At 51.0% G+C, this 72,089-nt stretch overlaps 1 long non-coding RNA gene across 1 annotated transcript; it reads left to right on the top strand.

Annotated features, from left to right (window-relative positions):
• The first annotated feature begins 51,734 nt into the window (after nucleotides 1–51,734).
• LOC142777318 (uncharacterized) lies at nucleotides 51,735–54,888 on the top strand. The gene is made up of 3 exons (XR_012888032.1): nucleotides 51,735–51,957; nucleotides 52,922–53,000; nucleotides 54,592–54,888. It is a non-coding gene; the product is annotated as an uncharacterized LOC142777318 (long non-coding RNA).
• Nucleotides 54,889–72,089: the final 17,201 nt, after the last annotated feature.

Below are 72,089 nucleotides of genomic sequence, written 5' to 3'. Positions count from 1 at the left end.
ACCGCGCCAAGTACGTAAGAAACCGTGCGGTGGAGACTCGAAACAAGGCTCGACCCTAAACCGCGTCAAGTACGAAAGGAACCGCGTGGTGGGGACTCGAAACAAGCCTCGACCATATTTCGCGCCAAGTACGTAAGGAACCGCGCGGTAGAGGCTCTAAACGAGGCTTGACTCTAAACGGCACAAAGTACGTAAGAATACGCGCGGTGGGGACTCGAAACAAGGCTCGACCCTAAACCGCGCCAAGTACGTAAGGAACCGCGCTGTAGAGGCTCTAAACAAGGCTCGACTCTAAACCGCACCAAGTACCTAAGGAACCGCGCGGTGGAGACTCGAAACAAGGCTCGACCCTAAACCGCATCAAGTACGAAAGGAACCGCGTGGTCGGGACTCGAAACAAGGCTCGAGCCTTACCCGCGCCAAGTACGTAAGAAACCGCGAGGTCGGGACTCGAAACAAGGCTCGACCCTCAACCGCGCTAAGTTCGTAAGGAACCGCGCGGTGGCGACTCGAAACAAGGCTCGACCCTAAACCGCGTCAAGTACGAAAGGAACCGCGCGGTGGGGACTGGAAACAAGGCTCGACTCTAAACCACGCCAAAAAACCAAAGGAACCGTGCGGTGGGGACTCGAAACAAGGCTCGGCCCTAAATCACGCCAAAAACGAAAGGAACGGTGCGGTGGGGACACGAAACAAGGCTCGACCCTAAGCCGCGCCAAGTACGTGAGGAACCGCGCAGTGGGGACTCGAAACAAGGCTAGACCCTAAACCACGCCAAAAACAAAAAAAAACGCGCGGTGGGGACTCGAAACAAGGCTCGACTCTAAACCGCGTCAAGTACGAAAGGAACCGCGTGGTCGAGACTCGAAACAAGGCTCGACCCTAAACCGCGCCAAGCACGTAAGGAACCGCGCAGTAGAGGCTCTAAACAAGGCTCGACCCTAAACCGCGTCAAATACGTAAGGAACCGCGCGGTGGGGACTCGAAACAAGGCTCGACCCTAAACCCCGACAAGTACGTAAGGAACCGCGCGGTAGAGGCTCTACACAAGGCTCGACTCTAAACTGCGCCAAGTACGTAAGGAACCGCACGGTGGGGACTCGAAACAAGGCTCGACCCTAAGCCGAGCCAAGTACGTAAGGAACCGTGCAGTGGGGACTCGAAACAAAGCTCGACTTTAAACCACGCCAAAAACAAAAAAACCGCGCGGTGGGGACTCGAAACAAGGCTCGACCCTAAACCGCGCCAAGAACGTAAGGAACCGCATGGTAGAGGCTCTAAACAAGGCTCGACCGTAAACCGCGCCAAGTACGTAAGGAACCGCGCGGTGGGGACTCGAAACAAGGCTCGACCCTAAACCCCACCAAGTACGTAAGGAACCGCACGGTAGAGGCTCTTCACAAGGCTCGACCCTAAACTGTGCCAAGTACGTAAGGAACCGCGCGGTGGAGACTCGAAACAAGGCTCGACCCTAAACCGCGTCAAGTATGAATGGAACCACGTGGTCGGGACTCGAAACAAGGCTCGACACTAAGCCGCGCCAAGTACGTAAGGAACGGCGCAGTGGGGACTCGAAACAAGGCTCGATCCTAAACCACGCCAAGTATGTAAGGAACCGGGCGGTGGGGACTCGAAACAAGGCTCGACCCTAACCCGCGCCAAGTACGTAAGAAACCATGCGGTGGGGACTCGAAACAAGGCTCGACCCTAAATCACGCCAAAAACAAAAGGAACCGCGCTCTGGGAACACAAAACGAGGCTCGACCCTAAGCCGCGCCAAGTACGTAAGGAACCACGCAGTGGGGACTCGAAACAAGCCTCGACCCTAAACCAAGCCATAAACGAAAGGAACCGCGCGGTAGAGGCTTTAAACAAGGCTCGACCCTAAACGGCACCAAGTACGTAAGGAACCGCGCGGTGGAGACTCGAAACAAGGCTCGACCCTAAACCGCGTCAAGTACGAAAGGAACTGCGTGGTCGGGACTCGAAACAGGGCTCGACCCTAATTCGCGCCAAGAACGTAAGGAACCGCGTGGTAGAGGCTCTAAACGAGGCTTGACTCTAAACTGTGCCAAGTATGTAAGGAACCGCGCGGTGGAGACTCGAAACAAGGCTCGACCCTAAACCGCGTCAAGTACGTAAGGAACCGCACGGTGGGGACTCGAAACAAGGCTCGACCCTAAACCGCGCCAAGTACGTAAGGAACCGCGCGGTAGAGGCTCTAAACAAGGCCGACCCTAAACCGCGCCAAGTACCTAAGGAACCGCGCGGTGGAGACTCGAAACAAGGCTCGACCCTAAACCGCATCAAGTACGAAAGGAACCGCGTGGTCGGGACTCGAAACAAGGCTCGAACCTAAGCCGCGCCAAGTTCGTAAGGAACCACGCGGTGGAGACTCGAAACAAGGCTCGACCCTAAACCGCGCCAAGTACGTAAGAAACCGTGCGGTGGAGACTCGAAACAAGGCTCGACCCTAAACCGCGTCAAGTACGAAAGGAACCGCGTAGTGGGGACTCGAAACAAGCCTCGACCATAATTCGCGCCAAGTACGTAAGGAACCGCGCGGTAGAGGCTCTAAACGAGGCTTGACTCTAAACGGCACAAATTACGTAAGAATACGCGCGGTGGGGACTCGAAACAAGGCTCGACCCTAATTCGCGCCAAGTACGTAAGGAACCGCGCTGTAGAGGCTCTAAACAAGGCTCGACTCTAAACCGCACCAAGTACCTAAGGAACCGCGCGGTGGAGACTCGAAACAAGGCTCGACCCTAAACCGCATCAAGTACGAAAGGAACCGCGTGGTCGGGACTCGAAACAAGGCTCGAGCCTTACCCGCGCCAAGTACGTAAGAAACCGCGTGGTCGGGACTCGAAACAAGGCTCGACCCTCAACCGCGCTAAGTTCGTAAGGAACCGCGCGGTGGAGACTCGAAACAAGGCTCGACCCTAAACCGCGTCAAGTACGAAAGGAACCGCGCGGTGGGGACTGGAAACAAGGCTCGACCCTAAACCACGCCAAAAAACCAAAGGAACCGTGCGGTGGGGACTCGAAACAAGGCTCGGCCCTAAATCACGCCAAAAACGAAAGGAACGGCGCGGTGGGGACACGAAACAAGGCTCGACCCTAAGCCGCGCCAAGTACGTAAGGAACCGCGCAGTGGGGACTCGAAACAAGGCTAGACCCTAAACCACGCCAAAAACAAAAAAAAAAACGCGCGGTGGGGACTCGAAACAAGGCTCGACTCTAAACCGCGTCAAGTACGAAAGGAACCGCGTGGTCGAGACTCGAAACAAGGCTCGACCCTAAACCGCGCCAAGCACGTAAGGAACCACGCAGTAGAGGCTCTAAACAAGGCTCGACCCTAAACCGCGTCAAATACGTAAGGAACCGCGCGGTGGGGACTCGAAACAAGGCTCGACCCTAAACCACGACAAGTACGTAAGGAACCGCGTGGTAGAGGCTCTACACAAGGCTCGACTCTAAACCGCGCCAAGTACGTAAGGAACCGCACGGTGGGGACTCGAAACAAGGCTCGACCCTAAGCCGAGCCAAGTACGTAAGGAACCGCGCAGTGGGGACTCGAAACAAAGCTCGACTTTAAACCACGCCAAAAACAAAAAAACCGCGCGGTGGGGACTCGAAACAAGGCTCGACCCTAAACCGCGCCAAGAACGTAAGGAACCGCACGGTAGAGGCTCTAAACAAGGCTCGACCGTAAACCGCGCCAAGTACGTAAGGAACCGCGCGGTGGGGACTCGAAACAAGGCTCGACCCTAAACCCCACCAAGTACGTAAGGAACCGCACGGTAGAGGCTCTTCACAAGGCTCGACCCTAAACTGCGCCAAGTACGTAAGGAACCGCGCGGTGGAGACTCGAAACAAGGCTCGACCCTAAACCGCGTCAAGTATGAATGGAACCACGTGGTCGGGACTCGAAACAAGGCTCGACACTAAGCCGCGCCAAGTACGTAAGGAACGGCGCAGTGGGGACTCGAAACAAGGCTCGATCCTAAACCACGCCAAGTATGTAAGGAACCGGGCGGTGGGGACTCGAAACAAGGCTCGACCCTAACCCGCGCCAAGTACCTAAGAAACCATGCGGTGGGGACTCGAAACAAGGATCGACCCTAAATCACGCCAAAAACAAAAGGAACCGCGCTCTGGGGACACAAAACGAGGTTCGACCCTAAGCCGCGCCAAGTACGTAAGGAACCACGCAGTGGGGACTCGAAACAAGCCTCGACCCTAAACCAAGCCAAAAACGAAAGGAACCGCGCGGTAGAGGCTTTAAACAAGGCTCCACCCTAAACGGCACCAAGTACGTAAGGAACCGCGCGGTGGAGACTAGAAACAAGGCTCGACCCTAAACCGCGTCAAGTACGAAAGGAACTGCGTGGTCGGGACTCGAAACAGGGCTCGACCCTAATTCGCGCCAAGAACGTAAGGAACCGCGTGGTAGAGGCTCTAAACGAGGCTTGACTCTAAACTGTGCCAAGTATGTAAGGAACCGCGCGGTGGAGACTCGAAACAAGGCTCGACCCTAAACCGCGTCAAGTACGAAAGGAACCGCGCGGTGGGGACTCGAAACAAGGCTCGACCCTAAACCACGCCAAAAAACGAAAGGAACCGTGCGGTGGGGACTCGAAACAAGGCTCGGCCCTAAATCACGCCAAAAACGAAAGGAACCGCGCGGTGGGGACACGAAACAAGGCTCGACCCTAAGCCGCGCCAAGTACGTAAGGAACCGCGCAGTGGGGACTCGAAACAAGGCTAGACCCTAAACCACGCCAAAAACAAAAAAAAACGCGCGGTGGGGACTCGAAACAAGGCTCGACTCTAAACCGCGTCAAGTACGAAAGGAACCGCGTGGTCGAGACTCGAAACAAGGCTCGACCCTAAACCGCGCCAAGCACGTAAGGAACCGCGCAGTAGAGGCTCTAAACAAGGCTCGACCCTAAACCGCGTCAAATACGTAAGGAACCGCGCGGTGGGGACTCGAAACAAGGCTCGACCCTAAACCCCGCCAAGTACGTAAGGAACCGCGCGGTAGAGGCTCTACACAAGGCTCGACTCTAAACCGCGCCAAGTACGTCAGGAACCGCACGGTGGGGACTCGAAACAAGGCTCGGCCCTAAGCCGAGCCAAGTACGTAAGGAACCGCGCAGTGGGGACTCGAAACAAAGCTCAACTTTAAACCACGCCAAAAACAAAAAAACCGCGCGGTGGGGACTCGAAACAAGGCTCGACCCTAAACCGCGCCAAGAACGTAAGGAACCGCACGGTACAGGCTCTAAACAAGGGTCGACCGTAAACCGCGTCAAGTACGTAAGGAACCGAGCGGTGGGGACTCGAAACAAGGCTCGACCCTAAACCCCACCAAGTACGTAAGGAACCGCACGGTAGAGGCTCTACACAAGGCTCGACCCTAAACCGCGCCAAGTACGTAAGGAACCGCGCGGTGGAGACTCGAAACAAGGCTCGACCCTAAACCGCGTCAAGTATGAAAGGAACCACGTGGTCGGGACTCGAAACAAGGCTCGACACTAAGCCGCGCCAAGTACGTAAGGAACGGCGCAGTGGGGACTCGAAACAAGGCTCGATCCTAAACCACGCCAAGTATGTAAGGAACCGGGCGGTGGGGACTCGAAACAAGGCTTGACCCTAACCCGCGCCAAGTACGTAAGAAACCATGCGGTGGGGACTCGAAACAAGGCTCGACCCTAAATCACGCCAAAAACAAAAGGAACCGCGCTCTGGGGACACAAAACGAGGCTCGACCCTAAGCCGCGCCAAGTACGTAAGGAACCACGCAGTGGGGACTCGAAACAAGCCTCGACCCTAAACCAAGCCAAAAACGAAAAGAACCGCGCGGTAGAGGCTTTAAACAAGGCTCGACCCTAAACGGCACCAAGTACGTAAGGAACCGCGCGGTGGAGACTCGAAACAAGGCTCGACCCTAAACCGCGTCAAGTACGAAAGGAACTGCGTGGTCGGGACTCGAAACAGGGCTCGACCCTAATTCGCGCCAAGAACGTAAGGAACCGCGTGGTAGAGGCTCTAAACGAGGCTTGACTCTAAACTGTGCCACGTATGTAAGGAACCGCGAGGTGGGGACTCGAAACAAGGCTCGACCCTAAACTGCACCAAGTACGTAAGGAACCGCGTGGTAGAGGCTCTAAACAAGGCTCGACCCTAAACCGCACCAAGTACCTAAGGAACCGTGCGGTGGAGACTCGAAACAAGGCTCGACCCTAAGCCGCATCAAGTACGAAAGGAACCGCGTGGTCGGGACTCGAAACAAGGCTCGACCCTTACCCGCGCCAAGTACGAAAAAAACCGCGCAGTGGGGACTCGAAACAAGGCTCGATCCTAAACCACGCCACAAACGAAAGGAACCGCGCGGTGGGGACTCGAAACAAGGCTCGGCCCTTAATAACGCTAAAAACGAAGGGAACCGCGCGGTGGAGACACGAAACAAGGCTCGACCCTAAGCCGCGCCAAGTACGTAAGGAACCGCGCAGTGGGGACTCGAAACAAGGCTCGACCCTAAAACATGCCAAAAACGAAAGGAACCGCGCGTTGGGGACTCGAAACAAGGCTCGACCCTAAACCGCGCCAAGTACGTAAGGAACCGCGCGGTAGAGGCTTTAAACAAGGCTCGACCCTAAACGGCACCAAGTACATAAGGAACCGCACGGTGGGAACTCGAAAGAAGGCACGACCCTAAACCCCGCCAAGTATGTAAGGAACCGTGCGGTAGAGGCTCTACACAAGGCTCGACCCTAAACTGCGCCAAGTACGTAAGGAACCGCGCGGTGGAGACTCGAAACAAGGCTCGAACCTAAATCGCGTCAAGTACGAAAGGAACCACGTGGTCGAGGCTCGAAACAAGGCTCCACCCTAAACCGCGCCAAGTACGTAAGGAACCGCACGGTAGAGGCTCTAAACAAGGCTCGACCCTAAACCGCGTCAAGTACGGAAGGAACCGCGCGGTGGGGACTCGAAACAAGGCTCGACCCTAAACCGCGTCAAGTACGAAAGGAACCGCGTGGTCGAGACTCGAAACAAGGCTCGACCCTAAACCGCGCCAAGTACGTAAGAAGCACGCGGTAAAGCTCTAAAGAAGGCTCGACCCTAAACCGCGCCAAGTACGTAAGGAACCCCGCGGTGGAGACTCGAAACAAGGCTCGACCCTAAACTGCGTCAAGTACAAATGGAACCGCGTGGTCGGGACTCGAAACAAGGCTCGACACAGAGCCGCGCCAAGTACGCAAGGAACCGCGCAGTGGGGACTCAAAACGAGGCTCGATCCTAAACCACGCCAAAAACGAAAGGAACCACGTGGTGGGGACTCGAAACAAAGCTCGGCCCTAAATCACGCCAAAAACGAAGGGAACCGTGCGGTGGGGACACGAAACAAGGCTCGACCCTAAGCCGCGCCAAGTACGTGAGGAACCGAGCAGCGGGGACTCAAAACAAGGCTCGACCCTAAACCATGCCAAAAAGGAAAGGAACTGCATGGTGGGGACTCGAAACAAGGCTCGACCCTAAAATGCGCCAAGGATGTAAGGAACCGCGCGGTAGAGGCTTTAAACAAGGCTCGACCCTAAACGGTGCCAAGTACGTAAGGAACCGCGCGGTGGGAACTCGAAACAAGGCTCGACCCTAAACCGCGCCAAGTACGTAAGGAACCACGCGGTAGAGGCTCTAAACAAGGCTCGACCCTAAACCGTGCCAAGGACGTAAAGAACCGCGCGGTGGGGACTAGAAACAAGGCTCGACCCTAAACCGCGCCAAATACGTGAGGAACCGCGTGGTCGGGACTCAAAACAAGGCTCGACCCTAAGCCGCGCCAAGTACGTAAGGAACCGCGCGGTGGGGACTCGAAACAAGGCTCGACCCTAAACCGCGCCAAGTACGTAAGGAACCGGGCAGTAGAGGCTCTAAACGAGGCTCGACCCTAAACCCCGCTAAGTTCGTAAGGAACCGCGCGGTAGAGGCTCTACACAAGGCTCGACCCTAAACCGCGCCAAGTACGTAAGGAACCGCACAATGGGGACTCCAAACAAGGCTCGACCCTAAACCGCGCCAAGTACGTGAGGAACCGCGTGGTCGGGACTCGAAACAAGGCTCGACGCTAAACCGCGTCAAATACGTAAGAAACCGCGCGGTGGGGACTCGAAACAAGGCTCGACCCTAACCCGCTCCAAGTACGTAATAAACCGCGCAGTGGGGACTCGAAACAAGGCTCGATCATAAACCACGCCAAAAACGAAAGGAACCGCGCGGTGGGGACTCAAAACAAGGCTCGGCCCTTAATCACGCCAAAAAAAAGGGAACCGCGCGGTGGGGACACGAAACAAGGCTCGACCCTAAGCTGCGCCAAGTACGTAAGGAACCGCGCAGTGGGGACTCGAAACAAGGCTCGACCCTAACCCATGCCAAAAACGAAAGGAACCACGCGTTGGGGACTCGAAACAAGGCTCGACCCTAAACCGCGCCAAGGATGTAAGGAACTGCGTTGTAGAGGCTTCAAACAAGGCTCAATCCTAAACGGCGCCAAGTACATAAGGAACCGCACGGTGGGGACTCGAAACAAGGCTCGACCCTAAACCGCGCCAAGTAGCCGAGTACGTAAGGAACCGCGCGGTGGAGACTCGAAACAAGGCTTGACCCTAAACCGCATCAAGTACGAACGGAACCACGTGGTCGAGACTCGAAACAAGGCTCGACCCTAAACCGCGCCAAGTACGTAAGGAACCGCGCGGTAGAGGCTCTAAACGAGGCTCGACCCTAAACCGCGTCAAGTACGTAAGGAACCGCGCGGTGGGGACTCGTAACAAGGCTCGACCCTAAACCCCGCCAAGTACGTAAGGAACCACACAGTAGAGGCTCTACACAAGGCTCGACCCTAAACCGCGCCAAGTACGTAAGGAACCGTGCGGTGGAGATTCGAAACAAGGCTCGACCCTAAACCGCGTCAAGTACGAAAGGAACCGCGTGGTCGGGACTCGAAACAAGGCTTGACCCTAAACCGCGCCAAGTACGTAAGAACCACGCGTTAAAGGCTCTAAAGAAGGCTCGACCCTAAACCGCGCCAAGTACGTAAGAAACCCCGCGGTGGAGACTCGAAACAAGGCTCGACCCTAAACTGCGTCAAGTACGCAAGGAACCGCGCAGTGGGGACTCAAAACAAGGCTCGATTCTAAACCACGCCAAGTATGTAAGGAACTGCGCGGTGGAGACTCGAAACAAGGCTCGACCCTAATTCGCGCCAAATACGTGAGGAACCGCGCGGTAGAGGCTCTAAACAAGGCTCGATCCTAAACCACGCCAAAAACGAAAGGAACCGCGTCGTGGGGACTCGAAACAAGGCTCGGCCCTAAATCACGCCAAAAACGAAGGGAACCGCGCGGTGGGGACACGAAACAAGGCTCGACCCTAAGCCGCGTCAAGTACGTAAGGAACCGCGTGGTGGGGACTCGTAACAAGGCTCGACCCTAAACCCCGCCAAGTACGTAAGGAACCGCACGGTAGATGCTCTACACAAGGCTTGACCCTAAACCACGCCAAGTACGTAAGGAACCGTGCGGTGGAGATTCGAAACAAGGCTCGACCCTAAACCGCGTCAAGTACGAAAGGAACCGCGTGGTCGGGACTCGAAACAAGGCTGGACCCTAAACCGCGCCAAGTACGTAGGAACCGCGCGGTAAAGGCTCTAAAGAATGCTCGACACTAAACCGCGCGAAGTACGTAAGGAACCCCGCGGTGGAGACTCGAAACAAGGCTCGACCCTAAACTGCGTCAAGTACAAATGGAACCGCGTGGTCGGGACTCGAAACAAGGCTCGACACAGAGCCGTGCCAAGTACGTAAGGAACCGCGCAGTGGGGACTCAAAACAAGGCTCGACCCTAAACCTCGCCAAAAAACTAAAGGAACCGTGCGGTGGGGACTCGAAACAAGGCTCGGCCCTAAATCACGCCAAAAACGAAAGGAACCGCACGGTGGGGACACGAAACAAGGCTCGACCCTAAGCCGCGCCAAGTACGTGAGGAACTGCGCAGTGGTGACTCGAAACAAGGCTCGACCCTAAGCCGCATCAAGTACGAAAGGAACCGCGTGGTCGGGACTCGAAACAAGGCTCGACCCTTACCCGCGCCAAGTACGAAAAAAACCGCGCAGTGGGGACTCGAAACAAGGCTCGACCCTAAACCATGCCAAAAAGGAAAGGAACCGCACGGTGGGGACTTGAAACAAGGCTCGCCCTAAACCGCGCCAAGGATGTAAGGAACTGCGCGGTAGAGGCTTTAAACAAGGCTCGACCCTAAACGGTGCCAAGTACGTAAGGAACCACACGGTGGGGACTCGAAACAAGGCTCGACCCTAAACCGTGCCAAGTAGCCAAGTACGTAAGGAACGGCGTGGTGGAGACTCGAAACAAGGTTCGACCCTAAACCGCCTCAAGTACGAAAGGAACCGCGTGGTCGGGACTCGAAACAAGGCTCGACCCTAAACAACGCCAAGTATGTAAGGAACCGCGCAGTAGAGGCTCTAAACAAGGCTTGACCCTAAACCACGCCAAGTACGTAAGAAATCCCGCGGTGGAGACTAGAAACAAGGCTCGACCCTAATTCGCGCCAAGTACGTGAGGAACCGCGCGGTAGAGGCTCTAAACAAGGCTCCACCCTAAACCGCGCCAAGTACGTAAGGAACCGCACGGTAGAGGCTCTAAACAAGGCTCGACCCTAAACCGCGTCAAGTACGGAAGGAACCGCGCGGTGGGGACTCGAAACAAGGCTCGACCCTAAACCGCGTCAAGTACGAAAGGAACCGCGTGGTCGAGACTCGAAACAAGGCTCGACCCTAAACCGCGCCAAGTACGTAAGAAGCACGCGGTAAAGCTCTAAAGAAGGCTCGACCCTAAACCGCGCCAAGTACGTAAGGAACCCCGCGGTGGAGACTCGAAACAAGGCTCGACCCTAAACTGCGTCAAGTACAAATGGAACCGCGTGGTCGGGACTCGAAACAAGGCTCGACACAGAGCCGCGCCAAGTACGCAAAGAACCGCGCAGTGGGGACTCAAAACGAGGCTCGATCCTAAACCACGCCAAAAACGAAAGGAACCACGTGGTGGGGACTCGAAACAAAGCTCGGCCCTAAATCACGCCAAAAACGAAGGGAACCGTGCGGTGGGGACACGAAACAAGGCTCGACCCTAAGCCGCGCCAAGTACGTGAGGAACCGAGCAGCGGGGACTCAAAACAAGGCTCGACCCTAAACCATGCCAAAAAGGAAAGGAACTGCATGGTGGGGACTCGAAACAAGGCTCGACCCTAAAATGCGCCAAGGATGTAAGGAACCGCGCGGTAGAGGCTTTAAACAAGGCTCGACCCTAAACGGTGCCAAGTACGTAAGGAACCGCGCGGTGGGAACTCGAAACAAGGCTCGACCCTAAACCGCGCCAAGTACGTAAGGAACCACGCGGTAGAGGCTCTAAACAAGGCTCGACCCTAAACCATGCCAAGGACGTAAAGAACCGCGCGGTGGGGACTAGAAACAAGGCTCGACCCTAAACCGCGCCAAATACGTGAGGAACCGCGTGGTCGGGACTCAAAACAAGGCTCGACCCTAAGCCGCGCCAAGTACGTAAGGAACCGCGCGGTGGGGACTCGAAACAAGGCTCGACCCTAAACCGCGCCAAGTACGTAAGGAACCGGGCAGTAGAGGCTCTAAACGAGGCTCGACCCTAAACCCCGCTAAGTTCGTAAGGAACCGCGCGGTAGAGGCTCTACACAAGGCTCGACCCTAAACCGCGCCAAGTACGTAAGGAACCGCACAATGGGGACTCCAAACAAGGCTCGACCCTAAACCGCGCCAAGTACGTGAGGAACCGCGTGGTCGGGACTCGAAACAAGGCTCGACGCTAAACCGCGTCAAATACGTAAGAAACCGCGCGGTGGGGACTCGAAACAAGGCTCGACCCTAACCCGCTCCAAGTACGTAATAAACCGCGCAGTGGGGACTCGAAACAAGGCTCGATCATAAACCACGCCAAAAACGAAAGGAACCGCGCGGTGGGGACTCAAAACAAGGCTCGGCCCTTAATCACGCCAAAAAAAAGGGAACCGCGCGGTGGGGACACGAAACAAGGCTCGACCCTAAGCTGCGCCAAGTACGTAAGGAACCGCGCAGTGGGGACTCGAAACAAGGCTCGACCCTAACCCATGCCAAAAACGAAAGGAACCACGCGTTGGGGACTCGAAACAAGGCTCGACCCTAAACCGCGCCAAGGATGTAAGGAACTGCGTTGTAGAGGCTTCAAACAAGGCTCAATCCTAAACGGCGCCAAGTACATAAGGAACCGCACGGTGGGGACTCGAAACAAGGCTCGACCCTAAACCGCGCCAAGTAGCCGAGTACGTAAGGAACCGCGCGGTGGAGACTCGAAACAAGGCTTGACCCTAAACCGCGTCAAGTACGAACGGAACCACGTGGTCGAGACTCGAAACAAGGCTCGACCCTAAACCGCGCCAAGTACGTAAGGAACCGCGCGGTAGAGGCTCTAAACGAGGCTCGACCCTAAACCGCGTCAAGTACGTAAGGAACCGCGCGGTGGGGACTCGTAACAAGGCTCGACCCTAAACCCCGCCAAGTACATAAGGAACCACACAGTAGAGGCTCTACACAAGGCTCGACCCTAAACCGCGCCAAGTACGTAAGGAACCGTGCGGTGGAGATTCGAAACAAGGCTCGACCCTAAACCGCGTCAAGTACGAAAGGAACCGCGTGGTCGGGACTCGAAACAAGGCTCGACCCTAAACCGCGCCAAGTACGTAAGAACCACGCGTTAAAGGCTCTAAAGAAGGCTCGACCCTAAACCGCGCCAAGTACGTAAGAAACCCCGCGGTGGAGACTCGAAACAAGGCTCGACCCTAAACTGCGTCAAGTACGCAAGGAACCGCGCAGTGGGGACTCAAAACAAGGCTCGATTCTAAACCACGCCAAGTATGTAAGGAACCAGGCGGTGGGGACTGGAAACAAGGCTCGACCCTAACCCGCGCCAAGTACGTAAGGAACCGCGCAGTGGGGACTCGAAACAAGGCTCGACCCTAAACCTCGCCAAAAATCTAAAGGAACCGTGCGGTGGGGACTCGAAACAAGGCTCGGCCCTAAATCACGCCAAAAACGAAAGGAACCGCACGGTGGGGACACGAAACAAGGCTCGACCCTAAGCCGCGCCAAGTACGTAAGGAACCGCACAGTGGGGACTCGAAACAAGGCTCGACCCTAAACCATGCCAAAAAGGAAAGGAACCACACGGTGGGGACTTGAAACAAGGCTCGACCCTAAACCGCGCCAAGGATGTAAGGAACCGCGCGGTAGAGGCTTTAAACAAGGCTCGACCCTAAACGGTGCCAAGTACGTAAGGAACCACACGGTGGGGACTCGAAACAAGGCTCGACCCTAAACCGTGCCAAGTAGCCAAGTACGTAAGGAACGGCGTGGTGGAGACTCGAAACAAGGCTCGACCCTAAACCGCCTCAAGTACGAAAGGAACCGTGTGGTCGGGACTCGAAACAAGGCTCGACCCTAAACCACGCCAAGTATGTAAGGAACCGCGCAGTAGAGGCTCTAAACAAGGCTTGACCCTAAACCACGCCAAGTACGTAAGGAACTGCGCGGTGGAGACTCGAAACAAGGCTCGACCCTAATTCGCGCCAAATACGTGAGGAACCGCGCGGTAGAGGCTCTAAACAAGGCTCGATCCTAAACCACGCCAAAAACGAAAGGAACCGCGTCGTGGGGACTCGAAACAAGGCTCGGCCCTAAATCACGCCAAAAACGAAGGGAACCGCGCGGTGGGGACACGAAACAAGGCTCGACCCTAAGCCGCGTCAAGTACGTAAGGAACCGCGTGGTGGGGACTCGTAACAAGGCTCGACCCTAAACCCCGCCAAGTACGTAAGGAACCGCACGGTAGATGCTCTACACAAGGCTTGACCCTAAACCACGCCAAGTACGTAAGGAACCGTGCGGTGGAGATTCTAAACAAGGCTCGACCCTAAACCGCGTCAAGTACGAAAGGAACCGCGTGGTCGGGACTCGAAACAAGGCTGGACCCTAAACCGCGCCAAGTACGTAGGAACCGCGCGGTAAAGGCTCTAAAGAAGGCTCGACACTAAACCGCGCGAAGTACGTAAGGAACCCCGCGGTGGAGACTCGAAACAAGGCTCGACCCTAAACTGCGTCAAGTACAAATGGAACCGCGTGGTCGGGACTCGAAACAAGGCTCGACACAGAGCCGTGCCAAGTACTTAAGGAACCGCGCAGTGGGGACTCAAAACAAGGCTCGACCCTAAACCTCGCCAAAAAACTAAAGGAACCGTGCGGTGGGGACTCGAAACAAGGCTCGGCCCTAAATCACGCCAAAAACGAAAGGAACCGCACGGTGGGGACACGAAACAAGGCTCGACCCTAAGCCGCGCCAAGTACGTGAGGAACTGCGCAGTGGTGACTCGAAACAAGGCTCGACCCTAAGCCGCATCAAGTACGAAAGGAACCGCGTGGTCGGGACTCGAAACAAGGCTCGACCCTTACCCGCGCCAAGTACGAAAAAAACCGCGCAGTGGGGACTCGAAACAAGGCTCGACCCTAAACCATGCCAAAAAGGAAAGGAACCGCACGGTGGGGACTTGAAACAAGGCTCGACCCTAAACCGCGCCAAGGATGTAAGGAACCGCGCGGTAGAGGCTTTAAACAAGGCTCGACCCTAAACGGTGCCAAGTACGTAAGGAACCACACGGTGGGGACTCGAAACAAGGCTCGACCCTAAACCGTGCCAAGTAGCCAAGTACGTAAGGAACGGCGTGGTGGAGACTCGAAACAAGGTTCGACCCTAAACCGCCTCAAGTACGAAAGGAACCGCGTGGTCGGGACTCGAAACAAGGCTCGACCCTAAACCACGCCAAGTATGTAAGGAACCGCGCAGTAGAGGCTCTAAACAAGGCTTGACCCTAAACCACGCCAAGTACGTAAGAAATCCCGCGGTGGAGACTAGAAACAAGGCTCGACCCTAATTCGCGCCAAGTACGTGAGGAACCGCGCGGTAGAGGCTCTAAACAAGGCTCGATCCTAAACCACGCCAAAAACGAAAGGAACCGCGTCGTGGGGACTCGAAACAATGCTCGGCCCTAAATCACGCCAAAAACGAAGGGAACCGCGCGGTGGGGACACGAAACAAGGCTCGACCCTAAGCTGCGCCAAGTACGTGAGGAACTGCGCAGTGGTGACTCGAAACAAGGCTCGACCCTAAACCTTGCCAAAAACGAAAGGAACCGCACGGTGGGGACACGAAACAAGGCTCGACCCTAAGCTGCGCCAAGTACGTAAGGAACCGCACAGTGGGGACTCGAAACAAGGCTCGACCCTAAACCACGCCAAAAAACGAAAGGAACCGTGCGGTGGGGATTCGAAACAAGGCTCGGCCCTAAATCACGCCAAAAACGAAAGGAACCGTGCGGTGGGGACACGAAACAAGGCTCGACCCTAAGCCGCGCCAAGTACGTAAGGAACCGCGCAGTGGGGACTCGAAACAAGGCTCGACCCTAAACCACGCCAAAAACGAAAGGAACCGCGCGGTGGGGACTCGAAACAAGGCTCGACCCTAAACCCCGCCAAGTACGTAAGGAACCGCGCGGTAGAGGCTCTACACAAGGCTCGACCCTAAACTGCGCCAAGTACGTGAGGAACCGCGCGGAGGAGACTCGAATCAAAGCTCGACCCTAAACCGGATCAAGTACGAAAGGAACCGCGTGGTCGAGACTCGAAACAAGGCTCGACCCTAAACTGTGCCAAGTACGTAAGGAACCGCGCGGTGGGGACTCGTAACAAGGCTCAACTCTAAACCCCGCAAAGTACGTAAGGAACCGCAAAGTAGAGCCTCTACACAACGCTCGTCCTTAAACCTCGCCAAGTATGTAAGGAACCGCGCGGTGGAGACTCGAAACAAGGCTCGACCCTAAACCGCGTCAAGTACGAAAGGAATCGCGTGGTCGGGACTCGAAACAAGGCTCAACCCTAAACTGCGCCAAGTATGTAAGGAACCGCGCAGTAGAAGCTCTAAAGAAGGCTACACCCTAAACCGCGCCAAGTACGTAAGGAACCCCGCGGTGAAGACTCGAAACAAGGCTCGACCATAAACCGTGCCAAGGATGTAAGGAACCGCGAGGTAGAGGCTTTAAACAAGGCTCGACCCTAAACGGCGCCAAGTACGTAAGGAACCACACGGTGGGGACTCGAAACAAAGCTCGACCCTAAACCGTGCCAAGTAGCCAAGTACGTAAGGAACCGCGCGGTGGAGACTTGAAACAAGGCTCGATTCTAAACCGCGTCAAGTACGAAAGGAACCGCGTGGTCGGGACTCGAAACAAGGCTCGACCCTAAACCCCACCAAGTACGTAAGGAACCGCGCGGTAGAGGCTCTACACAAGGCTCGACCCTAAACTGCGCCAAGTACGTAAGGAACCGCGCGGTGGAGACTCGAAACAAGGCTCGACCCTAAACCGTGTCAAGTACGAAAGGAACCGCGTGGTCGAAACTCGAAACAAGGCTCGACTCTAAACCGCGCCAAGTACGTAAGGAACCGCGCGGTAGAGGCTCTAAACAAGGCTCGACCCTAAACCGCGTCAACTACGTAAGGAACCGCGCGGTGGGGACTCGTAACAAGGCTCGACCCTAAACCCCGCCAAGTACGTAAGGAACCGCACGGTAGAGGCTCTACACAAGGCTCGACCCTAAACCGCGCCAAGTACATAAGGAACCGCGCGGTGGAGACTCGAAACAAGGCTCGACCCTAAACCGCGTCAAGTACGAAAGGAACCGCGTGGTCGGGACTCGAAACAAGGCTCGACCCTAAACTGCGCCAAGTACGTAAGGAACCACGCGGTAGAGGCTCTAAAGAAGGCGTGACCCTAAACCGCACCAAGTACGTAAGGAACCCCGCGGTGGAGACTCGAAACAAGGCTCGACCCTAAACTGCGTCAAGTACAAAAGGAACCGCGTGGTCGGGACTCGAAACAAGGCTTTACACTAAGCCGCGCCAAGTACGTAAGGAACCGCGCAGTGGGGACACAAAACAAGGCTCTATCCTAAACCACGCCAAGTATGTAAGGAACCGGGCGGTGGGGATTCGAAACAAGGCTCGACCCTAACCCGCGCCAAGTACGTGAGGAACCGCACAGTGGGGACACGAAACAAGGCTCGACCCTAAGCCGCGCCAAGTACGTAAGGAACCGCGCAGTGGGGACTCGAAACAAGGCTCGACCCTAAACCATGCCAAAAAAGAAAGGAACCGCGCGGTGGGGACTCGAAACAAGGCTCGACCATAAACTGCGCCAAGTACGTAAGGAACCACGCGGTAGAGGCTCTAAACAAGGCTCGACCCTAAACCGCGCCAAGTACCTAAGGAACCGCGCGGTGGAGACTCGAAACAAGGCTCGACCCTAAACCGCATCAAGTACGAAAGGAACCGCGTGGTCGGGACTCGAAACAAGGCTCGACCCTAAATCATGCCAAGAGCGAAAGGAACCACGCGGTGGGGACACGAAACAAGGCTCGACCCTAAGCCGCGCCAAGTACGTAAGGAACCGCGCAGTGGGGACTCGAAACAAGGCTCGACCTTAAACCACGCCAAAAACGAAAGGAACCGCGCGGTGGGCACTCGAAACAAGGCTCGACCATAAACTGCGCCAAGTACGTAAGAAACCACGCGGTAGAGGCTATAAACAAGGCTCGACTCTAAACCGTGCCAAGTACGTAAGGAACCGCGCGGTGGGGACTCGAAACAAGGCTCGACCCTAAACCGCGCCAAGTACGTAAGGAACCGCGCTGTAGAGGCTCTAAACAAGACTCGACCCTAAACCGCGCCAAGTACGTAAGGAACCGCGCGGTGGAGACTAGAAACAAGGCTCGACCCTAATTCGCGCCAAGTACGTGAGGAACCGCGCGGTAGAGGCTCTAAACAAGGCTCGATCCTAAACCACGCCAAAAACGAAAGGAACCGCGTCGTGGGGACTCGAAACAATGCTCGGCCCTAAATCACGCCAAAAACGAAGGGAACCGCGCGGTGGGGACACGAAACAAGGCTCGACCCTAAGCCACGCCAAGTACGTGAGGAACTGCGCAGTGGTGACTCGAAACAAGGCTCGACCCTAAACCATGCCAAAAACGAAAGGAACCGCACGGTGGGGACACGAAACAAGGCTCGACCCTAAGCTGCGCCAAGTACGTAAGGAACCGCACAGTGGGGACTCGAAACAAGGCTCGACCCTAAACCATGCCAAAAAGGAAAGGAACCGCACAGTGGGGACTCGAAACAAGGCTCGACCCTAAAATGCGCCAAGGATGTAAGGAACCGCGCGGTAGAGGCTTTAAACAAGGCTCGACCCTAAACGGTGCCAAGTACGTAAGGAACCGCGCGGTGGGAACTCGAAACAAGGCTCGACCCTAAACCGCGCCAAGTACGTAAGGAACCACGCGGTAGAGGCTCTAAACAAGGCTCGACCCTAAACCGTGCCAAGGACGTAAAGAACCGCGCGGTGGGGACTAGAAACAAGGCTCGACCCTAAACCGCGCCAAATACGTGAGGAACCGCGTGGTCGGGACTCAAAACAAGGCTCGACCCTAAGCCGCGCCAAGTACGTAAGGAACCGCGCGGTGGGGACTCGAAACAAGGCTCGACCCTAAACCGCGCCAAGTACGTAAGGAACCGGGCAGTAGAGGCTCTGAACGAGGCTCGACCCTAAACCCCGCTAAGTTCGTAAGGAACCGCGCGGTAGAGGCTCTACACAAGGCTCGACCCTAAACCGCGCCAAGTACGTAAGGAACCGCACAATGGGGACTCCAAACAAGGCTCGACCCTAAACCGCGCCAAGTACGTGAGGAACCGCGTGGTCGGGACTCGAAACAAGGCTCGACGCTAAACCGCGTCAAATACGTAAGAAACCGCGCGGTGGGGACTCGAAACAAGGCTCGACCCTAACCCGCTCCAAGTACGTAATAAACCGCGCAGTGGGGACTCGAAACAAGGCTCGATCATAAACCACGCCAAAAACGAAAGGAACCGCGCGGTGGGGACTCAAAACAAGGCTCGGCCCTTAATCACGCCAAAAAAAAGGGAACCGCGCGGTGGGGACACGAAACAAGGCTCGACCCTAAGCTGCGCCAAGTACGTAAGGAACCGCGCAGTGGGGACTCGAAACAAGGCTCGACCCTAACCCATGCCAAAAACGAAAGGAACCACGCGTTGGGGACTCGAAACAAGGCTCGACCCTAAACCGCGCCAAGGATGTAAGGAACTGCGTTGTAGAGGCTTCAAACAAGGCTCAATCCTAAACGGCGCCAAGTACATAAGGAACCGCACGGTGGGGACTCGAAACAAGGCTCGACCCTAAACCGCGCCAAGTAGCCGAGTACGTAAGGAACCGCGCGGTGGAGACTCGAAACAAGGCTTGACCCTAAACCGCGTCAAGTACGAACGGAACCACGTGGTCGAGACTCGAAACAAGGCTCGACCCTAAACCGCGCCAAGTACGTAAGGAACCGCGCGGTAGAGGCTCTAAACGAGGCTCGACCCTAAACCGCGTCAAGTACGTAAGGAACCGCGCGGTGGGGACTCGTAACAAGGCTCGACCCTAAACCCCGCCAAGTACGTAAGGAACCACACAGTAGAGGCTCTACACAAGGCTCGACCCTAAACCGCGCCAAGTACGTAAGGAACCGTGCGGTGGAGATTCGAAACAAGGCTCGACCCTAAACCGCGTCAAGTACGAAAGGAACCGCGTGGTCGGGACTCGAAACAAGGCTCGACCCTAAACCGCGCCAAGTACGTAAGAACCACGCGTTAAAGGCTCTAAAGAAGGCTCGACCCTAAACCGCGCCAAGTACGTAAGAAACCCCGCGGTGGAGACTCGAAACAAGGCTCGACCCTAAACTGCGTCAAGTACGCAAGGAACCGCGCAGTGGGGACTCAAAACAAGGCTCGATTCTAAACCACGCCAAGTATGTAAGGAACCAGGCGGTGGGGACTGGAAACAAGGCTCGACCCTAACCCGCGCCAAGTACGTAAGGAACCGCGCAGTGGGGACTCGAAACAAGGCTCGACCCTAAACCTCGCCAAAAATCTAAAGGAACCGTGCGGTGGGGACTCGAAACAAGGCTCGGCCCTAAATCACGCCAAAAACGAAAGGAACCGCACGGTGGGGACACAAAACAAGGCTCGACCCTAAGCCGCGCCAAGTACGTAAGGAACCGCACAGTGGGGACTCGAAACAAGGCTCGACCCTAAACCATGCCAAAAAGGAAAGGAACCACACGGTGGGGACTTGAAACAAGGCTCGACCCTAAACCGCGCCAAGGATGTAAGGAACCGCGCGGTAGAGGCTTTAAACAAGGCTCGACCCTAAACGGTGCCAAGTACGTAAGGAACCACACGGTGGGGACTCGAAACAAGGCTCGACCCTAAACCGTGCCAAGTAGCCAAGTACGTAAGGAACGGCGTGGTGGAGACTCGAAACAAGGCTCGACCCTAAACCGCCTCAAGTACGAAAGGAACCGTGTGGTCGGGACTCGAAACAAGGCTCGACCCTAAACCACGCCAAGTATGTAAGGAACCGCGCAGTAGAGGCTCTAAACAAGGCTTGACCCTAAACCACGCCAAGTACGTAAGGAACTGCGCGGTGGAGACTCGAAACAAGGCTCGACCCTAATTCGCGCCAAATACGTGAGGAACCGCGCGGTAGAGGCTCTAAACAAGGCTCGATCCTAAACCACGCCAAAAACGAAAGGAACCGCGTCGTGGGGACTCGAAACAAGGCTCGGCCCTAAATCACGCCAAAAACGAAGGGAACCGCGCGGTGGGGACACGAAACAAGGCTCGACCCTAAGCCGCGTCAAGTACGTAAGGAACCGCGTGGTGGGGACTCGTAACAAGGCTCGACCCTAAACCCCGCCAAGTACGTAAGGAACCGCACGGTAGATGCTCTACACAAGGCTTGACCCTAAACCACGCCAAGTACGTAAGGAACCGTGCGGTGGAGATTCGAAACAAGGCTCGACCCTAAACCGCGTCAAGTACGAAAGGAACCGCGTGGTCGGGACTCGAAACAAGGCTGGACCCTAAACCGCGCCAAGTACGTAGGAACCGCGCGGTAAAGGCTCTAAAGAAGGCTCGACACTAAACCGCGCGAAGTACGTAAGGAACCCCGCGGTGGAGACTCGAAACAAGGCTCGACCCTAAACTGCGTCAAGTACAAATGGAACCGCGTGGTCGGGACTCGAAACAAGGCTCGACACAGAGCCGTGCCAAGTACTTAAGGAACCGCGCAGTGGGGACTCAAAACAAGGCTCGACCCTAAACCTCGCCAAAAAACTAAAGGAACCGTGCGGTGGGGACTCGAAACAAGGCTCGGCCCTAAATCACGCCAAAAACGAAAGGAACCGCACGGTGGGGACACGAAACAAGGCTCGACCCTAAGCCGCGCCAAGTACGTGAGGAACTGCGCAGTGGTGACTCGAAACAAGGCTCGACCCTAAGCCGCATCAAGTACGAAAGGAACCGCGTGGTCGGGACTCGAAACAAGGCTCGACCCTTACCCGCGCCAAGTACGAAAAAAACCGCGCAGTGGGGACTCGAAACAAGGCTCGACCCTAAACCATGCCAAAAAGGAAAGGAACCGCACGGTGGGGACTCGAAACAAGGCTCGACCCTAAACCGCGCCAAGGATGTAAGGAACCGCGCGGTAGAGGCTTTAAACAAGGCTCGACCCTAAACGGTGCCAAGTACGTAAGGAACCACACGGTGGGGACTCGAAACAAGGCTCGACCCTAAACCGTGCCAAGTAGCCAAGTACGTAAGGAACGGCGTGGTGGAGACTCGAAACAAGGTTCGACCCTAAACCGCCTCAAGTACGAAAGGAACCGCGTGGTCGGGACTCGAAACAAGGCTCGACCCTAAACCACGCCAAGTATGTAAGGAACCGCGCAGTAGAGGCTCTAAACAAGGCTTGACCCTAAACCACGCCAAGTACGTAAGAAATCCCGCGGTGGAGACTAGAAACAAGGCTCGACCCTAATTCGCGCCAAGTACGTGAGGAACCGCGCGGTAGAGGCTCTAAACAAGGCTCGATCCTAAACCACGCCAAAAACGAAAGGAACCGCGTCGTGGGGACTCGAAACAATGCTCGGCCCTAAATCACGCCAAAAACGAAGGGAACCGCGCGGTGGGGACACGAAACAAGGCTCGACCCTAAGCCGCGCCAAGTACGTGAGGAACTGCGCAGTGGTGACTCGAAACAAGGCTCGACCCTAAACCTTGCCAAAAACGAAAGGAACCGCACGGTGGGGACACGAAACAAGGCTCGACCCTAAGCTGCGCCAAGTACGTAAGGAACCGCACAGTGGGGACTCGAAACAAGGCTCGACCCTAAACCACGCCAAAAAACGAAAGGAACCGTGCGGTGGGGACTCGAAACAAGGCTCGGCCCTAAATCACGCCAAAAACGAAAGGAACCGTGCGGTGGGGACACGAAACAAGGCTCGACCCTAAGCCGCGCCAAGTACGTAAGGAACCGCGCAGTGGGGACTCGAAACAAGGCTCGACCCTAAACCACGCCAAAAACGAAAGGAACCGCGCGGTGGGGACTCGAAACAAGGCTCGACCCTAAACCCCGCCAAGTACGTAAGGAACCGCGCGGTAGAGGCTCTACACAAGGCTCGACCCTAAACTGCGCCAAGTACGTGAGGAACCGCGCGGAGGAGACTCGAATCAAAGCTCGACCCTAAACCGGATCAAGTACGAAAGGAACCGCGTGGTCGAGACTCGAAACAAGGCTCGACCCTAAACTGTGCCAAGTACGTAAGGAACCGCGCGGTGGGGACTCGTAACAAGGCTCAACTCTAAACCCCGCAAAGTACGTAAGGAACCGCAAAGTAGAGCCTCTACACAACGCTCGTCCCTAAACCTCGCCAAGTATGTAAGGAACCGCGCGGTGGAGACTCGAAACAAGGCTCGACCCTAAACCGCGTCAAGTACGAAAGGAATCGCGTGGTCGGGACTCGAAACAAGGCTCAACCCTAAACTGCGCCAAGTATGTAAGGAACCGCGCAGTAGAAGCTCTAAAGAAGGCTACACCCTAAACCGCGCCAAGTGCGTAAGGAACCCCGCGGTGAAGACTCGAAACAAGGCTCGACCCTAAACCGTGCCAAGGATGTAAGGAACCGCGAGGTAGAGGCTTTAAACAAGGCTCGACCCTAAACGGCGCCAAGTACGTAAGGAACCACACGGTGGGGACTCGAAACAAAGCTCGACCCTAAACCGTGCCAAGTAGCCAAGTACGTAAGGAACCGCGCGGTGGAGACTCGAAACAAGGCTCGATTCTAAACCGCGTCAAGTACGAAAGGAACCGCGTGGTCGGGACTCGAAACAAGGCTCGACCCTAAACCCCACCAAGTACGTAAGGAACCGCGCGGTAGAGGCTCTACACAAGGCTCGACCCTAAACTGCGCCAAGTACGTAAGGAACCGCGCGGTGGAGACTCGAAACAAGGCTCGACCCTAAACCGTGTCAAGTACGAAAGGAACCGCGTGGTCGAAACTCGAAACAAGGCTCGACTCTAAACCGCGCCAAGTACGTAAGGAACCGCGCGGTAGAGGCTCTAAACAAGGCTCGACCCTAAACCGCGTCAACTACGTAAGGAACCGCGCGGTGGGGACTCGTAACAAGGCTCGACCCTAAACCCCGCCAAGTACGTAAGGAACCGCACGGTAGAGGCTCTACACAAGGCTCGACCCTAAACCGCGCCAAGTACATAAGGAACCGCGCGGTGGAGACTCGAAACAAGGCTCGACCCTAAACCGCGTCAAGTACGAAAGGAACCGCGTGGTCGGGACTCGAAACAAGGCTCGACCCTAAACTGCGCCAAGTACGTAAGGAACCACGCGGTAGAGGCTCTAAAGAAGGCGTGACCCTAAACCGCACCAAGTACGTAAGGAACCCCGCGGTGGAGACTCGAAACAAGGCTCGACCCTAAACTGCGTCAAGTACAAAAGGAACCGCGTGGTCGGGACTCGAAACAAGGCTTTACACTAAGCCGCGCCAAGTACGTAAGGAACCGCGCAGTGGGGACACAAAACAAGGCTCTATCCTAAACCACGCCAAGTATGTAAGGAACCGGGCGGTGGGGATTCGAAACAAGGCTCGACCCTAACCCGCGCCAAGTACGTGAGGAACCGCACAGTGGGGACACGAAACAAGGCTCGACCCTAAGCCGCGCCAAGTACGTAAGGAACCGCGCAGTGGGGACTCGAAACAAGGCTCGACCCTAAACCATGCCAAAAAAGAAAGGAACCGCGCGGTGGGGACTCGAAACAAGGCTCGACCATAAACTGCGCCAAGTACGTAAGGAACCACGCGGTAGAGGCTCTAAACAAGGCTCGACCCTAAACCGCGCCAAGTACCTAAGGAACCGCGCGGTGGAGACTCGAAACAAGGCTCGACCCTAAACCGCATCAAGTACGTAAGAAACCACGCGGTAGAGGCTATAAACAAGGCTCGACTCTAAACCGTGCCAAGTACGTAAGGAACCGCGCGGTGGGGACTCGAAACAAGGCTCGACCCTAAACCGCGCCAAGTACGTAAGGAACCGCGCTGTAGAGGCTCTAAACAAGACTCGACCCTAAACCGCGCCAAGTACGTAAGGAACCGCGCGGTGGAGACTAGAAACAAGGCTCGACCCTAATTCGCGCCAAGTACGTGAGGAACCGCGCGGTAGAGGCTCTAAACAAGGCTTGACCCTAAACCACGCCAAGTACGTAAGAAATCCCGCGGTGGAGACTAGAAACAAGGCTCGACCCTAATTCGCGCCAAGTACGTGAGGAACCGCGCGGTAGAGGCTCTAAACAAGGCTCGATCCTAAACCACGCCAAAAACGAAAGGAACCGCGTCGTGGGGACTCGAAACAATGCTCGGCCCTAAATCACGCCAAAAACGAAGGGAACCGCGCGGTGGGGACACGAAACAAGGCTCGACCCTAAGCTGCGCCAAGTACGTGAGGAACTGCGCAGTGGTGACTCGAAACAAGGCTCGACCCTAAACCTTGCCAAAAACGAAAGGAACCGCACGGTGGGGACACGAAACAAGGCTCGACCCTAAGCTGCGCCAAGTACGTAAGGAACCGCACAGTGGGGACTCGAAACAAGGCTCGACCCTAAACCACGCCAAAAAACGAAAGGAACCGTGCGGTGGGGACTCGAAACAAGGCTCGGCCCTAAATCACGCCAAAAACGAAAGGAACCGTGCGGTGGGGACACGAAACAAGGCTCGACCCTAAGCCGCGCCAAGTACGTAAGGAACCGCGCAGTGGGGACTCGAAACAAGGCTCGACCCTAAACCACGCCAAAAACGAAAGGAACCGCGCGGTGGGGACTCGAAACAAGGCTCGACCCTAAACCCCGCCAAGTACGTAAGGAACCGCGCGGTAGAGGCTCTACACAAGGCTCGACCCTAAACTGCGCCAAGTACGTGAGGAACCGCGCGGAGGAGACTCGAATCAAAGCTCGACCCTAAACCGGATCAAGTACGAAAGGAACCGCGTGGTCGAGACTCGAAACAAGGCTCGACCCTAAACTGTGCCAAGTACGTAAGGAACCGCGCGGTGGGGACTCGTAACAAGGCTCAACTCTAAACCCCGCAAAGTACGTAAGGAACCGCAAAGTAGAGCCTCTACACAACGCTCGTCCCTAAACCTCGCCAAGTATGTAAGGAACCGCGCGGTGGAGACTCGAAACAAGGCTCGACCCTAAACCGCGTCAAGTACGAAAGGAATCGCGTGGTCGGGACTCGAAACAAGGCTCAACCCTAAACTGCGCCAAGTATGTAAGGAACCGCGCAGTAGAAGCTCTAAAGAAGGCTACACCCTAAACCGCGCCAAGTACGTAAGGAACCCCGCGGTGAAGACTCGAAACAAGGCTCGACCCTAAACCGTGCCAAGGATGTAAGGAACCGCGAGGTAGAGGCTTTAAACAAGGCTCGACCCTAAACGGCGCCAAGTACGTAAGGAACCACACGGTGGGGACTCGAAACAAAGCTCGACCCTAAACCGTGCCAAGTAGCCAAGTACGTAAGGAACCGCGCGGTGGAGACTCGAAACAAGGCTCGATTCTAAACCGCGTCAAGTACGAAAGGAACCGCGTGGTCGGGACTCGAAACAAGGCTCGACCCTAAACCCCACCAAGTACGTAAGGAACCGCGCGGTAGAGGCTCTACACAAGGCTCGACCCTAAACTGCGCCAAGTACGTAAGGAACCGCGCGGTGGAGACTCGAAACAAGGCTCGACCCTAAACCGTGTCAAGTACGAAAGGAACCGCGTGGTCGAAACTCGAAACAAGGCTCGACTCTAAACCGCGCCAAGTACGTAAGGAACCGCGCGGTAGAGGCTCTAAACAAGGCTCGACCCTAAACCGCGTCAACTACGTAAGGAACCGCGCGGTGGGGACTCGTAACAAGGCTCGACCCTAAACCCCGCCAAGTACGTAAGGAACCGCACGGTAGAGGCTCTACACAAGGCTCGACCCTAAACCGCGCCAAGTACATAAGGAACCGCGCGGTGGAGACTCGAAACAAGGCTCGACCCTAAACCGCGTCAAGTACGAAAGGAACCGCGTGGTCGGGACTCGAAACAAGGCTCGACCCTAAACTGCGCCAAGTACGTAAGGAACCACGCGGTAGAGGCTCTAAAGAAGGCGTGACCCTAAACCGCACCAAGTACGTAAGGAACCCCGCGGTGGAGACTCGAAACAAGGCTCGACCCTAAACTGCGTCAAGTACAAAAGGAACCGCGTGGTCGGGACTCGAAACAAGGCTTTACACTAAGCCGCGCCAAGTACGTAAGGAACCGCGCAGTGGGGACACAAAACAAGGCTCTATCCTAAACCACGCCAAGTATGTAAGGAACCGGGCGGTGGGGATTCGAAACAAGGCTCGACCCTAACCCGCGCCAAGTACGTGAGGAACCGCACAGTGGGGACACGAAACAAGGCTCGACCCTAAGCCGCGCCAAGTACGTAAGGAACCGCGCAGTGGGGACTCGAAACAAGGCTCGACCCTAAACCATGCCAAAAAAGAAAGGAACCGCGCGGTGGGGACTCGAAACAAGGCTCGACCATAAACTGCGCCAAGTACGTAAGGAACCACGCGGTAGAGGCTCTAAACAAGGCTCGACCCTAAACCGCGCCAAGTACCTAAGGAACCGCGCGGTGGAGACTCGAAACAAGGCTCGACCCTAAACCGCATCAAGTACGAAAGGAACCGCGTGGTCGGGACTCGAAACAAGGCTCGACCCTAAATCATGCCAAGAGCGAAAGGAACCACGCGGTGGGGACACGAAACAAGGCTCGACCCTAAGCCGCGCCAAGTACGTAAGGAACCGCGCAGTGGGGACTCGAAACAAGGCTCGACCTTAAACCACGCCAAAAACGAAAGGAACCGCGCGGTGGGCACTCGAAACAAGGCTCGACCATAAACTGCGCCAAGTACGTAAGAAACCACGCGGTAGAGGCTATAAACAAGGCTCGACTCTAAACCGTGCCAAGTACGTAAGGAACCGCGCGGTGGGGACTCGAAACAAGGCTCGACCCTAAACCGCGCCAAGTACGTAAGGAACCGCGCTGTAGAGGCTCTAAACAAGACTCGACCCTAAACCGCGCCAAGTACGTAAGGAACCGCGCGGTGGAGACTAGAAACAAGGCTCGACCCTAATTCGCGCCAAGTACGTGAGGAACCGCGCGGTAGAGGCTCTAAACAAGGCTCGATCCTAAACCACGCCAAAAACGAAAGGAACCGCGTCGTGGGGACTCGAAACAATGCTCGGCCCTAAATCACGCCAAAAACGAAGGGAACCGCGCGGTGGGGACACGAAACAAGGCTCGACCCTAAGCCACGCCAAGTACGTGAGGAACTGCGCAGTGGTGACTCGAAACAAGGCTCGACCCTAAACCATGCCAAAAACGAAAGGAACCGCACGGTGGGGACACGAAACAAGGCTCGACCCTAAGCTGCGCCAAGTACGTAAGGAACCGCACAGTGGGGACTCGAAACAAGGCTCGACCCTAAACCATGCCAAAAAGGAAAGGAACCGCACAGTGGGGACTCGAAACAAGGCTCGACCCTAAAATGCGCCAAGGATGTAAGGAACCGCGCGGTAGAGGCTTTAAACAAGGCTCGACCCTAAACGGTGCCAAGTACGTAAGGAACCGCGCGGTGGGAACTCGAAACAAGGCTCGACCCTAAACCGCGCCAAGTACGTAAGGAACCACGCGGTAGAGGCTCTAAACAAGGCTCGACCCTAAACCGTGCCAAGGACGTAAAGAACCGCGCGGTGGGGACTAGAAACAAGGCTCGACCCTAAACCGCGCCAAATACGTGAGGAACCGCGTGGTCGGGACTCAAAACAAGGCTCGACCCTAAACCGCGCCAAGTACGTAAGGAACCGGGCAGTAGAGGCTCTGAACGAGGCTCGACCCTAAACCCCGCTAAGTTCGTAAGGAACCGCGCGGTAGAGGCTCTACACAAGGCTCGACCCTAAACCGCGCCAAGTACGTAAGGAACCGTGCGGTGGAGATTCGAAACAAGGCTCGACCCTAAACCGCGTCAAGTACGAAAGGAACCGCGTGGTCGGGACTCGAAACAAGGCTCGACCCTAAACCGCGCCAAGTACGTAAGAACCACGCGTTAAAGGCTCTAAAGAAGGCTCGACCCTAAACCGCGCCAAGTACGTAAGGAACCGCGCGGTAGAGGCTCTAAACAAGACTCGACCCTAAACGGTGCCAAGTACGTAAGGAACCGCGCGGTGGGAACTCGAAACAAGGCTCGACCCTAAACCGCGCCAAGTACGTGAGGAACCGCGTGGTCGGGACTCGAAACAAGGCTCGACGCTAAACCGCGTCAAATACGTAAGAAACCGCGCGGTGGGGACTCGAAACAAGGCTCGACCCTAACCCGCTCCAAGTACGTAATAAACCGCGCAGTGGGGACTCGAAACAAGGCTCGATCATAAACCACGCCAAAAACGAAAGGAACCGCGCGGTGGGGACTCAAAACAAGGCTCGGCCCTTAATCACGCCAAAAAAAAGGGAACCGCGCGGTGGGGACACGAAACAAGGCTCGACCCTAAGCTGCGCCAAGTACGTAAGGAACCGCGCAGTGGGGACTCGAAACAAGGCTCGACCCTAACCCATGCCAAAAACGAAAGGAACCACGCGTTGGGGACTCGAAACAAGGCTCGACCCTAAACCGCGCCAAGGATGTAAGGAACTGCGTTGTAGAGGCTTCAAACAAGGCTCAATCCTAAACGGCGCCAAGTACATAAGGAACCGCACGGTGGGGACTCGAAACAAGGCTCGGCCCTAAACCGCGCCAAGTAGCCGAGTACGTAAGGAACCGCGCGGTGGAGACTCGAAACAAGGCTTGACCCTAAACCGCGTCAAGTACGAACGGAACCACGTGGTCGAGACTCGAAACAAGGCTCGACCCTAAACCGCGCCAAGTACGTAAGGAACCGCGCGGTAGAGGCTCTAAACGAGGCTCGACCCTAAACCGCGTCAAGTACGTAAGGAACCGCGCGGTGGGGACTCGTAACAAGGCTCGACCCTAAACCCCGCCAAGTACGTAAGGAACCACACAGTAGAGGCTCTACACAAGGCTCGACCCTAAACCGCGCCAAGTACGTAAGGAACCGTGCGGTGGAGATTCGAAACAAGGCTCGACCCTAAACCGCGTCAAGTACGAAAGGAACCGCGTGGTCGGGACTCGAAACAAGGCTCGACCCTAAACCGCGCCAAGTACGTAAGAACCACGCGTTAAAGGCTCTAAAGAAGGCTCGACCCTAAACCGCGCCAAGTACGTAAGAAACCCCGCGGTGGAGACTCGAAACAAGGCTCGACCCTAAACTGCGTCAAGTACGCAAGGAACCGCGCAGTGGGGACTCAAAACAAGGCTCGATTCTAAACCACGCCAAGTATGTAAGGAACCAGGCGGTGGGGACTGGAAACAAGGCTCGACCCTAACCCGCGCCAAGTACGTAAGGAACCGCGCAGTGGGGACTCGAAACAAGGCTCGACCCTAAACCTCGCCAAAAATCTAAAGGAACCGTGCGGTGGGGACTCGAAACAAGGCTCGGCCCTAAATCACGCCAAAAACGAAAGGAACCGCACGGTGGGGACACAAAACAAGGCTCGACCCTAAGCCGCGCCAAGTACGTAAGGAACCGCACAGTGGGGACTCGAAACAAGGCTCGACCCTAAACCATGCCAAAAAGGAAAGGAACCACACGGTGGGGACTTGAAACAAGGCTCGACCCTAAACCGCGCCAAGGATGTAAGGAACCGCGCGGTAGAGGCTTTAAACAAGGCTCGACCCTAAACGGTGCCAAGTACGTAAGGAACCACACGGTGGGGACTCGAAACAAGGCTCGACCCTAAACCGTGCCAAGTAGCCAAGTACGTAAGGAACGGCGTGGTGGAGACTCGAAACAAGGCTCGACCCTAAACCGCCTCAAGTACGAAAGGAACCGTGTGGTCGGGACTCGAAACAAGGCTCGACCCTAAACCACGCCAAGTATGTAAGGAACCGCGCAGTAGAGGCTCTAAACAAGGCTTGACCCTAAACCACGCCAAGTACGTAAGGAACTGCGCGGTGGAGACTCGAAACAAGGCTCGACCCTAATTCGCGCCAAATACGTGAGGAACCGCGCGGTAGAGGCTCTAAACAAGGCTCGATCCTAAACCACGCCAAAAACGAAAGGAACCGCGTCGTGGGGACTCGAAACAAGGCTCGGCCCTAAATCACGCCAAAAACGAAGGGAACCGCGCGGTGGGGACACGAAACAAGGCTCGACCCTAAGCCGCGTCAAGTACGTAAGGAACCGCGTGGTGGGGACTCGTAACAAGGCTCGACCCTAAACCCCGCCAAGTACGTAAGGAACCGCACGGTAGATGCTCTACACAAGGCTTGACCCTAAACCACGCCAAGTACGTAAGGAACCGTGCGGTGGAGATTCGAAACAAGGCTCGACCCTAAACCGCGTCAAGTACGAAAGGAACCGCGTGGTCGGGACTCGAAACAAGGCTGGACCCTAAACCGCGCCAAGTACGTAGGAACCGCGCGGTAAAGGCTCTAAAGAAGGCTCGACACTAAACCGCGCGAAGTACGTAAGGAACCCCGCGGTGGAGACTCGAAACAAGGCTCGACCCTAAACTGCGTCAAGTACAAATGGAACCGCGTGGTCGGGACTCGAAACAAGGCTCGACACAGAGCCGTGCCAAGTACTTAAGGAACCGCGCAGTGGGGACTCAAAACAAGGCTCGACCCTAAACCTCGCCAAAAAACTAAAGGAACCGTGCGGTGGGGACTCGAAACAAGGCTCGGCCCTAAATCACGCCAAAAACGAAAGGAACCGCACGGTGGGGACACGAAACAAGGCTCGACCCTAAGCCGCGCCAAGTACGTGAGGAACTGCGCAGTGGTGACTCGAAACAAGGCTCGACCCTAAGCCGCATCAAGTACGAAAGGAACCGCGTGGTCGGGACTCGAAACAAGGCTCGACCCTTACCCGCGCCAAGTACGAAAAAAACCGCGCAGTGGGGACTCGAAACAAGGCTCGACCCTAAACCATGCCAAAAAGGAAAGGAACCGCACGGTGGGGACTTGAAACAAGGCTCGACCCTAAACCGCGCCAAGGATGTAAGGAACCGCGCGGTAGAGGCTTTAAACAAGGCTCGACCCTAAACGGTGCCAAGTACGTAAGGAACCACACGGTGGGGACTCGAAACAAGGCTCGACCCTAAACCGTGCCAAGTAGCCAAGTACGTAAGGAACGGCGTGGTGGAGACTCGAAACAAGGTTCGACCCTAAACCGCCTCAAGTACGAAAGGAACCGCGTGGTCGGGACTCGAAACAAGGCTCGACCCTAAACCACGCCAAGTATGTAAGGAACCGCGCAGTAGAGGCTCTAAACAAGGCTTGACCCTAAACCACGCCAAGTACGTAAGAAATCCCGCGGTGGAGACTAGAAACAAGGCTCGACCCTAATTCGCGCCAAGTACGTGAGGAACCGCGCGGTAGAGGCTCTAAACAAGGCTCGATCCTAAACCACGCCAAAAACGAAAGGAACCGCGTCGTGGGGACTCGAAACAATGCTCGGCCCTAAATCACGCCAAAAACGAAGGGAACCGCGCGGTGGGGACACGAAACAAGGCTCGACCCTAAGCCGCGCCAAGTACGTGAGGAACTGCGCAGTGGTGACTCGAAACAAGGCTCGACCCTAAACCTTGCCAAAAACGAAAGGAACCGCACGGTGGGGACACGAAACAAGGCTCGACCCTAAGCTGCGCCAAGTACGTAAGGAACCGCACAGTGGGGACTCGAAACAAGGCTCGACCCTAAACCACGCCAAAAAACGAAAGGAACCGTGCGGTGGGGACTCGAAACAAGGCTCGGCCCTAAATCACGCCAAAAACGAAAGGAACCGTGCGGTGGGGACACGAAACAAGGCTCGACCCTAAGCCGCGCCAAGTACGTAAGGAACCGCGCAGTGGGGACTCGAAACAAGGCTCGACCCTAAACCACGCCAAAAACGAAAGGAACCGCGCGGTGGGGACTCGAAACAAGGCTCGACCCTAAACCCCGCCAAGTACGTAAGGAACCGCGCGGTAGAGGCTCTACACAAGGCTCGACCCTAAACTGCGCCAAGTACGTGAGGAACCGCGCGGAGGAGACTCGAATCAAAGCTCGACCCTAAACCGGATCAAGTACGAAAGGAACCGCGTGGTCGAGACTCGAAACAAGGCTCGACCCTAAACTGTGCCAAGTACGTAAGGAACCGCGCGGTGGGGACTCGTAACAAGGCTCAACTCTAAACCCCGCAAAGTACGTAAGGAACCGCAAAGTAGAGCCTCTACACAACGCTCGTCCCTAAACCTCGCCAAGTATGTAAGGAACCGCGCGGTGGAGACTCGAAACAAGGCTCGACCCTAAACCGCGTCAAGTACGAAAGGAATCGCGTGGTCGGGACTCGAAACAAGGCTCAACCCTAAACTGCGCCAAGTATGTAAGGAACCGCGCAGTAGAAGCTCTAAAGAAGGCTACACCCTAAACCGCGCCAAGTACGTAAGGAACCCCGCGGTGAAGACTCGAAACAAGGCTCGACCCTAAACCGTGCCAAGGATGTAAGGAACCGCGAGGTAGAGGCTTTAAACAAGGCTCGACCCTAAACGGCGCCAAGTACGTAAGGAACCACACGGTGGGGACTCGAAACAAAGCTCGACCCTAAACCGTGCCAAGTAGCCAAGTACGTAAGGAACCGCGCGGTGGAGACTCGAAACAAGGCTCGATTCTAAACCGCGTCAAGTACGAAAGGAACCGCGTGGTCGGGACTCGAAACAAGGCTCGACCCTAAACCCCACCAAGTACGTAAGGAACCGCGCGGTAGAGGCTCTACACAAGGCTCGACCCTAAACTGCGCCAAGTACGTAAGGAACCGCGCGGTGGAGACTCGAAACAAGGCTCGACCCTAAACCGTGTCAAGTACGAAAGGAACCGCGTGGTCGAAACTCGAAACAAGGCTCGACTCTAAACCGCGCCAAGTACGTAAGGAACCGCGCGGTAGAGGCTCTAAACAAGGCTCGACCCTAAACCGCGTCAACTACGTAAGGAACCGCGCGGTGGGGACTCGTAACAAGGCTCGACCCTAAACCCCGCCAAGTACGTAAGGAACCGCACGGTAGAGGCTCTACACAAGGCTCGACCCTAAACCGCGCCAAGTACATAAGGAACCGCGCGGTGGAGACTCGAAACAAGGCTCGACCCTAAACCGCGTCAAGTACGAAAGGAACCGCGTGGTCGGGACTCGAAACAAGGCTCGACCCTAAACTGCGCCAAGTACGTAAGGAACCACGCGGTAGAGGCTCTAAAGAAGGCGTGACCCTAAACCGCACCAAGTACGTAAGGAACCCCGCGGTGGAGACTCGAAACAAGGCTCGACCCTAATCTGCGTCAAGTACAAAAGGAACCGCGTGGTCGGGACTCGAAACAAGGCTTTACACTAAGCCGCGCCAAGTACGTAAGGAACCGCGCAGTGGGGACACAAAACAAGGCTCTATCCTAAACCACGCCAAGTATGTAAGGAACCGGGCGGTGGGGATTCGAAACAAGGCTCGACCCTAACCCGCGCCAAGTACGTGAGGAACCGCACAGTGGGGACACGAAACAAGGCTCGACCCTAAGCCGCGCCAAGTACGTAAGGAACCGCGCAGTGGGGACTCGAAACAAGGCTCGACCCTAAACCATGCCAAAAAAGAAAGGAACCGCGCGGTGGGGACTCGAAACAAGGCTCGACCATAAACTGCGCCAAGTACGTAAGGAACCACGCGGTAGAGGCTCTAAACAAGGCTCGACCCTAAACCGCGCCAAGTACCTAAGGAACCGCGCGGTGGAGACTCGAAACAAGGCTCGACCCTAAACCGCATCAAGTACGAAAGGAACCGCGTGGTCGGGACTCGAAACAAGGCTCGACCCTAAATCATGCCAAGAGCGAAAGGAACCACGCGGTGGGGACACGAAACAAGGCTCGACCCTAAGCCGCGCCAAGTACGTAAGGAACCGCGCAGTGGGGACTCGAAACAAGGCTCGACCTTAAACCACGCCAAAAACGAAAGGAACCGCGCGGTGGGCACTCGAAACAAGGCTCGACCATAAACTGCGCCAAGTACGTAAGAAACCACGCGGTAGAGGCTATAAACAAGGCTCGACTCTAAACCGTGCCAAGTACGTAAGGAACCGCGCGGTGGGGACTCGAAACAAGGCTCGACCCTAAACCGCGCCAAGTACGTAAGGAACCGCGCTGTAGAGGCTCTAAACAAGACTCGACCCTAAACCGCGCCAAGTACGTAAGGAACCGCGCGGTGGAGACTAGAAACAAGGCTCGACCCTAATTCGCGCCAAGTACGTGAGGAACCGCGCGGTAGAGGCTCTAAACAAGGCTCGATCCTAAACCACGCCAAAAACGAAAGGAACCGCGTCGTGGGGACTCGAAACAATGCTCGGCCCTAAATCACGCCAAAAACGAAGGGAACCGCGCGGTGGGGACACGAAACAAGGCTCGACCCTAAGCCACGCCAAGTACGTGAGGAACTGCGCAGTGGTGACTCGAAACAAGGCTCGACCCTAAACCATGCCAAAAACGAAAGGAACCGCACGGTGGGGACACGAAACAAGGCTCGACCCTAAGCTGCGCCAAGTACGTAAGGAACCGCACAGTGGGGACTCGAAACAAGGCTCGACCCTAAACCATGCCAAAAAGGAAAGGAACCGCACAGTGGGGACTTGAAACAAGGCTCGACTCTAAACCGCGCCAATGATGTAAGGAACCGCGCGGTAGAGGCTTTAAACAAGGCTCGACCCTAAACGGTGCCAAGTACGTAAGGAACCACACGGTGGGGACTCGAAACAAGGCTCGACCCTAAACCGTGCCAAGTAGGCAAGTACGTAAGGAACGGCGTTGTGGAGACTCGAAACAAGGCTCGACCCTATACCGCCTCAAGTACGAAAGGAACCGCGTGGTCGGGACAAGAAACAAGGCTCGACCCTAAACCACGCCAAGTATGTAAGGAACCGCACAGTAGAGGCTCTAAACAAGGCTTGACCCTAAACCACGCCAAGTACGTAAGGAACTGCGCGGTGGAGACTCGAATCAAGGCTCGACCCTAATTCGCGCCAAATACGTAAGGAACCGCGCGGTAGAGGCTCTAAACAAGGCTCGATCCTAAACCACGCCAAAAACGAAAGGAACCGCGTCGTGGGGACTCGAAACAAGGCTCGGCCCTAAATCACGCCAAAAACGAAGGGAACCGCGCGGTGGGGACACGAAACAAGGCTCGACCCTAAGCCGCGTCAAGTACGTAAGGAACCGCGTGGTGGGGACTCGTAACAAGGCTCGACCCTAAACCCCGCCAAGTACGTAAGGAACCGCACGGTAGAGGCTCTACACAAGGCTCGACCCTAAACCACGCCAAGTACGTAAGGAACCATGCGGTGGAGATTCGAAACAAGGCTCGACCCTAAACCGCGTCAAGTACGAAAGGAACCGCGTGGTCGGGACTCGAAACAAGGCTGGACCCTAAACCGCGCCAAGTACGTAGGAACCGCGTGGTAAAGGCTCTAAAGAAGGCTCGACACTAAACCGCGCCAAGTACGTAAGGAACCCCGCGGTGGAGACTCGAAACAAGGCTCGACCCTAAACTGCGTCAAGTACAAATGGAACCGCGTGGTCGGGACTCGAAACAAGGCTCGACACAGAGCCGTGCCAAGTACGTAAGGAACCGCGCAGTGGGGACTCAAAACAAGGCTCGACCCTAAACCTCGCCAAAAAACTAAAGGAACCGTGCGGTGGGGACTCGAAACAAGGCTCGGCCCTAAATCACGCCAAAAACGAAAGGAACCGCACGGTGGGGACACGAAACAAGGCTCGACCCTAAGCCGCGCCAAGTACGTAAGGAACCGCACAGTGGGGACTCGAAACAAGGCTCGACCCTAAACCATGCCAAAAAGGAAAGGAACCGCACGGTGGGGACTTGAAACAAGGCTCGACCCTAAACCGCGCCAAGGATGTAAGGAACCGCGCGGTAGAGGCTTTAAACAAGGCTCGACCCTAAACGGTGCCAAGTACATAAGGAACCACACGGTGGGGACTCGAAACAAGGCTCGACCCTAAACCGTGCCAAGTGGCCAAGTACGTAAGGAACGGCGTGGTGGAGACTCGAAACAAGGCTCGACTCTAAACCGCGTCAAGTACGAAAGGAACCGCGTGGTCGGGACTCGAAACAAGGCTCGACCCTAAACCACGCCAAGTATGTAAGGAACCGTGCAGTAGAGGCTCTAAACAAGGCTTGACCCTAAACCGCGCCAAGTACGTAAGGAACTGCGCGGTGGAGACTCGAAACAAGGCTCGACCCTAATTCGCGCCAAGTACGTGAGGAACCGCGCGGTTAGAGGCTCTAAACAAGGCTCGATCCTAAACCACGCCAAAAACGAAAGGAACCGCGTCGTGGGGACTCGAAACAATGCTCGGCCCTAAATCACGCCAAAAACGAAGGGAACCGCGCGGTGGGGACACGAAACAAGGCTCGACCCTAAGCCGCGCCAAGTACGTGAGGAACTGCGCAGTGGTGACTCGAAACAAGGCTCGACCCTAAACCATGCCAAAAACGAAAGGAACCGCACGGTGGGGACACGAAACAAGGCTCGACCCTAAGCCGCGCCAAGTACGTAAGGAACTGCACAGTGGGGACTCGAAACAAGGCTCGACCCTAAACCATGCCAAAAAGGAAAGGAACCGCACGGTGGGGACTTGAAACAAGGCTCGACCCTAAACCGCGCCAAGGATGTAAGGAACCGCGCGGTAGAGGCTTTAAACAAGGCTCGACCCTAAACGGTGCCAAGTACGTAAGGAACCACACGGTGGGGACTCGAAACAAGGCTCGACCCTAAACCGTGCCAAGTAGCCAAGTACGTAAGGAACGGCGTGGTGGAGACTCGAAACAAGGCTCGACCCTAAACCGCCTCAAGTACGAAAGGAACCGCGTGGTCGGGACTCGAAACAAGGCTCGACCCTAAACCACGCCAAGTATGTAAGGAACCGCGCAGTAGAGGCTCTATACAAGGCTTGACCCTAACCCGCGCCAAGTACGTAAGGAACCGCGCAGTGGGGACTCGAAACAAGGCTCGACCCTAAACCACGCCAAAAAACGAAAGGAACCGCGCGCCAAAGGTTCTAAAGAAGGCTCGACACTAAACCGCGCCAAGTATGTAAGGAACCCCGCGGTGGAGACTCGAAACAAGGCTCGACCCTAAACTGCGTCAAGTACAAATGGAACCGCGTGGTCGGGACTCGAAACAAGGCTCGACACAGAGCCGTGCCAAGTACGTAAGGAACCGCGCAGTGGGGACTCAAAACAAGGCTCGATCCTAAACCACGCCAAGTATGTAAGGAACCGGGCGGTGGGGACTCGAAACAAGGCTCGACCCTAACCCGCGCCAAGTACGTAAGGAACCGCGCAGTGGGGACTCGAAACAAGGCTCGACCCTAAACCACGCCAAAAAACGAAAGGAACCGTGCGGTGGGGACTCGAAACAAGGCTCGGCCCTAAATCACGCCAAAAACGAAAGGAACCGTGCGGTGGGGACACGAAACAAGGCTCGACCCTAAGCCGCGCCAAGTACGTAAGGAACCGCGCAGTGGGGACTCGAAACAAGGCTCGACCCTAAACCACGCCAAAAACGAAAGGAACCGCGCGGTGGGGACTCGAAACAAGGCTCGACCCTAAACCCCGCCAAGTACGTAAGGAACCGCGCGGTAGAGGCTCTACACAAGGCTCGACCCTAAACTGCGCCAAGTACGTGAGGAACCGCGCGGAGGAGACTCGAATCAAAGCTCGACCCTAAACCGGATCAAGTACGAAAGGAACCGCGTGGTCGAGACTCGAAACAAGGCTCGACCCTAAACTGTGCCAAGTACGTAAGGAACCGCGCGGTGGGGACTCGTAACAAGGCTCGACTCTAAACCCCGCAAAGTACGTAAGGAACCGCAAAGTAGAGCCTCTACACAACGCTCGTCCCTAAACCTCGCCAAGTATGTAAGGAACCGCGCGGTGGAGACTCGAAACAAGGCTCGACCCTAAACCGCGTCAAGTACGAAAGGAATCGCGTGGTCGGGACTCGAAACAAGGCTCAACCCTAAACTGCGCCAAGTATGTAAGGAACCGCGCAGTAGAAGCTCTAAAGAAGGCTACACCCTAAACCGCGCCAAGTACGTAAGGAACCCCGCGGTGAAGACTCGAAACAAGGCTCGACCCTAAACCGTGCCAAGGATGTAAGGAACCGCGAGGTAGAGGCTTTAAACAAGGCTCGACCCTAAACGGCGCCAAGTACGTAAGGAACCACACGGTGGGGACTCGAAACAAAGCTCGACCCTAAACCGTGCCAAGTAGCCAAGTACGTAAGGAACCGCGCGGTGGAGACTCGAAACAAGGCTCGATTCTAAACTGCGTCAAGTACGAAAGGAACCGCGTGGTCGGGACTCGAAACAAGGCTCGACCCTAAACCCCACCAAGTACGTAAGGAACCGCGCGGTAGAGGCTCTACACAAGGCTCGACCCTAAACTGCGCCAAGTACGTAAGGAACCGCGCGGTGGAGACTCGAAACAAGGCTCGACCCTAAACCGTGTCAAGTACGAAAGGAACCGCGTGGTCGAAACTCGAAACAAGGCTCGACTCTAAACCGCGCCAAGTACGTAAGGAACCGCGCGGTAGAGGCTCTAAACAAGGCTCGACCCTAAACCGCGTCAACTACGTAAGGAACCGCGCGGTGGGGACTCGTAACAAGGCTCGACCCTAAACCCCGCCAAGTACGTAAGGAACCGCACGGTAGAGGCTCTACACAAGGCTCGACCCTAAACCGCGCCAAGTACGTAAGGAACCGCGCGGTGGAGACTCGAAACAAGGCTCGACCCTAAACCGCGTCAAGTACGAAAGGAACCGCGTGGTCGGGACTCGAAACAAGGCTCGACCCTAAACTGCGCCAAGTACGTAAGGAACCACGCGGTAGAGGCTCTAAAGAAGGCGTGACCCTAAACCGCACCAAGTACGTAAGGAACCCCGCGGTGGAGACTCGAAACAAGGCTCGACCCTAAACTGCGTCAAGTACAAAAGGAACCGCGTGGTCGGGACTCGAAACAAGGCTTTACACTAAGCCGCGCCAAGTACGTAAGGAACCGCGCAGTGGGGACACAAAACAAGGCTCTATCCTAAACCACGCCAAGTATGTAAGGAACCGGGCGGTGGGGATTCGAAACAAGGCTCGACCCTAACCCGCGCCAAGTACGTAAGGAACCGCACAGTGGGGACACGAAACAAGGCTCGACCCTAAGCCGCGCCAAGTACGTAAGGAACCGCGCAGTGGGGACTCGAAACAAGGCTCGACCCTAAACCATGCCAAAAAAGAAAGGAACCGCGCGGTGGGGACTCGAAACAAGGCTCGACCATAAACTGCGCCAAGTACGTAAGGAACCACGCGGTAGAGGCTCTAAACAAGGCTCGACCCTAAACCGCGCCAAGTACCTAAGGAACCGCGCGGTGGAGACTCGGAACAAGGCTCGACCCTAAACCGCATCAAGTACGAAAGGAACCGCGTGGTCGGGACTCGAAACAAGGCTCGACCCTAAATCATGCCAAGAGCGAAAGGAACCACGCGGTGGGGACACGAAACAAGGCTCGACCCTAAGCCGCGCCAAGTACGTAAGGAACCGCGCAGTGGGGACTCGAAACAAGGCTCGACCTTAAACCACGCCAAAAACAAAAGGAACCGCGCGGTGGGCACTCGAAACAAGGCTCGACCATAAACTGCGCCAAGTACGTAAGAAACCACGCGGTAGAGGCTATAAACAAGGCTCGACTCTAAACCGTGCCAAGTACGTAAGGAACCGCGCGGTGGGGACTCGAAACAAGGCTCGACCCTAAACCGCGCCAAGTACGTAAGGAACCGCGCTGTAGAGGCTCTAAACAAGACTCGACCCTAAACCGCGCCAAGTACGTAAGGAACCGCGCGGTAGAGGCTCTAAACTAGGCTCGACCCTAAACCGCGACAAGTACCTAAGGAACCGCGCGGTGGAGACTCGAAACAAGGCTCGACCCTAAACCGCATCAAGTACAAAAGGAACCGCGTGGTCGGGACTCGAAACAAGGCTCGATCCTAAGCCGCGCCAAGTTCGTAAGGAACCGCGCAGTGGGAACTCGAAACAAGGCTCGATCCTAAACCGCGCCTAGTACGTAAAGAACTGCGCGGTGGGGAATCGAAACAAGGCTCGACCCTAACCCGCGCCAAGTACGTAAGGAACCGCACAGTGGGGACTCGAAAAAGGGCTCGACCCTAAACCACGCCAAAGACGAAAGGAACCGCGCAGTGGGGACTCGAAACAAGGCTCGACCCTAAACCATGCCAAAAATGAAAGGAACCGCGCGGTGAGGACTCGAAACAAGGCTAGACCCTAAACCGCGCCGAGTACGTAAGGAACCGCGCGGTAGAGGCTCTAAACAAGGCTCGACCCTAAGCCGCGCCAAGTACATAAGGAACCGCGCCGTGGGAACTCGAAACAAGGCTCGACCCTAAACCACGTCAAAAACGAAAGGAACCGCGCGGTGGGGACTCGAAACAAGGCTCAACCCTAAACCGTGCCAAGTACATAAGGAACCGTGCGGTGGAGACTCGAAACAAGGCTCGACCCTAAACCGCGTCAAGTACGAAAGGAACCGCGTGGTCGGGACTCGAAAAAAAGGCTTGCAAAGTGGAGTAGGACAACGGACAGTGCCGTTTGTGAAATAAAAGATTGATATGTGGGGTTTAACGTCCCAAAACCACTATATGATTATGAGAGACGCCGTAGTTGAGGGCTCCGGAAATTTAGACCACCTGGGGTTCTTTAACGTGCACCCAAATCTGAGCACACGGGCCTACAACATTTCCGCCTCCATCGGAAATGCAGCCGCCGCAGCCGGGATTCAAACCCGCGCACGGCGGGTGAAACGAAAGAGACTACCGTGCTGTGCGGTAGAGTTCTGTGCGCAGGAGCGGCACGTGTGCTTTTGGGCACCACAGCGTGGTGTCAAGCAAGAGGTGTCTGAAAAAAAAGAACGCGACTGTCATGCTGTGCGGTATAGCACCGTGCGCAGAAGCGGTGTGCGTGCAAGAGTTGTCAAAAGAAGCGAGCTTGTGGCATGAGAAAGAGGTCACCGAAAGACAAAAGGTGTTGGAGGAAAAGAAAAAGAACGAGAGATCAATGCAGTGTGCTGTGTGTGGGGTGTGCGTGCCACATGCCCCCGAAAATGGGTGTCGGAGAAAACGAAGAAACAGTGCCGTGCAAAACTAGTGCCGCGCGTGTAACAGAAGAAGATGCTCAAACGCTTGCAGGTAAACTGTCGAACCAACGTTTTTTTTCCTCCTCATGTCCGTGCTGCCCCGGCTGATGCAGTGTTTGTTTTTCTGTGCCGCCCCGGATGACGCGGTTTTTGTTTTGCCATGCCGCCCAGGATGAGGCGGTTTTTGCGTTTGCGTGCCGCCCCGGCTGATGCGGTTTTTGTTTTTCCGTGCCGCCCCGGCTGATGCGCTTTTCGTTTTTCAGTGCCGCCCCGGTTGACGCGGTTTTTGCAATTTCGTTTAGCCCTGGCTGACGCGGTTTTGTTTTTCCGTGCGGCCCTGGGTGATGCGGTTTTCGCATTTTCGTGCTGCCCCGACGGACGCGGTTTATGTTTTTTCGTCTCGCACCGGCTGACGTGGTTTTTGTTTTTCCGTGCCGCCCCGGCTGACGCGGTTTTCGCGTTTTCGTTCCGCCCGGCTGACGCGGTTTCTGCGTTTCCGTGCCGCCCCGGCTGACGCGGTTTTTGTTTTTCCGTGCCACTCTGGCTGGGTGGTTTTTGCGTTTTCGTGCAGCCGCGGCTGACGCGGTTTTAGGGGCGAAGCTCCTTAAAGCGGCAACCGTTCGTCCCTCGTAGTACGTAACATGTCTTACGCATTGACCTCCAAGGGGGTGCCAGTGAGAGATTTCTCCTGTGCTTTGTTGAACAATAAAAAAATCGCAGCGTTTGCGTTAACTAAAAGCCAAATTCTTCTGTCTCTCATTCCCGATTAGCAGCCATTGGCATGTTCCAGTAGGAATTGTTAGTAGAAGTAGAAGTGTAAGTGTTAGCTAAAAGCCGACTTCTGCTGTATCCCATTCCCAAAAGCAGCCAATGTTTAGCCTCGTGTTGAATGTTCAAAATGCCGCTGATTGATGAACAAAACCAACGAAAGACTCCAGATGTTTTCTAAAAGCAGAACGAAAAGACGCCAGATGTTTCTAAAGCAAAACAAAAAGACGCCAGCTGCTTAACGAAAAATGCCAGGTGTTTTCTAAAGCAATGGTTTTATAATCAAAACCATATCGCAATACAGGTTTGCAGTTGACGATGCTCGTTGCCTTCGGTGTGTGCATGTATGGATAAGGATGCCGAAAGTAGAATAAACTATTTCTAAACACATATACCATGAACTCGATGTGGTTAATGGTGGGAAATAGACCCGAAGCGCAAGCCATAAGAAAGTGTGCATGTACCACCTTTCGTTTAGTACTTAAAATCTCCGCCGGATGGTGGTGCTTCTATATGGGAAATATATGATGAAAAAATCTGAGATGGTGGTACTTGGAGCGTTCAATAGATGGACGAACGGACAAACAGACAGATGCATGGATGGACACATGAACGGATGCAGGGGTGGATGCACGGAAGAACCCAGAGCGGACGCACGAACAGACGCACGAACAGACGCACGCACGGACGGGTGCATGGACGCATGGACGGTCACACAGACGGACGCATGGACGGACGGAAGCAAGAACGAATGGAGGGATGAATGCTTCGCCCCACTCTCCATCATTCACTCCGTAGATATGCTGCCATTTTTTTGTTTTTCCGTGCCACCGCGGCTGTTGAGGTTTTTGTTTATCGTACCGCCCTGGCTGACGTGGTTTTAGCGTTTTTGTGCCGCCCCGGCTGACGCGGTTTCATGCCGCCCCTGCTGATGCGGTTTTTTGTTTTTCCGTGCTGCCCCGGCTGACGCGGTTTTCGCGTTTTCGTGCAGGCCCGGCTGATGCGGTTTTAGCGTTTTTGTGCCACCCCGGCTTATGCGGTTTTTGATTTTCTGTGCCGCCCGGGCTGATACGGTTTTTGCTTATCCGTGCCGCCCCGGCTGCTGCCGCTTTTGTTTTTCTGTGCCACCCCGGGTGACGCGCTTTTTGATTTTCGTGCCACCCCGGCTGACGTGGTATTTGTTTTTCTGAACCAGCTGCGGCTGACGCGGTTTCCGTTTTTCCGGGCCGCCCCGGCTGACGCGGTTTATGTTTTTCCGCGCTGCCCCGGCTGACGCGGTTCTTGTTTTTCCGTGTCACCCCGGCTAATGCGGTTTTTCTATTTCCGTGCCACCCCGGCTGACCGGTTTTCGTTTTTCCATGCCGCCCCGGCTGACGCAGTTTTAGTTTTACCTTGCCGCCCCGGCTGACGCGGTTTTTGTTTTTCGTGCCACCCCGGCTGACGCGGTTTTTGCGTTTTCGTGCCGCCCTGACTGATGCGGTTTTTGTTTTTCCATGCCGCCCCGGCTGACGCGGTTTTTGTTTTTCTGTGCCACCCCGGCTGACGTGATTTTTGCGTTTTAGTGCAGCCCCGGCTGATGCGGGTTTTGTTTTTCCGTGCCACCCCGACTGACGCGGTTTTTGTTTTTCCGTGCCGCCCCGGCTGACGCGGTTTTTGTTTTTCCGTGCTGCCCCGGCTGACGCGGTTTTTGTTTTTCCGTGCCGCCCCGGCTGACGCGAATTTCGTTTTTCCATGCTGCCCTGGCTGACGTGGTTTTTGCATTTTCGTGCCGCTCGGCTGACGCGGTTTTTGTTTTTCCGTGCTGCCACGACCGCCACGGCTGATGCGGTCTTTGCTTTTCCGTGCTGCCCCGGCTAACGCGGTTTTTGTTTTTCCGTTCCGCCCCGGCTTACGCGGTTTTTGTTTTTCCGTGCCGCCCCGGCTGACGTGGTTTTTGCGTAATAGTGCCGCCAGGGCTGACGCGGTTTTTGTTTTTCCATGCCGCCCTGGCTGATGCGGTTTTTGTTTTTCCGTGCCGCACCAGCTGACGCGGATTTTGCGTTTTCGTGCCACCCCGGCTGACGCTGTTTTTGTTTTTCCGTGCCGCCCCGGCTGATGCGGTTTTTCTTTTTCCGTGCTGCCCCGATGTTTTTGTTTTTCCGTGTCCCCCTGGCTATTGCGGCTTTTGTACTTCCGTGCCGCCCCGGCTGACGTGGTTCTCGTTTTTTCGTGTCACCCCGGCTGATGCGGTGTTTGTTTTTCCGTGCCGCCCCGGCTGTTGCGGTTTTGTTTTTGTTTTTCTTTGCCACTCCGGCTGATGCGGTTTTTGTTTTTCCGTGACACACCGGCTGACGCGGTTTTTGCGTTTTCGTGCCGTCCCGGCTGACGTGGTTTTTGTTTTTCCGTGCGCCTCGGCTGATGCGGTTTTTGTTTTTCCGTGCCGCCCGGCTGATGCAGTTTTTGTTTGGCTCAGAATATAGAACGGCAGTTCCACTGTGGTACCCTACTGTGACCTATGGTGTCGGGCGCACCGCAAAGCACATGCCGTGCCCTTGTTAGCATCTTTACGCGAAACGCCTGATTCCTTCCGTTCAGTTTTGGCCCTCAGATCGGTGAAGATAGGAAATCTGGTACGTTTATTATTTAACATATCGAGTTCCATATCCGTTGCAGCACTTGTGCACAGCTGAGGCGTATTTCAGTCTGAGTGCACCTGTGTTCCTGACTGCTTAGCCTTGTCTGCAGATGCAGTAAGTTCATTCAACACTACATTGCGTAACTGAGTGGCATCGATGGCAATGTTCGATACTGCAGGTTCTGTACTATTCTGTACTCTTTGCGCGATCTGATTTTAAAGAATTTGTACCAAACAGACGGAAAGGTTAGATATGAGTTTATCCTATTTCTTACTCACTGCCTTTTACACAGCGGTTTCAAACGCCTGCGATAGATTTGAGTCTATACTGGAAGTTTAGTGCGCAGTAATCCCAGAGTATCCAAAGCTCTGTCTCTAACTTGTCAATGGCTTCCCTTCGAGAAGAGTACTTCACTTTGGGCTTGTGCATTGGTGATGATTATGATGATTCTCGGAAGAATGGCACAACCTATCACGAGGAATGGGCACCAAGCGTGTGGCAATATAATTTGCAAAGCAAAATGATATACAAATAGAAGAGGCAAACAGAGATACGAGAAACAAGGGCGAAGAGTATGCAAAAAAGGTCATCTATATGGAAGCAAAAAGAGTATGACAATTTCGCTATGTGATAATTTTTATTGTGATATAATTTATTGCAATGCTACTGAAAGATGAACATATGAAATAAATAATGGGTATATGTGAGTAAATAAATTAATGCATTGCATTGTGCTTTGATATCTGCGACACGCAATAATTCAGGGCTCGATCGTTTCTTCATGATTGCAAAAGTTACATTGGGGGGAAGGAACGAATCTAGGCATGTGTATATAAAAATTTATTGACGGCATTCTGGATCGCAGTTTTGTTAGCGCAACTTGTCATTTGCTTTGTGCTTCCTCAAGAGCTGATCCACGGATACGTATAGTGCCGAAATTGTGTATCGGTATCTTGGGCATCATTTACTTGTGCGAAATCCAATTTGATGTTAGTAACTGAAAATTGAAGAGCCATTCCAATGCTTGAAGTTAGATGGCCAGTGAATTCGTTCAGCACACGACATTTATTTGATACAGAACACTGAGCCATAGCGAATCACACACTTTGCAGCTAAATGCCAAATATCTATTTAGAAAGTGTGCATTGTATTTTGTGCGTTTCAACCTTTGCATTTAGTTTTCCTGAGTCTTTTTGCTACGAAGCCCGTCATCTCGTCTCGTCTCGCTCGCCGAAAGCGCTTCACGATTCGCACACTATCATGACTTGCGTTTGCTGCTAACGCGTGCTCTTTATTTTAAGGGGGCCAGTTGTTTGAACGACCCAGTGATAACAATTCATGCATGTTCCTGGTATAGTGGCCCAGCACGACCAAATGTGGAATACTAACTGAGCTATCGGCGAGATTTGAAAAACTAATCGAGCTATCTGTGGAATGATTCGTTGGGTTTTACAAGCTCAACTTCAACGCACCTATTCGCAATCGTCGCACATTACCATACAATGACAATTACTTGTTGGCGTTACACACCATACTCCACAACCAAGACAGATAAAGCGAATGAAACAATACAATATTAGCAAAAAATGGTTTAATGCACGCAAAAAAACTCCGTTGAGCCGGATTCAAACCACTGAACTACGAGTAACCATTGCACAATATGGCGCTTCTACAGTCCACCGCTCTACCAACTCAGCTACTGCCGAAATGATTCGTGAAGTTTTACAGGCTCTATTTCAACGAACTTATTCGGAACCATCCTACATCAGCATACACCGACAATTACTCGTTGACGTTATAGACTATACTCCACAGGCAAGGCAGATAAAAAATCTAGTGTAGCTATATTAGCAGAAAAATAAGAAAACGCACGCCAAAAAAATCGTTGAGCTGGATTCGAACCAGCGACCTATGGATAACCATTGCACAAAATGGCGCTATTAACGTCCACTAATCTTCAAAGTGAGCTTTGGACTTTTTTTCATTACCAGCTTCAGCATATACATATCAAAAAAACTATATAATAGCAGTAAAGATAATTGAAGGTTTAAAAACTCAATTCACTTACCTAATGTTAGTCTAGAACTAGCGCTGTTTTAACAATAATTATACCTGCTTCAGCCATACTAGCACATGTGTGTGAGACTTTTGTTCTTGCAAATCTCTGAAGACTTTCTTTGAAATATGGACTCGATGATCTGGCGTCAGCATCTACATTACACACTGCAAAACGACATCTCCACCCACTGTGCAGTACAAAAATCATAATTAGGTGCTATGGAACACCATCATCAGGGTCAATGGCCAAAAACTGGATTCCTTGAGGGTGCAGGGGACAATATTTCTTAAGGGTGCGCAGCAGAATATCCAACATGAACACTGCACCCCAACAGTCCAGGAATACATGGTCAATTGTTCCGTCTCGTTTGAGTATGTCACATTGTACACACCAGGATAGCTAAAAACCTGTTTCGTTCATCCAAGTCTTCACTGTCGGCGTGCCAGTGTGCAAGCGAAAAATAACGTTTTAATACCAGGTGGTACGGGCATCTTTTTTACTCGCTTAAGCATGTCTTTTCCTCTTTTTGCACTACAATGAGTTCTATAGAGTGGCATAAGCAACACGATTTCACATAAGTCTCTCTGCAACTTTATCTATTTTGATAAAATAAATGTCTGATTGAAAGTCGACTGAACAAAAAGCGCGCGGACATAACTGCTTCTTTTAGGAAACCGCGCATGCTTCCGTGAATATGCTAAGTCGAAACAATGAGTTCAGGTAAAGCATGACAACCTCATCAGCCAGGAAAGAATGTTCTACATTCTTTTAAAACAAAAATTGGCTGACTATTTGTCGCAACAAAAAATGGCCTAAATCAAGCCCGCCATCACGGGCTCGCATAAACAAGTTGGTTTTGCTAGTTCACTCTCACGTGGAGCCCCAAATAAACACTGACAAATATGCAATGAAGTATTTGGACATTTATTCTCGAACAGTGAATTGCTTGCATGGTGTACCACAGTGTACTTATGAGAAATAGGTTGCATACTTTCACCCTAGAAATGACTGACAGGTTCGAGCCATTCCATTTCTTAGATTATTTTTGCATTAATGAATTTTCATATGCCAGTGCAGTTCACTCTCAATATCATTGTCCAGGGGTACTCCCAACACCTAACTGGAGGCGTAAAGAAATTCGGTTGGCGAAACTGTCGGGAGTAGACGGCCACTAGCCGTGCCAGAATCCGTGGCTTTTTCTCCAGTTTACAGTACTTCCACTGGCAACACAAAAGGACTTGACTGTTTTAACAACATGCAGTGTACTCTCTTAGTCAGTACAGAATGTGGCAAAATCCTCGGTGTAGGCCAGCAAACCCACCTCTACTTCTTGTCATTTAAAGGCACGTATAACGTCACTTTGTATCACTATCATCATCATCATCAACACCATCATCATCAGCTTGACTACACCTACTGTAGGACAAAAGCTTTGCCATGTTCCGCCAGTCAACTCGGTTCTGTGCTTGCTGCTGCCATGTTACACCCGCAAAAGAGACCAGGGGCGCAGTGTTAGTTCTCTGCTTTCAACTATTTTTTTATTAAGAAGTAGCACTTGCTAAAAGAGTTTTTCCTTCAGAAACCCATACTGGCAAACAAATATCAGGTTGTGTCAAGTTCAAAAAACAATCAGGCCTGCAATTGATGACTCCTTCAAATAACTTTTAAAATACTGGCAACACAGAAAGTAGATATGAAATTTCATCACATTACCACTTTTGCATATTGGACATAACCTGGTGATTTTTATGTCATAAAAAACACACCAGCAGTAAACATCAAATTAGTGAAATAAAACAATACGTTTAATATATATAAGGCGCAACCTGAATAATGAGAAGCATTTTTATAAGGTGATACCAAGAATAGAACATCGTCAGCTCCAGCTCTAGTTATAAGAATGACAATAAGATATAAAATGCACCATCTACAACTATGATACAAATCGGGCCTTTCAAGAAAGAAGTGACATTTTACCCCTGCACCACTTTGGAGGGCCAGGCGCAACTCCTTAAATGACGACACATTGCGGACTACCAACCGCCGCGCCTCAAGCGCGTTGATTCTGTTGGGCTTCACTTTTTTAAGCTCAGGCTGGGCCCTCACATCTTCAAGTACACTCCAACTGTGCGAAACGAAACGCCCGATGACATTGGCCACTGAATTTTCTGACGTAGGGGTGGCGGAATACGTCTGTCACAGTCTCTTAGGTCACTTTAGCAGATGACTAGAATATCATGAGTGTTCATAATTTGTGTTACTTTCTTATTAATACCGCACGTGCACTTTGCGTGCTATACTCTGAAGTGCCTTTATCTCATACACACAAATCGAAGTCGACCGATGGTGGATATAACGATGCTCACTCAATCTGGAAGTCTCGGTAGAATGTGGCAGTTGCACTGTTCGGGGTTTTTGCTTTCGCTTTCATTGTTCGGCTATTACCAGCAACTGCTTTTTCGGAATCTTCGGCCGGACACAGCATCTTTGCAGGAAAGGCTCCAGTTCTCTCATTTAGCCCGACGAACCAACTCTATTTTTTTCATCGTTCATAAATTTGATTCATTTCTGTACTGCGATATTGAGGTCTCTACTAATCTTAAGATGGCTCCAGCTAAATAAAAAAGACGCCAGGCCTGCGCGGAAGGCGCAACACAGTCACAGCGAAAGCTAGAAGAGCGGCCTTTCAGAGCTCTTTTCTATACACTCATTGGGTAACTCCTGCAAGCCCACTTGCTCGGTAACCATTACGGCATTATTAATTGAACATTTAGAGTAGTAGGCTGGCGTTTCTTATGCTATTCTTCGACATTCTTTGGGAAACCTCGTATTCGCTAAACGATTACGAGGATTTCTGTGTCAATGGTTCGTGGAGTATCTGAACACGATGAGGAATTATGCCTCAAGTTGGTATGTGCCACAGTTAATAGATAATAAAGAACAAGCTTTAGACGACCCACTTTTTGCACTGTTCGTATTTTGTAACGCCTGGTTTTTTCGTTGTTGTTATAAAATACTTTACTACTCATAATAATACGATTTCTTTGCTGACATCAAACCTGCTTAGGGCAAGCTTGTCAACAAGTCCCAAGCACCGGCGTATCTCAGTAGTAAAATACTGGATTGGCATCGAGCAGACCCACGTTCGAGCCCAATTGTGTCATTGGTATTAGATTTTTTTGCTAATTTCACGCGATGTGGGTACGAAGACCTGCAATGGCGGCGGCAGAACACTACGGCGCGGCGCGAGACCCGAGTCGTGGTCTCATAGGAGCGTTTGCTGTAAAAATACTTCAAGTAATTGTAAAACTAACCAGCAACACTCTAAGCCAAAAATGGCCAAAATGGGAGCAACGGCTGTTTTTACTCCTTCAGACCGACTGTTACTCTCCGAAAAGACCAAGCGGAACAAGATGGCCGACTTGTTCGAGAATGGGGGAGCAACTGTATTCATCTCAAGTTTGTAAGGGAGCAACGGAAGGAGGAACCGCTGTAAGTGCTCTCGTCACGCAACGGTTACTCCCCGGCAGGACACCGCACACAAATATGCATGCCGCCCACATTGATATTCATGGGCCAGATTATTGTTTGTTCTGTGTGCCAAACTTCACCAAACCAAAACAGTGATTTATTTTAGCATCCGTAGATAATAAGATAGCAGCGCTGGCAGAACACAGAAGGCCTGAGAATACAGTACTACCTAACACACGCAGCAGCAGAATGGAGAGTTGGCACGTCAAAGCGGACCGAACGCCAAAACACGTGCAAAACAACGATAAAAAAAGCCAAGACACGCCGTTCGTCCGCGAAGTAAGGGCGTCAAAGTCGATCAAGCACCGAAACACGTGCATAATGAGCCCCCCCCCCCCCCGCCCAGATATATCGGAGAAGAAAAAAAAAGCGGACCCAGACGCGCTTCTCATCAGCCATACACTTAGTAGCACGCTTCACCGTGTAGTTTGAGGGCAGAATGACAAATCTGCGCCATCTGCGCCCGCACGACAAGTGTGGCGCTAGTGTAGTAAACGATGTAAGTTACAAAGTAATTTTTATTCAGTGTTTATGTTGACTAGCACTAAATAAAAATTACACTCAACTTTTTATATTTATTTATGAGTTTTAGTGTACCTCAGTTTTTTTGATAATTGTATTAGAAGAACACACTGAAATTATTGCGCTGACGCCTGTGCTGCCACTGTTCGACGTTTTTTTTTCGGCGCAACTAGGTTCGCGTTCGCACTACTTACTCATATTCATATGGTCTGTGGTTGGCGAGCACATGGACGTGCGAGCTTGTGAGCTATGTTTTGATCGTGTGTGTGTGTCGCAGATTTGCGTTTCTACTTATTCGTGATGAAGGTTAGTGTATATTTATGGAGCGCGAAGTAGTTGTGGATTTTGCTGCTGGGTGGAACAAACACATCGTAAACACGTCTTCAGCTATTTGCAAGCCTGTTCGCTCGTCGGACAAAGGACTGTGCATGCATCAGCGTGCAGGTGAGTGGCATTTCCAGCAACATTTAATGTTCCTGCAATACATTGTTGAGTGGTTGCGCTATTGAAAGACAAATGATTTGCTGTTATTCACCGTATCCATTGCTAGCCGTATCGGACTAAATTACCTCTATTACCGCCTGCATACCCTCTTGATTCCCCTGTCACCACTGCAGTGCCAGTGTACTTTTGCAGTTAAAAGTTCATTTCCGCAACACTACCTCACTTGAAAAAACATTGGGGCGGGGTTGTAGCTGCATTCATACTGGCACTTTTCTACCATTGGCTTTATCTAATGTTAACGGCTGAGTGTTGGGGCCTTGGGCCGCATTTTTTAGAGATGTAAAGTGTATGTAAATCAGTAAGTGAACAAATCATTGTCGCATCACTTCACTGGCATAGCCAGGCGGTTGCGCACAAAATTTTTTTAGGCCGGGCGTAGGGAGCCCAAATTGACGACCATATTCGCTTGTCTGGCCTATTCAGATAAGCGGACCCCCCCCTCCTCCCCGCACGCCTAAAAAAAAATATGCCCACATCACTGCGTCACTTGCTTCACCTCTGCGCTGAACGTACTATTTTATAAGCGCACCATCAAGCGAGCAGTTTACATATTGACAGAACAATTGGAGGAGGAATGACCCAAATCTTTCAGATTTCTTTAGTGATGCAAAACCTTAGCAAAACTGAATATTGTAAAAGACAATCATAAATGATGTATGTTCTCGTCAGCGCTGTCATTATTCTGCATCATGAAATCTTTATGCGCTGTGAAAACTTGGCATGCCGTTGAAGCCACATATCGACGTTAATACCAATCGACGAAAATTTCGACAACCTCAATAACGCCGTTTGGGATTTGCCGCATGCACATAATTAGGCTGATTCCCACTTGGCTGTTCTTAACCTGACTTCACTGCTACCAAATGAAACAATATTTGATGCATGTCTTTTACTTTTTTTTCAGGGATATGACACAAATTTGGTTATACTGCAGATAAAGATGCTCCCAACGATGCTAAAGTACAGAAAGCAAGTGAATTTTGGTAAGTGCAGACTTTTTGTACTACGTATACGAAAGCATCACTTTTTAGGGGCAAACTGTGCATGTGTTGGCCAGAGAATAGTTCATTATGCCACATGGTTACACTGGCACTGACAATTCGACATGGCTCCGCTGGCCCGTGTGTGTGCTCACACTGTTACCGTTAAGATAAAATGTTTATGTTTTCATTGCAGGGATTGCTGTTTGTACTAAAAATCCAACTGCCAAGATTTGTTTACGCTGGTACTCCTAAAAGTATGCTTTCCCTATTTACATGGATTTTGGCTTGCACAAAGCATAACACTTGGGCCTAGATTCACAAAGCTGTTTATGCGCAGGCCTTCATAACAGCGTTTCTTGACTTGCCTTTACCCTGTTTTCTGCAGATGTTTCGTGGGTTTAAAAGTGCCACAGCATGTTGACCTCCCCCACTCTGAAATATTCGCGTTCAAAGTTCCGCAAGAGTGGGCTTAACTTTCTTGTGCACCTCTTTGCTAGTCCAAGATACTGAAGTGTTATGCTCTTACTAGAGGTGGCAGTGTTTCTAACGTTTGTATTTCCATCACATTGACCAAGTATGCGATCTTGGCTTGACTGGTAGCACATCCTCAACAAATGTCTTTGTGGCACAAGTAGAAGGCAGTACAAAATAAATAGGCAGACATTCACACCGGGAGCTAACTTCTAATAATGTTTTTTTTTTGGAAAGCATGGTGTGCTTATTCTAATTTGTTTAACAAGCAGTAACCTGTTTGGCTGTGAACCAACAAGACGTTGAACTAATAAAAGCTTCACATCTTGCTGCTCTCAAATATATATGTATTGGCAAGCTATCTGTGACACTGTCAAACAAAGAATCAGAATATCTGTGCATGCCTTAAGATATATTGCTTCGTTTTTATATCTCGTGGCTGTGACTCGTCAACCGAGTGAACAAATGCACCCTAGTTTTCTAAATTTAAAGCATTTTTTGAAGATAGCACGGTCTACATTCATTTGTCTATAGTTTGTCCAGCCGTTTGCGTCAGGTACAAAGAAATATACTGAAGATTATCGTGTAGCCTCTGCAAATGGTTGCTTTCAAGCAGGCTTTGCATGCTTGGCTTGTGCCTACAGGTATTGCACAATTCAAGACGCAGCAGCGTATGATAGAACAGTAGAATCGAGAGCAACTATGTGCACGAGCTAAATAAGTATTTTAACATGAGCGGACAGTACGTGTTATTTGCCACACACATGACCTCATTTAGAATGCCCATTGGTGAATGGGCTCATAGAAATGTCACTCAGCTGTGTATAGGAAACAAGTTAACTGAACCTAAGGGTATCTTTAACTGCTACAAATATGCCTTGTTGAGGTGCTGCACATTTTCTTCCAGAATATTGCTGTCTGAGACATCATGTGAAGAGCGTCTACCACATCAGCATTTATATGGCTTGCCAAGAAACATTTGGCCGAACCTTCCTTTTTTTGACATTTCGTTTTGCAGTAGACATCCTAGAATGTAAGCGCTGCTGCAGTGTGTGTGACTCATTGTTATGAATTGATTCTGGCATGTTTAACCTCACTCTTCTATTTTTTTTTCTTGCAGCAATGAGATGCTTCACATATGCCTGCCATGACGTTCTGCTGCGCTAGCCTGATGGAAACACCAGCTGCGAAACTTGAGTTCTTCAGAATTGGAGAAGTTGCCCTTCTCTCACCAATGATGACACAGACTGCCCTATGCTAGAAATTCAAGATTGTTTTTCCACGGATGACGCAGAAAACCTTTGATGTATTATGGTGTTTGTTTAGTGCTGGCTGTGGTGTGGCGAAGTCTACTTTTACGTGTGGTCACACGTCGCCTCATAAAAAGAACAATAAAGCATTTATTTTCCTTTCAAGATTGTCCACTTTTTGTGTTAGAAGCACCCAAGCAGTGCTCTTCCAAGGAGCTCTCGCCATGTGTTAAGCGTGTGACAAGCATACTCGAGATAAATACTCATTTCCCCAAGGAGTAACTGGAAGCATGTGCAGTTGATTTTCAAAGAATAAGTGCGAACACGTGGGAGGAACGGTAAAGAGTAACTGTTGCTCTTAGAAGAGCAACTGGTGGGAGTAATTGTTGGTCGGCAGGGAGCAACTCGTGGGAGTAACTGTTGGTCTGCAGAGAGGAACTGCAGGGAGTAACTGTTCATCCCCCGAAGGAGGAACTGAAAGGAGAGCAACGGTTCCTCCCTCGGCAGTTACTCCTTTTAGGAGAGTAATGGGAGTGTCAATGCAATTGCTCCCTGAAAGGAGCAACCCCTATACCCCTGTTGCTCCGTTTTGGCTTAGAGTGAAGAATTCAATTACATTTATGTTAGAATTTTCGCAAGTGTTTCATAATAATGATTTGACTAGATTCGGTATCCGCAGTTTTACGCACCGAAACCATAGTATGAATGTGAGGCACGCCGCAGTACAGGGCTCCTGAAGCATGACCACTCGTGTTGTTCGCGGCCGCTGGAACCGAGATAAAAACAGGCCTCTGCCATTTTGCTTCCATCGTCTTGGGTCAGCAGCCGAGTACCGTCACCGCAGCACTACCTCGACGAACAGGTTGCACTTAGGGAAACACCTCGCATAGTAACAGGATCGGGAATGGAAGTTTTTTGTTATTTATTTTTGCCAAAGCATCAGTTACTTAGCTCATTTGAATTCTGCATATATTAGGTTGGCAATATCTGGGGCTGCTAAGTCTTGTACCTATTTCGTTTTGTGCCGTGCAATTCTTCGCTGACGTGATGTACCTCTATATGAATTTGTATACACTCTACAACAATGTCCCCACAGGGCGCTGTAGATACATGTGTAAATAAAGAAAACAACAGGGCCGCTTCCCGCATAGCCTGCTCACGTGTAGCTCTGCGCTGCGCGCGTCCTGAGCTATCAAAATCACCGAGCGCGGCGCTGCAAAATGTGAAGAGTCCGATCTAATACAGACACTTTATTTGCCTTACACAGCTCTCTAACAAAGCACAATGACTGTTCCCGTGTCAGGGCGAAGCAAAAGGTTTCCACTCTGGAAAAGGTACCTCGAGGCTTTGCTGCACACTTTCATGTGTTGCGTTACAGACGCCTAATGGGTACTCCAGAGTCGCAAAAGGAAGCAATATGACGTAGAGGGCACCTGGCAGTGCTACTTACTGGTGGTATCATATGAAACTTTTAAAGAGTAAATTCTACAGGCGCACGTGTTCCTTTCCTTGCAGCGTGCTTATTTTTTGCACCAGGAAGTGAAGCGAGACTGCCGAGTGAGAAGGCGCTGAGAACGAGGCCCAATTAGGCAATCGCTTTCTACTTTTGAGACGAAGCTCAAAGTGTCCTTCCAAGTTTTTCGCTCGTAACCAGTAGCGCCGAAGCTGAAATGTCTACGAAACGAGCTCTTTAATGCCTCAGTGATAATAGTCATCTGTTGAGAGAAGAGGGGAAAGCCACAACTTACTGAAAATTTGGATGTTACAAAAGTTTTTTTTTCACTGAGGTTCCTCACGTGATATTCAATTCATGCAAAACCCCTCCATAAAATAGTTGACGGATCCAAAGCAGTAGCCTATAATTGCGAAATGTGACCGCAGGAAACACACGGGAAAATTAATAGATTATGAAAAGTGGATCGCGTTGACCATTTTAAGGGTTCTGTTTCAGTTTTTATTGTGCTTTTCGCGGCCACGTTTCTGAATACTGTGTAAGCAAACGAACTACACTCCAGCCTTCCAAGTCTTAAAAGGTATACTCCAACTTGCGACATGTGGAAGCAAAAATAAATACCACAAAGCAACTCCTCCTGTATCTGTCTGAGTAGTTGCAACACAAAACAACAAAATCGTAGGGAAGCATTGAATTGTCAGTAGCTTACTACTGCGTTCGTTTAGATGAAACAGCATTGAAAGTGTTTTAAGAATCCCACACTATAAGAAATTCGTAAAGTGCTTCTTTCTAGTCACTCCTTTCCTTTTGCTATTACGTGACTGGAACAGTTCATCGCGAATTCAACTAGTTGTTCCACAGTCTGATTTATCTCGTATACGTGCACAATGTAGAACATAACGAAAGATGTCGTACTTTATCTGCTATGTGGTGTTTTTTTACAAAAGGGTCTGAAACAGAGAGAGTAAGATATTATAATTCTTTCCATTCGCTCCAAATCGTGGATTCAAAATGGAAGACGAATAAAAGGAAGGTATTAAGCACTTTAAAAAGTACTGATCTTAAATGTCAGGAAATGAAGCAGTTAAGGAGGTATTGTAGTGTAAAGCCCTCAGGATATTCAATTTGCATTTTTGGCAACAAAAAATCTACTGTACTTTGATGAACAAACCTATAGAAGCCCTACATCGAACGCCCACTCCAAGTAGTTTAAATGTCGCGCTGAAGTGTGCCGCCCGCACTCTGGTGCAAGCAGTAAGAACACGAAAAACTTCGTTTATCTGAAATGGCGTTTTCTGTCCATTTTTCAACTTCATTGTACCTTTCCTCAAAAATTTTTGAATTTATCATCACGAAACTTTGTATGCGTGAACTACAAAACGTTGTAAAAAAGTCTTAACAAAAAATTGCCAATTTCGTAAAATGTGAAGCTTTAACGAATTTGCACATTAATACGCACCCTCCGTCGTGTTGTGCAAGAAGTATTTTCATTTTTTTACATAATTTATGAAACTCATATTTTTTTTAGTTCAGATATAACCTACGATTCTCTATAAAAACACGGCCGAATATAGTTACAATACTTATGGTAGTTGTAGAGAAGATTACATTGATTAAGTGAACCCCCTCTAAAATTTTAGAGTAGGCCATAGGAAGGATAAGCAACCTAGGATTACAAAAAGGGTGTCACTTGATACCCAGTGGCATTTTTGTGAGCACGTAAAATTAATGATAATACTTGAAGCCGTTTCTAATATGCTATGCTGAAACTGAAATCTACCATTTACGCCATTATATTCCCTTAAGCTCAGGAGAAGAGCGTAAGCAGTTTTGGAGGCTTTCCAGAGATGCCATGAACACGTAAGAACTGCCGGCTGTGCAGGACTTTATCCCTGTTTACAGCAACGACAGCTCACTGTTTAAGCCACTAAGCCCATGAAACCAAGGAGGACACCCAGAAAAACACAAATACTTTGCTACACAATTTTGTAGCAAAGTATTCCGCGGGGTCAATCTAACTCCAAAATAAATGTTTCACAGTATATCACACTAACCGAATTTTAATACCGAGCATAAAAGTATAGTGAGCTATATAAATTTTAACTACAAATTGTAGGTTTAAATTTTGTAGTAGGCCCATTCATTTTATCAGCACCAAATGACGGTGTTTTTCTCGGTTCCACTTCAAGTGGGCTTAACTTTCTTGGGATACATAAAATGAAGAGAGACCAGACGATTCGACATGAACTTCGAATTTAATTATCATAAAGTGCAAATTTTATGTATCCCGGCCGAAAACGTAGGGTGCAGTGTGTCCGAAGTTTAATGCTAACTTCTGACACATTCTCGGCCACATCCATCCAGCGAATTGAACTGGTTAGACCCGATCAAGCAGCGGTGCGACTTGAGTGCGCGCCGGGTCACGCTGAAACAGCGAGCTCCACCGTGGGCCTGCATTTCAGCGACATAAGGGTGCCTCAGCTGGCGAGGTGAGCCCGTTTCGGCAGCTGGCGTCTCGTCGCACTCCGACTCTGTGCGGAGCACGCAGCGCCGGCGGCATTCTTCCCAGCTGCGGTACACGCCACGACGGCCCACAGACAAGCACGTACGCTGCGGGAAGCTCCACGCGACGCACTTCTTGCCATCATAGTACCATGGCACGTCCAGGACGTCTTGCCTACATAAAATTAAACAAGTTTTTGTGTTGTTTATGATCACCATAATTTGCGGGTATCTAGGGTGAATGCGTTAACAGCGTTCATTGTATGTACATAAGCCAACTAAGTCCATGAAAAAAAAGTTAAACAGCGAGTATAATACTGCCTAATCCAATTCTGGGCCATTTGGGTTAGCGAAAAGTTGATGCAAACAGTTTCAGAGACACTTGTATGTATGTATCTGCAGCGCTATACCACGGCTTGAGTAGAGTGACTGGCGCGAACAATTATGTGAAGCCCATTACACATCAACCACCGAAGACAGAGCGTAGCGACACTGCCTCACTGACCGGGAGGCTACGGAAGGCCGTACCTTCCGTAACAGCTCACCAGTGACGTGTCCTTTCACTTGACACTCGTCCATATATGAAGGATGACGTCATCAGTGACCGCAAGACGTAACATAGTGGCACTACCCTCACTACTCTAGCACTACAGGTGGTCTGCGTAATCTGTCCTGGTGGTTTTCTTGGGGGGGGGGGGGGAGTTAGAAGAGCAAGAAGGCGCCTAAATTATGCAACCTGGTAGGGAGCACGGCGCAGCGCCTGGAAATCTCTCGTCCCTCTACTGTGGTTCGCTCCTCTTCGCACTCTCTTGTTATAATTGTTTTTCGTCGTCAGCTACGCTCCGTGGTCATTTTTTTAAATCCTCGTTAGCTCTGCCAGTTATTATGCCACCGACGCTGCTCATTACTGAAGCGGGTGTCTGAGAGCTTCACTCTGAAAAACAGGTGCAACAACAACAACAACAACTATAAATAATAATATTCTGTATTATTATTATTATTATTATTATTATTATCCGAGCTTCAACGTCCCAAAACCACGCTATGAATTTGGGGAACGCAACACTGAAGGACTGCGGAAATTTCGACCACCTGGGGTTATTTAATCGACGTGCTTCTAAATATATGCACACGAGCTTCGCTTAAAAAAACGAAGGCTAATTTCATATTAGGACAACGACAACCGTGTTTGACAATCTGGATATCCGCGGTTAAGGAGCGTAATTTTTTTTATTTTTCCGCAAAAACTTTCAGTGCCGCCTTTTTTGCACAGCACTTCGTGCATTGCAAGCGTCGTGAACCAAGTAAAACGCCGACAGCCCTGTTAAAACAATCGAAGCCAGGCGTGGCGTACTTGCCGCTCTGCAAGCGCACAACCTCCGACCGAGTGGCCCAACCATGTGACGAGGGATGAAATCGTGGTTAGAGGACAACTGGTCGTGTTATCAGCAAACCATTTGTTTGCTCCCTTCCTTCCTCCTTTACTTTGCCGCCTGATAGCTGCACTCTCAAATGATGGCTTATCCCTCTTTCATAGCAATAGCTCATAACACTAAACTGAAACTACTCTAATAGAAGTAGAATTAAAGTTCTGGTGGACGTTTTCAGCTTACTTCTAGAGTGTCTGTTACTATTCTGCCAGCATGATAGCATTTGATATTAAAGCACTCATGTCGACACCAACTGCCAATTCTCTGCCGAGCACATTGTTCGGACCGCTTGGCGTCTGTGGTAGCGCGATATGAGGCGACGAACATCAAGAATTTGAATAATAGTTCACCAAGTGAGCATCGAAAGCATGCAAAAATCACCCTCCCTGCTAGCGCGTGACACAGTCACTTAAACAAGAAACGAGTGTTGAAAAAGTAGTGATAATAATTTAAACAATATGGGATTGTTGCTCTTAATAGAAACACGGCTTTCGGAAACCGCGAAAAAAGCAGTGTAGCGTGGTGCCTGGGAAAGCATCGCTTATATAAGACACACTCTTTTTGATACCGAGAGAGCCAGTTTGTTACCATTAGGGGCCATGTGACGTGATGGGGAAGATTTATATTCGCGACGTACTAGCCGTAGATTTGTGATGATTCACGTAAACAACAGTGGGTGTATAATCTCCAGCAGTGTTGCTTAGTTGTCACTCTGGAATAGGAATGATTTTGTAATCATTGAGCATTTTGCAGCCTCAGAATAGAAGGATGACGATGCTGTGAGGAATGGAATGGGAGTGGAATTAAGCAAATTTTCCCGAAATTGAATAGTGTTAGAATGACGTAATTTACCAAAAACCCAGCACGTTTTTGTCTATGAGAGTGGTGGGAAAGCTCGGGAGGTGCCACCACCACCCCCGCTGGTGTTGGCGGCTAGAGAAGCGCTCCCATAATGCACAACTACACAGGCTCTTGCCCCAGCACTTCACGCTTGAGTAGCTCATATTTGTGAAGCGCAACACATAGGTAGACGGCAATTGTCATATCTCATTTTTATAAGCAACTGTTAAAGGAGCCATCCAGAGAGAATTCAGGTTTTATAACCAAATGGCAAATCGCTCATTTAACTCTTAGCTTTACATTGCAAAATTTCGGTGAATGAAACAAAAATGACAGAAGTCCGTCTGGTTGGGTATGAAACTGGGAGAAGATTTAGACTCCAACCAAAAGTTATTGCTTTGTTACTCGAGTCGTGTCACATTTGTTAATCGAGTCGTGGCAGATACAGAGGACAGCCCATAATATCAACCACTCTCCCGGAACTCTTCCCCAAGTGTATTCACATGGACTGCGCTCCACAGTGAAACGAGAGCGAGAGAGGGGGGGGGGTCATTAGCCAACCCACGAGTGCTTTGAAGACGACGCTGCTACATAGCCTCCGCCGTCATCCCTGACGAAGGAACCAAGTCGGTTCCGAAACGTCGGGTTTTTCAAAAATTGTTATTGGAGTCTAAATAATCTCCCAACCAAAATGATGTTTTTCTTTCACCTAGCTTTGCTTGCGATCTTAATTGCAGTATTTAAAAATCTCTAGGACGCTTACTACAACGCCAATCCAGTGAACAAAACACTAGTGACCGATTGCCGGAAGTGTTCGAAAGATCAGACTTCCGGGAGATCAAGCCTAGGAGATCAGACTTTCCTGAATATTGAGCTGAAAGCTGGTCATCTCGCACTCCCACTGCACCGGTAGGTTCATTTCATTATTACCGTTATCTGTTTTTTGTAACTTCCTTTGGTTTTTATGACTCGGCACATATCCGTGTTTGCATTGCCAAGCAAAGGAGACTTAGCGAATTATCTTTCTGCCCTTTATATCCACTACTGTAATATCACGTTCAAATTAGTCATGTAGGCGGGAGTACATGCTCTATCGATGTCGAAGGCCACAACGCTTTCTCTAGCTCTACCTTTAGTTAGCCAAAGCCAAGGCTAGGCGTGATGTACAAGTGTGAACAATCTGCCAACTTACAAAAGAGTAACCGCGGCATAAGTCGGTGTAAAACAAATGCATCATTCCGACAGATACTGAAGAGATAATACATTATCCTCGCACGTTCGTTCTGATTGATACCCCACACTAAAGGGATGAATAATCAATGCATGGTTTGGTGTTCATCTCAAAGCAGTTTATTACCTGACACAAATACCCTTTTCGACAACAAAGACATCGCATACCTGTGCACAGACGAACACAAAGTTCTCACCCCATCCATGTTTGCGAGGCGCGTGACAAGCGTGAGTGCTGACAAGCAGTGCGGCACTGTATTCCGTATTGGATGCAAAGACACAAGATGCCCAAGTGAGGGTGCGCTGTTCCATCTAATACCAGCATATCTAGTTTTTGTTGTTGTTGTTGTTCCCAATAACCAAATTTTAGTTTTCTACAAATTAACGACTGCTCGAGACGCGGGGCAATACTTCTTAGCCACACTACTTTTGTCAGCATTAAATTACGCGATGTCGTCAGTTTAGCATTAACAAATTTAAGCTTAAACAAAAAAAATATCATCATTCGTTCGAAAATTCTGGCCATGAAAACACTACTTATAGCGGGAAAACTGTTCCTAAAATAATTAGTAGGGTGGTTTTACTGTACAAGATATGCCACTAAGCAACTAACCCACGACCTTGGTAACGTGTTTTACGCACTTTTTGCAGATACAAATGCATCTAAAGACACTATATTTATGGTGTCGTTCATTCTTAACTCGTTAAAACTATCAAGATGCCTTTCCTACGTCGAGGAATTAAAGGAATGCAATGGAACACTCCCGCCATTCCCGGAGTTGGATCTGGCCAACTATTTTCATCCGAGGTATTAAAAAGAATGAAACTGTGGCTAAATCGTAATTCCCCGGAATGGAATCGGAACGGAATGAAGGCACCCATTCCGCAACAGTGGTCTCCAGCGACCTCGAGAGTGGTTTTGATGATTTAGGCTGGATGCTGGACGCTAAATTTGCGCATGTTGCACACGAATTAACCCGATCACATCAGTCCGGAACCACCGGTGCATGACAATGAAATGAGAAAATGTGAATGAGGCGTACCGCTGTGGTTTTCATTAAAGGCAGCAAGTGATCTCAATAGTGCCCATGCATCGTCCTTGTGTTTTGTGTAGTGTTTGGTTCTACCTATTTCTTTAAAGCAGTTCACAAGAAAACTGCAGTAGAAGTCTTTTCTATTGCGATAGTAATTATATGGACCCTGTCGGCTGGTTTTTGCAGCTGGCGTTGTCGTCAGTGTCAACATGAGCGTCGACGTCGATGTCATACACTGTACATAAAAACTCAAGAAAGAAAGAAATCTAGAAACAAAACACTCCGCGCGTGTAATCAAACGCGGGACCTCTGCGTCGTGAAAGCGTGGCGTTAGCCACTATGCTACCCCGGAGCACATCTTTCGATGATCAAATTGCAAGCTACCTATATCTACCACTTACCGCTGCTCACGAGTATCTTGGGGGGAGGGGGGCATTGTGTTTTCAGCATTACCACCAACCTGGCGCAATGAGCGTGCGTCGCCACATCGCGTGGCGGCGCCCGCTCTAGTCTCCTACACGTACTTTGCCCTATTTTGAGAAGGGGAGCAAAGCTCCCTCAAGCGCCCTTATCTCGCGGCGGGGAGGAGGTGAAGCTCGTACGCCTTCGCTGCCCTCGGGTTCTGCCTGGAACGATTCTTATGTAGTTACCGAGTGCACAAAGGTCACTGCAATCATTGAAGTCTACATTTGCGAAAAGCACGCGCTTTTCAGACACAGCTAAGTAACAAACCAGACGCTTATTCGCGTGCATCCATACCTGTGTGTACGTTTTGTGCGTCATTTGTGCGTGAAGAACATGGGTATGTTTCGACATGCTTTCAATTCTGCGCGTGACCTTTCAACTAGTTGCTAACGCGTTCATTGCTACACCTTTCCGGCAAAGCTGTCATTTTTTTTTTTTGCTCTGCGAAGCATACAATTTAGGGGTAGCTTCTTCGGCGCTTGTTCTTGCAGATAGGTGGAACAGTTTTCCCACAAGCAAAGAAAGAGGCACATAAGCACCACCATTGGCAAGCAAATATTAAGCAATATACCCGCGTAATTCAGAATGCCTGCCAACTTTTATGAAGGGATTCTGCTTCGGCGAGCTCACATTCCAACTTCGTGTCTTCCTTGTAACCGGCCATAATAGATTAAAACGAACTTTCGGTACGCCGAGCCCGATCACATTCACTTTCGCCCTTCAAATTCAATTATGAATATCACGAATTACGTGCTATTTTCGTTATTAAAAAATGGACATGCTTCAAGTTGTCATGCCATCAATATTCACTCAATAGAATACTAAAAAGCCTATGAACCGCCCTTCGCTAATTACTCACATCAAACTCATGTTAGTTGCGGGAAAATATCTCCGCCACGACACAGACCTCTTAAAGAAAATGGCAGAAGCCTGATTGTCGCAAAAGTTTTATAAAAATTTTCTATATTTTAACTGAAACGTTCCGTATAATTTTGACACGTAGAATAAAAAAGCCAATTGCATAGAATGTAACAACTAGTGGGCTTGAAGCATTTCAAGGCCTTTAATAACCTTGCCACTGCAGAGTAATTTCTATCAAGAAGCAGGTAGTGTAGCAAGTACGGCGCCTCCACAGAGAAGCAAAGAACATATACGCTTCATATTTATTGCTACTACACCCTACGTAAAACTTCAACCCGATGCAACTCGCAGCTGACGAATCATTACCTGTCACATTATGGTAAATGTATTTCCACGTGCTCGTGACGTCGATGAAAGCAGCAGTCAGCGTATCTAGGCTCAAACTCTATTTAGCCGAACTTGTGGTCAGGAAACCGAATATTTTAAGCAAGCAATGTGTATACATGGTTACTGGTAGCACCGAACAGAGCGGTGGTTATCGATAATCTGATCCGCGGCAACAAGCGTCATCATTTGTACGCGTTGCTTCAAATATTCGAGCGTTTTCGCTGATGGCCGTGTTTGTTTATAATAAACTCAAATGTTGCGTTTGCGCCCTGAAGCCAAAGAGATGGTCCGAAAACGATCCGGAATGCTCTCGCGCATTGTGGTGCCGATTGCAAGAAGCCTTATCTGCACGTGCAATACGCCGATGATGTGAAACATACCGTTTGGGGTAGTATATAATATGAGACTCGTGCAAAATAGAATCGTCATGAAGGCCAACCGTTCCCCCTCCTAGCTCCTTCATGTAATGTCACCGTTGTTCTTTGTCCGTTCCTTCTCCGGGCCTCAGCTATGCGACAAGGCACCCCCGCTCGAATACAGAGACTCGACAAGACATCGTCAGAAAATTTGAAGAACACACAATAAAACAACGTCCAAACAATAGACCTAATGACTTCAATATAAATACATAATTGGCATCGAATCAATTATGGCTTGGGAACGGGCACGATAAGCCCGTATACAAAAGATCCTGGGATATTTTTGAGGGCACATGGTGGCCTTTGACAGGATGGGTCAACGATTCACCGTTTTCATTAAAACCTCTTAGATGGGCCAGTGCGGCCGGAGAGACATCAGACGCAAACCTTACGCAAAGCAACGGGGAATACGTGTATGCGTAACGTATAATAAGGTGGACAAAAATATCATATAAACACCAGTATCGTCTTGAGGGCAAAGCAATGATGCAAGAGCCAGAAAGTGATTGATTGATTTATTGATTGACTGATCGATATGTGGGGTTTAATGTCCAAAAACTACCTTATATTTCGACCACGGAAGTTTTTTGAAGTGTACGCAAATGTAAGCACACAGGCCGACAGCCAGAAAATGGAACGCTTACGGAGACTACCAGTTCAGTCTTTTGCATCGGATCTAGCAAAACTCGACAAAACATTCATGTTAGTGAATAGAGCTTATTCAATATAAACTGCTGATTTTGTGCTGTCTGTCGTCCGAACGAGAAATAAGCGGTGAAACCACAGAGCTAGTACAAAGGATTTCGAGTCGTCTACCGATGTCCGTCGAGATAGCACTCGCGACCAACCCCTTGTGATTAAAGTTGGGTAAAAGCAGGAATCCAACTCAAACATTCTGCGTGCTAGCCAAATATTCTACCAAAGAGCCACGCCTGGTCTCGCAAGAACTTTTGGAATAGACCGTCACGTGCTTGAATCGCCAATATGGGATGCAATGATGGCTACTAAATGTCATAAGCAATACATATGCATCCCTAGTGATACCACCGTCATGGTAGTTAACGATCAACTGTCGTTAAGCGCAATGCACTGAATGTGATGTATGGTTTATATGAATAAAGGAACGGCGCGAATAGACATTGCTCATTTCATTTCGAGATCGTTAACGAAAATCAGTGCATCTCTACGAGACGATGATGACTGGGCGAAGCTATAAGCCGTAAGGTTAATGTCTAGGTTGAAATCACTGACTGACATAAAGGACCAACAGATGAACGAATGGACGCACAGACGGACATGTGGACGTCTGCACACGAGGAGGATCAGGTGGACGTATGCACGGATGCATGGAGGGATGGATGCTTAGATGGACGGACGGATGGACAGATGGATGGACGAACAGACGGACGGGCCAACGCATGGATGGACGAACGACCGATCAGTGGCCGGACATACTGATGGACAGTTGAATGAACGAGTGAACGGATTGACAGATGGACGGCGCGGGTGATCTCGTATTGTGCTGTCGTATATTTGATTACACATAACGTCCGCTCTTTGTCAATCAATTTAATTTTATTGATAAAACGTAAGCAATTGTTACAAACTAGCAGAATCACAGGCCTATATTGGCTAGTGGTCGGTCCATATCCAAGTACATAACTTTTATATAGACTGCCCAAATCAGAGTTTAGATATGGTTTGTCCATATAGTAGTTTCCCCACGCACATACGTTTTCATTATTTGTAGTGCAGGTGTTCTGTTTAAGTTAGTATTTTAGGGGCTTCACAGACAACAAGAAGGTCAGCCCTATAGGAGCTTCGCCCCAAAAGCTGGCATCAGCAGCGTTGATCCAACGAACGCATGGAATAGCTTTCATGGTCCGAGCAGGAATCAAACCCCAGTATTCTGCGTGGCAAACAATTATTCTATCACAAAGCGACGCCAGGTCTCGGAACTGCTTTTGAAGTAGACTACATTCTTCGTGCAACGACAATTGTGTTTGCAGTGCTTGCTATCAAATTTTATAAACAGTACTTATGTACCCTTATCATACGGCCTACAGGTTGTATTAACGGAAATTTTAGTGAAGCGCCATCTAGTGAAGCTCATTTATCAATACATAGCCACCAACCTCGCTTGAACAAGCGCTACGTATCAGATTATCGCTTCCGGTGTTTCTAATACCTATGTTGCAGTTGCACGTTACACAACAGTAAAAGTGTGAGTATTGAACAATTAAATGTGCATACAATATTTGTACGTTTAGCGTCATTTCATAGCGTTTGACTTAATACAAAAATTACAACACAGTCACATTCGATTCGCTTGTTCTTCATAATGTCCAATGTTACAACCAATGTTACAAATCACCTGTGCTGCGAAAACTAACGTGTTCAAATGTTCTCTTTTCCTGTGTATCCACCCCTTATGTAATACCCCCCAATGGGGTCCTTAAGGAAATAAAAATGAAATGAAATGTCGATTGCCAAGGTACGTGGGATGGCACCAGGTGTACGTGGTATTCATTTTTCCCGAGAACTGTCTCTGATTGGAATGCTCTGCCCCATGATTCCCTATGCTCAACACGCCGAGATGAAACTATACCCTTTTCTTGTTGCTTAAGTCTGCTTCTTTGCCTGTATTTGTCCCTTGTTTTTCACAAATTTTTAATGTACATGAATTTTGTTCTGCAGTGAATGTATACTGCAGCGGAAGTGTATGTATATAGAAGAATTTTGAACTGTATTGCCCTTTCCTGCATGGACCATACTTGGTTCGCAGTATGTGATAAATAAAATAAATAAATAAAATCTGCGGATACTTTTTTTTTGTGTGTGTCTCCTTTTGATGCTTGACGTGATAAACTACGGGCGGGAAGTTTTCTCTCTCCTTGAAGAGCATTCATCGGCAGGCCTCGCTCGCGTGGCGATGCTATAGCTTGCGCTCTTCGTTTGGCGGATACGACCACATGAGTGTCTAGATTTATATCTTCTTCAGCTAGCCGTTTTTGTCCCCAGCTGACGCGCGCTTTTTTTTTATTCTATAACCTTTAATGCGTGCGGGGATGTTGTCGATATGTAATTTATTTGCAATAGGATTGCCGCGGCATTCAAAAACAAAGGCCGAGAGTGTCGGTACATTTCCTATTACAATAAAAGACAAAATTGTTTGTATGCTTTTCTCACCAGCACCGAGGATATTGACGCGAGAGCGTTAAAGAGCTCGTGTCGGAGAACTTCCGGTATCTGCGGCGACACCGTTAGTTGCAAGCAAAACAGCGGCGTGGTCCATGTTTGAAAATGGTGGGGAATGCAAATAAATAAAATAATGTATCCGAGCTGCAATCGAGCATACGCAATCTGTGCGGCAAGCAGGCGTTCTACAGAGCCCCGCCTACTTGTGCACGGAACTGCTTCGAAATTAAAAGCTATACACCGGTCACGCACCACAAGAAGTCATGTCAACAAGTACAATGGTGCGTTGCAGAATATTACGATGGCACCAGGTGTCACACCTTGATAATTGCGTAAAGATTGTGTAGTAGGCCCACCCACTTATTACACAACCCTCACTGAATACACACACACCCTTACACTTGCTTCTCGTTCTCACCCAAAACATCCACAATGTTACACAGCTGCAAAGACCCGCATAGTCATAGCTCGCCCATGGCGTCACAGACATGATACATGGCTCCAGCATGACGGCTTAAAGATGATGTCAAGGCAGTAAATTCACGTGCGATCAACCTGCTTCTGTCTGAAAACAACGTCGCTGGAATGCTCTTTGGCTTCTGTGCGTAAATAGGGACAAAATCAAAATGCAAGGAGCAGTGGGTTTGATTCGATGCACTCTAACAGGCACGTGACATCATAAAGTTCGCCTCCCCCCCAGCATGTCGGTGCTTCTATGTGGCATATGAAGGTATGTCAGTGCAATTGATCTATTGTTTTGCGGGTGCACACTGGGTACTTAAGTAATTGGCTAAACAATCCTATGGTCTTATCTAAGCGTAGAAATCATCCACCTTTTAATGCGTAGTGTCGCATTCTCAGCGCAGCGTAATAGACGCTATAGTCCTTAGAACTACTTATATAAGCATTTCCTAGTATATAGAAACAGGCCACAGAATACTGACAGATTGATATTGTGCCTCAGATATGCGCAACGTTTTTTTTCTATAGTGCGCACAAGCATGAATGGAAAAACAAGATCAAGATTGGTGGGCGTTGAGGAAGTGGTTGAACTTTGCCCTAATAATGAATTCTTTCGGTTGACACACAGATGGTAGCAATGTTTGGGACACGTAAATTGTGTCTCAAATGTAAACCAACTGAAGTGATTCTCGTACTTCAGGAAGGGTTCAAAGCTAAATCGTGGTAAAAACCTGCGCGGCTAGGAAGGCAAGAAATCAAGGTGCATTCAGTGAACTCACCGGGTGCAGGGAAAGAAAAGTGTGCTTCCGTAGTAGCGGTCTGACACGTGGCGGCCGTTGACACAGCTAGCGAGGCAGCTCTTGATGCTTGAGAACCACTTGCAGCCGCGGTTGCACACGTACACTGGGTCTGAGGCCGCCAGTACGCAGGCTTTCCTGTAGGCACTGCAGTAAAATTCGTGCTTTGGATGCCCGCAGTGAGTGTACACGTGCCCACTGCACGACTCGAGGGTGACGGCCTGTGATGCGCAAGAATTGTGTACATCAATGCAACATATAAAATAGGCGTCAATGTATAAAAGATTTAAAACACCAATAGTTGAGTTCTGGCTCTCGTAACCTTTTACAATATTGCTTATATTAAAGAAAAGTGCTTCTACAGCCACTGAAACCTGATCTCTTCCGATCACCTTTTTTACACACCCTGGAGGAACCTCATTGCGTGGTGGCTAGAGGAAGATTCCACAATTGGTGTGCCAGTTGTTGCACAAAAACGGTGGGCAGTAACCGGTGCTAGGCAGGGCCGGTGTTTAGAGATGTCGCATTACAAGTGACTAAATATTACGGTGCCTAAACCATTGTTTCCTAACATGGAGTAGACTTCCAAAAGAAAATTTTACCAGCAATCGCTAGGTTTTAGGTTCGTAGTAATGAAATGCGTTTACTCATCTATTTTGTAGTGTGTTTAGCTTAGGCCAACAACACGAATTACAAGCTAAAACCACTTGGAACAAATATTTGGTTTTGCACCACTGTCATAGTAATCTACCAAAAGATACCGCCTGGACGGTCAGTCATGTCTTGTTCTGTGTGACCATATATAGATAAATTGATACGGCATGAGCCGGGCCATGTTTTGGAAACAAAGGTAGAGGGAAAGGAAGATACTTGGTTTGGCCTATGTTCGCCATCATCGCCGATTGTCGCCTGATCTCTCCTGCAAATAAACAATGTTAAACTCCATCTAACCGTAACAATATATATATATATATATATATATATATATATATATATATATATATATATATATATATATATATACATATATATGTATATGAGATTCAACAGACAATTATGCCAATGAATGTATAGGGGAAGTTATTAGAACCAATTTAATGTAAAGAAGAAGAAAGAAAAGTGGTTGAAACAATAACTTGCCGTGAGCAGGAATCGAGCCTACGACCTTCGAATAACGCGTTCGATGCTCTGCGGCTACCCCCTCCCCAAGCCGCTTTTTGGCTTTATATATGAATTTAAACGCGGGACTGTCAGTCAGCGCCATCTGTAGCCATAGCAGCGAGTGTGTAACACCCTTTTATGAGTCTGTCTGGCGTCACGTAGCACGTGAACTTATTACGAGTGAGCAGCTGACCAATAGTCCCTCGTATACAACCTAATGGCACCAAGTCTGCAAGTACGAGGCCCTCGTTAATGAATAAGAGAAAGAAGTGTATACATAGGGGCTCGTTTTTCTGTTTTTGTCCTTGTTAAATTGATTCTTTACATTACATTGGTTCTAATAACCCCCCCTATACACTTATTGGCATTATTATCTGTTAGATTTCATTGTATTGAGTCAAAACAAGGAAAAACGAGCCCTTAGGTATGCACTTCTTTCCCCTAATATATATATATATATATATATATATATATATATATATATATATATATATATATATATATATATATATATATATATATATATATATATTCAGAACAATGCTCGTATACCTTTCCACGTGTTGAGCTTTGATCGCTTATACTTCGCGTCGAGAACGACAGATAGCCGTATTTTCTTATACCAGCGTTTTATAGAGTTACGTGAGATGGGATCCATACCAGCTTTACTTCGTACAACATTGAAATTTGTTGTTACCTCAATCAGCGCGTCACTCTTGCGGTGAACCGGAAATTATTTTTATATCGAGCTATTAGAGCGCCACGCAAGTACTAAAAAAATATATAGTGTCACCATGTAGGCTAATAATAGATATAATATTATAACAGCGAATCGGAATGTTACAGGAAGTAAGGCTAGCTTATCTTTTAGTATCCGACCCGGCGTAACTCCACGAAACACAGGCGTAAGTGGTCACACCCACTTCAGCGTGTGAAGTCAGCTTCGTGCTGTCATAGCTTCAGCGCAAATTCCACGTATTAGGATATAAGCTGTATGCCGATCCTTGTCAAGTCAGTATGTGCGTGACGGTGACCGGCGGCTCAGAGTGCCGGTCAAGGCCCAACCACACGCAAGCAATTTTCCAGCAACAGCGACAAGCGGCAGCGACAGACTTGCCCCGTCGCGCCC

Source organism: Rhipicephalus microplus, chromosome X (genome assembly GCF_043290135.1).
Source record: "Rhipicephalus microplus isolate Deutch F79 chromosome X, USDA_Rmic, whole genome shotgun sequence".
NCBI classification, from domain to species: domain Eukaryota; kingdom Metazoa; phylum Arthropoda; class Arachnida; order Ixodida; family Ixodidae; genus Rhipicephalus; species Rhipicephalus microplus.
This window is presented reverse-complemented; position numbering and strand designations above follow the sequence as displayed.